The 72089-nt window shown below is 36.8% G+C and overlaps 2 protein-coding genes and 2 pseudogenes across 2 annotated transcripts in view; 2 read left to right on the top strand and 2 right to left on the bottom strand.

Annotated features, from left to right (window-relative positions):
• LOC120888568 (C-type lectin domain family 4 member A-like) overlaps window positions 1-12840 on the bottom strand; it is a 13278-nt pseudogene extending 438 nt beyond the window's left edge.
• Window positions 12841-23868: 11028 nt separating this feature from the next.
• On the top strand, window positions 23869-25238 carry LOC101967933 (non-histone chromosomal protein HMG-17 pseudogene; annotated as a pseudogene).
• A 14668-nt stretch (window positions 25239-39906) lies between these two features.
• Window positions 39907-51620, bottom strand: Necap1 (NECAP endocytosis associated 1). The gene is made up of 8 exons (XM_005341715.4): window positions 51465-51620; window positions 45568-45668; window positions 45309-45413; window positions 44393-44474; window positions 43445-43553; window positions 43148-43331; window positions 41271-41373; window positions 39907-40937 (listed from the first exon to the last, which is right to left on the bottom strand). The coding sequence occupies exons 1-8, from the start codon at window positions 51557-51559 to the stop codon at window positions 40889-40891; spliced, it is 828 nt and encodes a 275-aa protein (XP_005341772.1). The 5' UTR covers window positions 51560-51620; the 3' UTR covers window positions 39907-40888.
• Window positions 51621-69147: 17527 nt separating this feature from the next.
• The window catches only part of C3ar1 (complement C3a receptor 1), an 8798-nt gene continuing 5856 nt past the window's right edge, over window positions 69148-72089 (top strand). Inside the window, 1 exon segment of the mRNA XM_005341722.4 lies at window positions 69148-69342. The gene's annotated coding sequence lies outside the window, so the exon portion shown is untranslated.

Below are 72089 nucleotides of genomic sequence, written 5' to 3'. Positions count from 1 at the left end.
GCGGCCTTGAGAAGAAGTGACTGAACCTGCTTGTGGTGTGATCTTGGCCAGGACAACCAACCAGCTTCTGCAGCCCAGTTAAGATCCAAAGAGTCCAAGAAGGATATAGCCCAGCCTCACCCGGTGGCCGCCACCCACCTCCATCCTTGTCCAGGGATTCGCTGGGACACCTTCCTCTGCTGGGGGCTCAGAGAAGTTACTTTTTTACATAGGCTGAGGTCAAGTGTTAACACCAAGAACATTAGGATTTATGGCTGAAGTTTCAGAACGTCAACTGGAATAATAACTGAAGTTTTAAGCAAAAGGTATTCGAGTGCATTAAAAGATTTGCTTCATGTGTTTAAAAAATACATATAAGAAATTTATGGGGTACAGGGTGATAAGTTGATCCATGTGTATAGTGTGTAATAATCAAATCAGGGTTGTTAACATTTCCATCTCCTTTAACATTTTTTAAGTTTTTTTAACATGTAGAAATTTTACCTACTTATAGGTACAGTGTAATATTTCAACTGAGTTCTTCAAGATCAAATAGAAATGAGAAGAAAAAGAAAAAGCATCCAGGAATAGCCACATGGGAGTTCCCCAGAAAGGTAAGTCTTCTCTAGCTGAGCAAAGCAAGATCAAAGACATCACTTATGACCCTGATTTTCATTACATATGAAAGCAATTCCTACCCATGATCATAATGAATTCTCATCTCAGACTCAATACCCCTCTTTTTTTCACTAAGAGAGGGCATTGTTCAAAGTTGTCCACAAGAATTTTTTCAAATCTAATCATTTTCCTTTCATAATTTCAAAGATTCTTTTTTTAAATATTTTTAAAATTGCCAGTGGATCTTTACTTTATTTATTTTTATGTGGTGCTGAGAATCAAACCCAGTGCCTCACACATGCTAGGCAAGCACTCTACCACTGAGCCACAACCCCAGCGCTCAAAGAGTCTTTTTTTTTTAAATATATTTTTTAGTTGTAAATGGATCTCTTTTATTTTATTTATTTATTTACATGAGGTGCTGAGGATCGAATCCAGGGCCACACACATGCCAGGCAAGTACTTTATCACTGAGACACAATTCAAGCCCCCCTCAAAGATTCTTTGTATTCATTTTTGATTGTTTATTGTGACTCTTCATAAATTAACTTTATTTTCCCATTCAAATTAATATTCCTCTCTCTAAGAAGTTAACAATTCATAAAACACTTACATATTAAAATAATAAGCTGATATTTCAGGTAGAAATATATTCATTCTTCCACTAAACCCCTCGTTGCATATTTTTAATGCCACAATTTCTCTGGGGTAATTTAGTTACACTGAAATAGGAACAAGGTGTGGAATGAATGGAAAGGCTGAGCAAGCCTTTCCTACCTATTTTCTTGAAAGCACCAACACCCAGAACAATAAAAACTACCGCCTTTTAGGAAAAGAGTATAAATAATCAGACAGGCTCATGACTCCATTATCTCCTAGAAAGTACCTGCTCTTCCTTGCTGTTGATCACCAGCAAATGAGCCTCCATTCTAGAGCAGTTCTCCTGACTCTTATTCCAAGATTTTGCATCGGTAGAAATAAAGTAGCAACTGGAACTAAATGACTTCCAATTCTTTGGGCAACAGCTCCAGACTTTTCCTTTATTGGGAAGAGAGGGATATAGGTGCAATATAAGGAAATATCTTTTAAAATAGTGTGTAGTGTTAAAATTAAGGGCCAATGGAGACCACAAGAACACTGTAATCCTATCTCCATCCAGATGTAGCAAGGAGTCTTCTCCTATCAGGTGTCAATGAGCCCAGTTTACATCAACCTGGATGTCAGTGTCCCTTTCTTCTGCTGAAATGCTATCAGGAAAAGTCAGCTAAAATATAATGTTTAAATAAGACCCAGACTCCAAAACCTCAATACAAAAATGTCCAAATCTCAACAGAAAATAATTAATTATACCAAGGACCAGGAGTTCTCAAAAAAAAAAAAAAAACAGATATCAACAGATGCCAAAAATCAAGATAACAAAAAGTTAGAATTATCTGACAAAGATTTCAAAGCTGTCATATATTTCAAGAAAAATGAATAAAATAAATGTCCATCAATAACTAAAAAAAAGAAAGAAAGAAAGATTGACAATGAGAGTTTTTTTTAAAAGAATGTAGAAACATTCTTGAAATGAAAGGAAAAATAGACTCAGCAAAGAAACTGAAGATGTAAAGAACAAAATGGAAATATTATCATTGAAAAATCCAAAAACCTCTTTAAAAGCTTATGGATGAACTGGGCATGGTGGTGCATGCCTGTAATTCCAGCGGCTTGGGAGGCTGAGGCAGCAGGATCGCAAGTTCAAAGCCAGCCTCAGCAAAAGCGGTGCACTAAGCAACTCAGTGAGACCCTGTTTCTAAATAAAATACAAAAAATAGGGCTAGGAATGTGGCTAGTGGTCAAGTGCCCCTGAGTTCAATCCTTGGTACCCCCCCCCAAAAAAAATTAAAAAGCTTATAGGTGAGATCAACATCAGAATGGAGAAGGGGACAGAGAAATCAGTGAATTGGCAGAAAAAAAAATAATAGAAATTTCCAACAGAAAAACAGATGAAATAAATATAAAAAATATAATAAAACCCCATATCATGATCCTAAATGTGTAATACCAAACAATAGAGGTCCAAAATATATAAAGTAAAAACTTACACAAATGCAGAGTGAAAACAAAAGAGAGATTTACATTATCATAGGTGGACACAACTATACATGCCAAATATCAACAAGAATATTGAAAAACTCAAAAACCTCATCAACCAAGAGATTCTAATGAACATGTTTAGAACAGTTCACTCAACAACTAAATACCCATTCTTTACAAATGTCCATGGAACATATACCAAGACAGACCACACACTGATATGTGAAACAAACCTCAACAAATTTACCATCATTAAAATCACATAGTGCCCTCTAACCATTATGGAAACATACTAAAAATCAAAAACAAAACAGGAAAATCACCAAACACTAGGCACCAAGTAAATGAAGTGTCTCCCAATGCCTAAGCTAGAAAAACAAAATAAATTTTTTTAAAAGTATTGAATTATGGCCCAAAATATAAAATAAATATCCATGGGTACATGTAGATATAAATTACTGAATAAATTAGTAAATAAGATAGAAGAGGCAAATCTCATACACATAAGCCTTTCAATTAAATTATGTAGATATTTGGGGTGGTTCATTTTACATACTATTTTGATCAAGCACTCTGGGTATTGCTTCAAGGATGTTTCTGGATGAGATTTACATTTTAATCGGTGGACTTTGAGTAAAGAAGATTGCTTCCTTAATATGGATGGGCCTTGTTTTATCAGTTGAAGATTTAAACAAAACAAAAGAATGCCCTCCCCAGAGCAAGAGAGAATTCTCCAGCACACTGCCTTTAGACTTCATTTGCAACACTCACTTTTCCTGATCCTGCAGCAGACTGTCATTGGCCTCAAAACTGCCACTCTTTCCTGATCTCCAGCAAACCGGTCTTCCCAACCACATTTTGGGCTTTTCAAGCCTCCATGATTGCATGAGCTAATTTCTTGAAAGGAAATATCCATATTTTCTATGTATTCTACTGGTTATGTTTCTCTGGAGAACCCGGACTAATGGACACCCTAATGGACAGGGAACATAACTCCTCAATCCTGAAATGTGGACAGCACTTAGCAACTTTCCTTGGAAGAAAACAGTGTGGAATAGGGAGAGAAAAAGAGCAACTTTACAGTGGAGAAACCTGAGAAACACTACTTTACCTAGGTGATCAAGGTCAACATCAACAGTTAAAAAGTACTTTGATAATATATATCCTTAATATTATGTAATGAAAATAGCAGTTTACATCTATGGCCTTCCTCCCAAAAACTAATAACCCCAGTCTAATCATTAGAAAAACATTAAAATTTTTGTTTTTTGGACCAGGGATTGAATCCAGGGGTGCTTTGTCTCTGGGCCACATCCCCAGCACTTTTTTATACTTTCTTTAGAGACAGAGTCTAACTAAGTTGCCTAGGCCTTTGCTAAGATGCTAAAGCTGGCTTTGAATTATCATTCCTCTTGCCTCAGCCTCTCAAGCTACTGAGATTACAGACATGCACCATCACACCCAGCAAAACATCAAATTTTAATGGAGGGACAGCCTAGACTAGTATTCCTAAAAATCCTAAAATTCCTAAAAATAAAAGTCATCAAAAAAAGTTTGAAAATTATCACAGCCAAGAGGAAAATAGATATGAAAACTAAATATAACATGATGTTCTGAGTGAGATTCTAGTACAGAAAAAGAACATTAGGTGAAAACTAAGAAAATCTTAATATATAATGAACTTCAGTGATAATATATCAATATTGGCTCATTAATTATAACGAATGCCCTCACTCATATAAGGTGGTAATAAATAGGGAATATTGTATATACAAGGTAGGGTTCAAATAAGACCTATTCATATTGTCTGCTCAATTTTTCTGTAAATGTAAAAATGTTCATTGAAAAATGAACATAAAATGTGAGTAAAATACTCAAAAAATAAAATGTCATTAAAAATACATTTTTATTTGCATATTTTAATGTTTCAAATAAATGAGTTCATTAATAAAAATACTCATAAAAAATGTGAGAGGAAAAAGTAAGTGTGCACAGAAACTTCAGAAAGAAACTAAAGCTAAAGAGATGTAAAGGCAATATGTCCTTTTTCATAGTCAAACCTCCAATGAGCAACTTAAAATATACATATAAGATTTTTAGGTCCTATAACATTCTATACATGTAGTTGAGAATGATCATGAAACTCCCTTTTTTAATATTATAAACCTGGAAATCTTATTGTAAATATTAATTTAGGATCCTTACTAAATTCTACTCATTAAATTTTACCTTTCATGGTTGAATAGTGTCTTGAACAATTCTGGGTGGATTGGTTCTTTTGTAGAATTTGGATACTTCTTTTCTTCAAGAATCTGAGAATATTTTTGAAATAAAACTGGAAAAGAGAATTTAAAGACATGCATTTTTCCAGGTAGTATTATGACTTTGTTCTTTACTATTATTTTCTTGCATTCTTTATAGAAACAAAATCTACTAATGTCTGATTACCTGAGTAAATGTAGCCCTACTGGAAAACATTTCCCCATCATCCCACAGACACTAACCCTGTTGATTTTGAAACTATAAACTCACACACACACACACACACACACACACACACACACATATACACACATACAATACACATATATAACGTACAAAGTATATTTATATAGAGATTAAAAGAGGACGTGAAAGTTCCATCATAATGGGTCTAAAAGAACTTATCCATGTTATCCATAAACACATAAAAAATTCATATAAAGATTAAATCTCAGTGAAAAGGAATAAAAGTCAGAAAATACTTGCATTTAATTGGTACACAGTCTGGGACTTTGTGGGAAGGAGAAATTAGCTAATTCTGAGGGGTTCTGAGATATCTTAGATAATAGAAATTTTGAAAATAACCCAACATTGATCAAGAGGGCATGCTTTTTCTCCTATTCTTTCTTTTCCTTTCTCTTCATCCCAACTGCCTCTTATTCCTCAGGGTACCAACACTCTCTTTTTTTTTTATTGGGTGTTCACAACATTACAAAGCTCTTGACATATCATATTTCATACATTAGATAGAAGTGGGTTATGAAATCCCAATTTTACCCCAAATGCAGATTGCAGAATCACATCGGTTACACATCCACAATTTTACATAATGCCCTATTAGTAATTGTTGTATTCTGCTACCCTTCCTATCCCCTACTATCCCCCCTCCCCTCCCCTCCCATCTTCTCTCTCTACCCCATCTACTGTAATTCATTTCTCTCCTTGTTTATTTTCCCATTCCCCTCACAACCTCTTATATGTAATTTTGTAGAGCAATGAGGGTCTCCCTTCATTTCCATGCAATTTCCCTTTTCTCTCCCTTTCCCTCCCATCTCATGTCTCTGTTTAATGTTAATCTTTTCTTCCTGCTCTTCCTCCCGGCTCTGTTCATAGTTGCTCTCATTATATCAAAGAAGACATTTGGTATTTGTTTTTTAGGGATTGGCTAGCTTCACTAAGCATAATCTGCTCTAGTGCCATCCATTTCCCTGCAAATTCCATGATTTTGTCATTTTTAGTGCTGCGTAATATTCCATGGTGTATAAATGCCACATTTTTTTTTATCCATTCATCTATTGAAGGGCATCTGGGTTGGTTCCACAGTCTAGCTATTGTGAATTGTGTTGCTATGAACATCGATGTGGCAGTATCCCTGTAGCATGCTCTTTTAAGGTCTTCAGGGAATAGTCCGAGAACGGCAATAGCAGGGTCAAATGGTGGTTCCATTCCCAGCTTCCCCAGGAATCTCCATACTGCTTTCCAAATTGGCTGCACCAATTTGCAGTCACACCAGCAATGTACAAGTGTACCTTTTCTCCACATCCTCGCCAGCACTTGTTGTTCTTTGACTTCATAGTGGCTGCCAATCTTACTGGAGTGAGATGGTATCTTAGGGTGGTTTTGATTTGCATTTCTCTGACTGCTAGAGATGGTGAGCATTTTTTCATGTACTTGTTGATTGATTGTATATCCTCCTCTGTGAAGTGTCTGTTCAGGTCCTTGGCCCATTTGTTGATTGGGTTATTTGTTATCTTATTGTCTAATTTTTTGAGTTCTTTGTATACTCTGGATATTAGGGCTCTATCTGAAGTGTGAGGAGTAAATATTTGTTCCCAGGATGTAGACTCCCTATTTGCCTCTCTTATTGTTTCTCTTGCTGAGAAAAAAACTTTTTAGTTTAAGTAAGTCCCATTTGTTGATTCTTGTTATTAACTCTTGTGCTATGGGTGTCCTATTAAGGAATTTGGAGCCCAACCCCACAATATGTAGATCGGAGCCAACTTTTTCTTCTGTCAGACACAGAGTCTCTGATTTGATATCAAGCTCCTTGATCCATTTTGAGTTAACTTTTGTGCATGGTGAGAGAAAGGGATTCAGTTTCATTTGTTGCATATGGATTTCCAGTTTTCCCAAAACCATTTGTTGAAGATGCTATCCTTCCTCCATTGCATGCTTTTAGCCCCTTTATCAAATATAAGACAGTTGTAACTTTGTGGATTAGTCTCTGTGTCCTCTATTCTATACCATTGGTCCACCCGCCTGTTTTGGTATCAGTACCATGCTGTTTTTGTCACTATTGCTCTGTAATATAGTTTGAAATCTGGAATCGTGATACCGCCTGATTCACACTTCCTGCTTAGAATTGCTTTTGCTATTCTGGGTCTTTTATTTTTCCATATGAATCTCATGATTGCTTTATCTATTTCTACAAGAAATGCCGTTGGGATTTTGATTGGCATTGCATTAAACCTATAGAGAACTTTTGGTAATATTGCCATTTTGATAATGTTAGTTCTGCCAATCCATGAACAGGGTATATTTTTCCATCTTCTGAGATCTTCTTCTACTTCTCTCTTTAGGGTTCTGTAGTTTTCATTGTATAAATCTTTCACCTTTTTTGTTAGGTTGATTCCCAAGTATTTTTTTTTTTTTGAGGATATTGTGAATGCAGTGTTTTTCCTCATTTCCGTTTCAGAAGTTTTGTCGCTGATATACAGAAATGCCTTTGATTTATGCGTGTTGATTTTATATCCTGCCACTTTGCTGAATTCATTTATTAGTTCTAGTAGTTTCTTTGTAGACCCTTTTGGGTCTTCTAGGTATAGAATCATGTCATCTGAAAATAGTGATAATTTAAGTTCTTCTTTTCCTATTTTTATGCCTTTAATTTCTTTTGTCTGTCTAATTGCTCTGGCTAGTATTTCAAGGACTGAATTAAATAGAAGTGGTGAGAGAGGGCATCCCTGTCTTGTTCCAAATTTTAGAGGGAATGCCTTCAACTTTTCTCCATTCAGAATGATGCTAGCCTGAGGCTTAGCATAGATAGCTTTTACAATGTCAAGGTAAGCTCCTGTTATCCCTAGTTTTTCTAATGTTTTGAACATAAAGGGATGCTGTACTTTGTCAAATGCTTTCTCTGGGTCTATCAAGATGATCATATGATTCTTATCTTTAAGTCTATTGATGTGGTGAATAACATTTATTGATTTCCGTATATTGAACCAGCCTTGCATCCCAGGGATGAATCCCACTTGATCATGGTGCACAATTTTTTTGATGTGCTTTTGTATCCGATTCGCCAGAATTTTATTGAGGATTTTTGCATCTAGGTTCATCAGAGATATTGGTCTGTAGTTTTCTTTCTTTAAGGTGTCTTTGGTTTCGGAATCAGGGTGATGTTGGCCTCATAGAATGAATTTGGAAGAGCTCCCTCTTTTTCTATTTCCTAAAATAACTTGAAAAGTATTGGTATTAATTCTTCTTTAAAGGTTTTGTAAAACTCTGCTGTATACCCATCTGGTCCTGGGCTTTTCTTGGTTGGTAGTCTTTTGATTGCTTCTTCAATTTCATCCATTGATATTGGTCTGTTCAAATTGTGTGTATCCTCCTGACTCAGTCTGGGCAAATCATATGACTTAAGAAATTTATCAATGTCTTCACTATCTTCTATTTTATTGGAATATAGGTTTTCAAAATAATTTTTAATTGTCTTCTGTATTTCTGTAGCATCTGTTGTGATATTGCCTTTTTCATCCCATATGTTAGTAATTTGAGTTCTCTCTCCTCTTCGTTAGCATGGCTAAAGGTCTGTCAATCTTATATATTTTTTCGAAGAACCAACTTTTAGTTTTGTTAATTTTTTCAATAGTTTCTTTTGTTTCAATTTCATTGATTTCTGATCTGATTTTAATTATTTCTTGCCTTCTGCTACATTTGCTGTTGTTTTGCTCTTCCTTTTCTAGGGCTTTGAGATGAAGTGTGAGCTCATTTATTTATTGTTTTTTTTTTTTCTTTTTTTGAGTAATGACCTCCAGGCAATGAATTTCCCTCTTAAAACTGCTTTCATTGTGTCCCATAGATTCCAATATGTTGTGTCTGTATTTTCATTTATCTCTAAGAATTTATTTCCTCCTTTATGTCTTCTGTAACCCATTTATCATTCAGTAACATATTGTTCATTTTCCATGTGATGTAGGATTTTTCCTTCCTTCTTTTATCATTGATTTCCAGTTTAATTCCATTATGATCAGATAAAATGCATGGTATTATCTCCACCCCTTTATATTTACTGAGGGTTGCCCTATGGCATAATATATGGTCTATTTTTGAGAAGGATCCATGTGCTGCTGAGAAAAAAGTATATCCATTTGATGATGGTTGATATATTCTATATATGTCAGTTAAGTCTAGGTTATTGATTGTGGTATTGAGTTCTATAGTTTCTTTATTCAACTTTTGTTTGGAGGATCTGTCCAATGGTGAGAGAGATATGTTGATGTCACCCATAATTATTGTATTGTGGTCTATTTGATTCTTGAACTTGAGGAGAATTTGTTTTATGAATGTCGCAGAACCATTATTTGGTGCATAAATATTGAAAATTGTTACGTCTTGTTGATGAATGGTTCCTTTTAACAGTATATAATGTCCTTCCTTATCCCTTTTGGTTAACTTAGTCTTGAAGTCGATTTTATTCAATATGAGGATGGCCACCCCTGCTTTCCTCCGAGGACCGTGTGCGTGGTATATTTTTTCCCATCCTTTCACCTTCAGCCTGTGTATGTCTTTTCCAATCAGATGTGTCTCCTGGAGGCAGCATATTGTTGGATTTGTTTTTTTAATCCATGATACCAGCCTATGTCACTTTATTGGAGAGTTTAAGCCATTAACATTCAGAGTTACTATTGATATATGGTTTGTACTTCCAGCCATGTTTGATTATTTATCCTTTTTAAAAAAAATTTAGTTTGTTTATCCATGATTATCTTTCCCCTCGCCCTCTGTCTTTACCGAGGCACTTCCCACTGATGGTTTTGGTTATTGTTTTTTATTTCTTCCTCGTGTAGTGTTTTGCTCAAAATGCTTTGCAAAGCTGGTTTTCTGGCTGCAAATTCTTTTAACTTTTGTTTATCATGAAAGATTTTTATTTTGTTGTCATACCTGAAGCTTAATTTTGCTGGATACAGAATTCTTGGTTGGCATCCATTGTCTTTCAGTGTTTGAAATACATTGTTCCATGACCTTCTTGCTTTCAGTGTCTGTGATGAAAAATCCGCTGTTAACCTTATTGGTTTACCCCTAAATGTAATCTGCCTCCTTTCTCTTGTAGCTTTTAATATTTTCTCTTTGTTCTGTATATTGGAAATCTTCATAACAATGTGTCTTGGCATTGGTTTACTGTGATTTTGTGTGCTCGGTGTCCTGTATGCATCTACAATTTGTATATCTGTTTCCTTTTTTATTTCTGGAAAGTTTTCTGTAATTATTTCATTCAGCAGGTTACTCATTCCCTTGATTTGAATCTCTGTACCTTCTTCTATCCCGATGACTCATAAGTTTGGTTTTTTTATGTTATCCCATAACTCTTGGATGTTTTTCTCGTGATTTTTTACCAGCCTTTCTGAGTTGGCTAGACTCTTTTCAAGATGATATATTTTGTCTTCATTATCTGACATTCTGGCTTCTACTTGCTCCACTCTGTTAGTGATACTCTCAATTGAGTTTTTAATTTGGTTTATCGTTTCCTTCATTTCTAGAATTATTGTTTGATTATTTTTATAATCTCTATCTCCTGATAAAGATGCTTAACTTCTTCTTTTATCTGTTTATGTAATTCATTCTCAATGTGTTCTTTTGCTGCTTGAATTTGCTGTCTCGTATCCTCTTTAAGGTTCCATTCCATCTGTCTAAGGTGTTCCTTGAGTTCTTTATATGACCATTTTTCTGATGACTCTAGATCCTCCTGAATATTTAGGCTGTCCTGCATTGTTTGTACTCCTTTTCTTCCTTGCTTTTTCAAGCTGCTCATGTTACTTCTTGTTCTGTTTGACTGCTGAGTTACTGTTTACTCCTATAAATTTATTTGATGCTTGGGAGGAAAGGTATTAGAAGGGAAGGGAAGAAGTCACTAAAGAGAATGAGAGTAGGCGGGTAGAATTCAATGAAGGGGGAATAAGAAAATTGAAAAGAAATGAAAAGACAAAAGAAGAAAATAAAAATAGGAATTAAAAAAGAAAAAAAAATTTTTTAAATAATTAAAAAAATTAAAATTAAAATTAGAAGAAAAAAATTGAAAAAAAATTTAAAAAACAGCAAGAAAGAAAAATGAAAATGAAAGAAAAAACCCAAATCAACAAAAAAAGAGAAAAAAAAAAAACTAATGGATGCAGTCTTAGGGTTTGCTTAATTTCTCTTCCAGTAAGTGGTGCTGTGCCCACCAGGCCATGTTTCTCCTGTCAATACGCGGGAACCATTCACTGTGCAGCAGCTCCTCCTCCCAGACTGGGTGAGTCTCCAATCCTGAGTGCCTAGGGCCTCCTCTTGTGTCTAGTCACTTCCCCACTTTTCCTCTAGCCAGGCCCCTCTCACTGGTGCCACTCACCACAATACTGGCTACACACCAGGTCTACTGCTCCTGGGAGCCCTGTTTTCATGAATGTCTGTGCACACTCTCCCTGTTTGCCATTCCCTCAGACCCTAAGTTTGTAGAATTTGGGGCTGAGAATCCTCAGCGAATTTTACTTGCCCTCCGGTAGCCACGCCCCCCATAGCTGGTGCAAGAGACCTCAGCTGTCAGCCCTGGTGGGAGCGGTAGCTGGGAGTTCCGCGCCACTGATCCCCCACCACTTCTGATTCCCTCAGTCTGGCTATCGCACTCACAGGAGAGCTGGGAGGGGCCCTTACGGGAGAGCTGGGAGGGGCCCTTAAGATTTCCTCGCTGTGTGGGGAGGGAAGGCTAGGGAATTACACACCTGTAGCCACAGGTTTCAATGAAGTTATCTCCTCTGCCGCAGTCTGGTGACGTCAGTTCTCTGCCATGGTGGTATCTCTTGCAAATGGAGACAGTTCGTTTCCCTTTGCCGGGTGACCAATGCAACAGGTGGGTCATTACTGTCTCTCCCAAGCCCCGTTTCAAACCTCTGGCCACTACCTATGGAGGCTCGGTTGGCATTTACCTCCGTAGGATCAGAAGGGCTGACCAGTTGTTTCAGCCAGATGGATTAGTGCTGAGTCACAGATGTTTGTCTGCGGGAAGCAGGCGAACGGGAGCTTGAATTCAGCCGATCCAGGCTCAGTGTGTGTTCTGAGAGGCCAAGACTGTTGGCCCCAGATCCACGTCAGCTCAGCATTGCCTAGTGATCCTGAGCAAACAGCATTTAGACTGTTTACAACTCCCTATGTCCGCACAGCTGAAGAGGTCAGAGACTTGATCTCTCCGCACCCACCACCATGTTGGAATCCCTACCAACACTCTCATGTCACTCCCTATTTAAAACTAACTCTCCTCTCTCCCTCCGCCCCCCCCCCCATTAGATTTGCTCTCTTTCTTCCTAACCTTCTATTTGTTTCTTGACCCACCTCATTCTGGCTTTGATTTCTACCATTTCACTTAAGCCACCCTTCAAATAGATCACCTAAGACCACTTATTAGTCATCTTCCTAATGAATTTCTTGCAATATTTGACTCCAGTTCTCTGCCTCCTTAACTCTTCAGACATTACTTTCTATTTTCGCTTAACCTTTCTTGCTATTGCTTCTTGTTCTTTTTTATGAGCTCTTGCCCCTCCATCCATCTCTTCTAAACTGTTAAAATTCCCCAGAATTCCACCCTTATCACTTCTTCTCATACTAAGTCCTCTTCCTGAGTAATACCATATATTCCCTGGTCTTACCTGTTGCCATTATGTGAATAACTTCCAGAACTCAGACCTAACTCCTAAAACCCAGACAAATGTTCCTCCCACTAAACATGGGCACATCCAATGTACCCAAAAGTTAAATCATCACCTTCCAACTAAACCTGCTACTCATACTAACTTGTTTATCTTTTTGAATGGCTTCATCGTTGCTGAGTTTACTAGGTCAGAATATTAGAGTCACACTTAACTTTTCTGGGTCTGTTAATCACCAGATCTAAATATTCATCAAGCCTTCTTGATTATATCTTTTTTGCCATTCAGAGCTACCTCCTCTTCTCTTTCTTCAGTAATAGTATCCTTGATCAAGTTCTCAATGTGCCTCAACAGGATTATCCATTAGCCTTTTAACCTTTCTTTAACACCAACATTGTGCTCATAAACCCATTGTCACAGCTTTGTAAAAACAAACTTTCTATAAGTCAAATTTGATCATATCAATTCCTTGCTCAAAATTCCTCAGTGGCTCACCATGACTGTGACACATTGTTAAAATGGCCTCAATATTTAACCCTCCCTGTATGAATTCATTGCCTTTGCAATGTGACTTTGCAGCTTTTCCAATCAAGAAGTGAGGTCTATTTCTCCACCACTTGAGTCTGAGCTGCTTTTAAATCTTTCTTTGGCCAATAGAATGTGCAAAAGAAACTGTGATTGTTCCAAATTAAAACTTCAATATGACTTCATTCCACACGCAGCCCTGGAAGTCTGCAAGGGGCAATGTGAACAAACCCAGTCTAGATTGATGAATGATGCCAGAAATGTGGTGAAACTGTCCCTGTCATTCCTTGACATCATCTTTCTCAGAAGCCAAGTTACCTGTGACTAGTATCTGACATCATATGCATGAGTGAGTTCAGCTAGGAAGAGGGACCTTTCAGCTGAGACCAGTCTAAGTTGCCAAACCTCAGAAGTGAAAGGTAAATATATAGACTATAAATTTTAGATTGGTTTATTAAGCAGCAAAAGACACTTTGTAAAATAATCTTTAGGAAAAAATCCAAATTCTTTCTAATGGTACACTACACTCTTGGTAATCTGAGCCCTGCTCATGCCTGCCACCGACAACTTCCTTTCAAATTTCTTCATTTAGCTCTTTAGGTTTCAGTCATATACACTTACATTTCCCCAAAATTATTCCATGATGTCATATGCCTATGCCATTCTTGGTACACATAGCTCTAGATGTTGCCTCCTAGGGAAGTCTATCCAGCCTCCCATGCTCACTTCTTCCCTGCACAACACTTCCTGTTGTAATATTGTAAGCACTGGTCTACTTGACTATTCTCTTAATCTCTTAAAACCAGGGCTTTGTGGCTGGCTTTTTCTGTGTCTCTAACACAGTGCCTGACAAATTTCCATTGCTACTTATTGAATGGCCAAATGATGAGTAAAATATCTATACAAAAATATACTAAGCTTTATGGCTTCTAAATTTTTGATAAATTCTGAAAATATGGACATGCAGTAACCCAACTATTTCCTAAATTGGCTTTTAGGTCTCACACAGTCTTGTGCAGGACAAAAAAAAATAATTACAAAGAAATTCATTGAAGAATTCTTCTTGGAATATTTCTTCCCATCTCCTAGTCCACCTGATCACCCCAAAATACATTCGTACTCTCAAAGAGGGCCGGCCTTATAAATTTTACTAAGGAAGTATAGATTTTTCCTCATACAGAGTGTAATATAAAGATGATGCCCCATAGATTTCACTGGACGACATCGACACATACATACACATACACTTTTCAAATTTTCTAATAAGAATGGATTTCATTATTTTTGCAGAAGAGTTACTAAATCCAATTAAAGAGCAAAATTCCCAATGAATTCTTGTAATCATATCTCCTCAGAAAAAAAATTTTAGATGTGTGGTTAAACTCATTGTGAAATGTCAATTTCAAATGGGCATCTTCTCTTCACATAAAGCAGATATTGTTTATTGTTCATTGTTCATAACATACTTATCAATAAAAGTAACAGATAATAAGACTGTCTTTAGCAGGAAAACTATCAGTGATGAGAAAAGAAGCAACTTTGGAACATGTGGATTACTTTTGTTAGCTGAAGAAAAAATCAAATTAATTTCATCAGTAAAAAATTGTCATTATTTCCTCTTCTCCCTTCTCTTATTCTCCTTTTTCTTCCATGACACACAATGACTAATAGCATTATTAGTATAATGACAGTTGAAATAATATAGTAATAGGAACAGAAAAAAAATAATGATGCTCATTATAGAAAATTTGAAAAATACATAAAAACACAAATCCCAACCATTGGGAATAACATTGTTAATATTTTGCTATATATCCTTTCAGCAATTTTTTTCTCACCGGTTCTTGCCATCATGCCAAAAAGATAACAGATATGTCGCTCAGAATAACAGACATGAGTTTATTAGAAAAGATAGGGAGAAGGAAATGGGGACCACTCTCAAGGGAGAGTGATTTCTGTCAGAGAGAAAAAGGACCGTCCTTTCAGCAATTTTTGAAGAGTATATACATATATGCACATTGCCTTTTTTTTCTTTTATGTGGTGCTAAGGATCAAACCCAGGGCCTCACACATGCTAGGCAAGTGCCCTGCCACTGAGCCACAGCCTCAGCCCCCCTATTTTCTTTTGTAACATTCTTTATTATGGTTTCATATTATTTCATTATATATTTAAATATTTTTTCAATTGCAACTTAAAATATGCGACAGCTGGTAAATATTTATAATCCTAATTCACATTTTTAGGTTAAAGTAAGTCTTTTCAGTTGCCATCTCACAGTTGGAAACCATTTTCTGGGCTGGGGAGATAGTTTAGTGGTAGAGTGTGTTTGCCTAGGATGTGCAAAGCCCTGAGTTCAGTCACTGCCAAGGGAGGAAGTGATCCTTGGGGACACCTTCCATCGAGATAAAATCAATGAAACAATTTTCTTCATGTTGGGATATATTGTCAATTTCAAGGCAAAAAAGAAAAACTTCAGATTTCTGCTTTGGAAAAAATACATACTTTACATATTATATGAATTTTTATATATGTGTAAGAATATACAATAAAATGCCAAGTATGGTTTTCTGTAAATAGAAAGTATCATAAATAACAAAGTATCATGAATCTTTTCTTTCCCACTTTATAACTCCTTAATGCCTATCTACAGAACTCAATTTCAGAGACTACTGGGTTTCCCAAATACAATCACTCTAAAGAACCAGCAAATAGCATCACCTGCTTGTAAACATTCCCTTCCTCCTAAACTTGACCATTAACTTTGACCACTGGAAAATAATATTTTAAATATTTTTTTAGATGGACATAATATCTTTATTTTTATTTGTTTATTTTTATATGGTGCTGGGGACCGAACCCAGGGCCTCACGTAAGCAAGGCAAGCGCTCTACCACTGAGCTACAACCCCAGCCCCTGGAAATGATTTTTTTAATTCTAATTTGTTATATATGACAGGAGAAGGCATTACAATTCATATTACACATATAGAGGACAATTTTCATATCTCTGGTTGTATATTCACACAATTCGTGTCTTCATACATGTACTTAGGATAATAATATCCACCTCATTCCACCATCTTTTTTTACCCCCATTCCCTCTCCTTTTCCTTCCCACCTCTTTGTGGAAAATGAAAACTGCAGGAAAATTTGAGTTGGTGACTGAGGACTTTGGTTTATTTTTGAGTCTCATTTCCATATGAGTACTTTCTAAAGCCATATTCAGAAGAGACCTTCTGCTTTCTTCAGAAAATGAGAATCATCCCTTCCTCAAAGCATCTTATATATGATGGAGGCCAGCCTGGGCAATTTAGCAAGACCCTGTCTCAAGATAAAATAAAATAAAATAAAATAAAAATGACTGGGGATGTAGCTCAGTGGCAAAGCACCCCTGGGTTCAATCCCCTGTATCAAAAAGTAAAATAAAATCTTATACATGAGTTGCCAGAATGGTATTCAAATGTCCTATCACTCAACTAGATGAGAGCAGAAGCAATAAATAAGCACTTACCACTGAGGGGTATCATGCAAGAATTAAAAACCATATGAAGCCACTTGGTCCACAGAAGTGCAATCCCCAAGACCAGCACAGTGTGAATTATAGCCTTTAAAACATACTAAACATAACTAAAAATATATATATAAGAAAAGCAGGAACTCAAGTGGTAAGGGAAAGAAATAGGAAGGAAAGAAAAAGAGGAACCAAGCAAGTTGTTCTTTTCTAAAAACTGTGTTCTCTAGATATGCCAACTCAAGTAAAATTTGTGTGCTTCCACATGCAAGTATAACTTCTTTTTTTAAAATTGCATTTATTTTTTAAATACATAACAGCAGAATGCATCACAATTCTTATTACACATATAGAACACAATTTTTCATATATTTGTTTGTATATAAAGTATGTTCACACCAATTCATGGTCTTCATACATGTACTTTAGATAATGATGTCCATCACATTCCACCATCATTGCTAACCTCCTGCCCCTACCCTTACCCTCCCACCCCTCTGCCCTATCTTGAGTTCCAATGAACCTGAGCAAACACTTGTTCATGTAGCATTCATTCCTCATTTCTGGCTAATCAGGCAGCTTCTTGGTATCACATTCTAACAATACTTGCACCAAGCCCAGGTGACAGCCTCCCCACATTCAAGAATCAACTTCCTTTAGCATGGTGGGAAAGGCAAAGTTCAAAACTTACTGATTTTGAAGAGACTCCTCTGTGCTCTCTGTTATCCTCTGCTATTCATAATTAGCTCCATCACGAATCTCTGTTCATTTTGCTACTGGTCACCTCCTGAACTCCTGAAGGCAGCTCTCTTTATTCGGTGATAGAGGAAAAGCCATCTTTTATTCCACACTTCTCTCTCCCTTTACTCCCCACGTCACCTCAACAGCTCTAGAAGGTACACACAACTATTTTGAACAGTTGAGATGATTAAATAGAATTATATGTAAAGACAATAAACTTAAACTGAATGCCAAATATTATGTTTTCCAAAGGCCAAGAGGAAAACACTCCAAAAATTAAATCTTTCGTATAGGACCTTTCAACATAATTGATCTCAACTTGTGCCCACATTCTGTGCCCTCAGCTCTCTCCAAATTATTTGCCTTCTTTTTTAACATCCATCACCTGACCCTTCCTTGTCCTAAATAACTCACACATATACATAAGCATGAATGCACATACACATATACACACATTAACCTCTATATTTCCATTGCATTTCTATATTTATGTCTATCAAAATATACTGAAAATCATGAGGCTACAATAATACCTCTAAATCTAATCCAATGCCATAGGTTTTTATTTTGGTTTCTATATTTCTTATTTTGTGACAGTTAGAAAACTAAGTTCATTTTCTTTAACTTATTCACATATTTAGTTAACCTTCTGGATGTTACCAATCTCCCATCTTTGGTGCCAGCTCTCCCCCACTAAAACATCCTTCTCTTCCTCTCCAGCTTTTCTTCCACAGTCTAATCCACTGTCCCCAGAACTGATGCCATGTGTATAGTGCTTGTATATTCTCACATCTTACCAGTCAATGCCTCCCTCATTGAGAACATTCTCCTCACCTTGCTAAGGTTCTGAAATCCTGTGCTGAGCTAGCCCTTCATAGAAAAACCCTTTTTGCTCTGCTCCTTGAAGCTCTTAGCAATGCACACAAGGTTACCCCCGTATGTAGAAGCCCTCCTTGCCATGTAAGGCTCCGACTCCCCCACACTGGGCTATGCCGTCACATGGACAGCCTCCTCATCTTGTTCAGACTCTGAAATCCACACAAGGTCTACCTTTTGCCTAGACATTTGCCTCATCCTGCTTGGGATTTGACACCCAATATCAGGTCCTACACCCTCAACAAAAATGTCTTCCTTACCTTGCTTAGGCAGTGAGTTCCCACTCTGATCTCTCCACTACATAGATACCCTCCTTATCTGGCCTGGTCTTTGAAACCCCATCAGATCTACCCTCTGCAAGGATATACTCCTTACTCCTTTGGGCTCTGAATCTCAATGCACATTGGAGCCAATACTATGCATGCATACCCACTCAGCTCTCCCCGAGGCCAATATCCCACACCAAGTTGCCCCTCCACCTCATGCATGCATGCCCTCCTCACACTGCTTGAACTTGGATTCCCAGATTGAAAATTAAAATATGCAACAGCAGATAAATCTTTATATTCCTACTTCCCGTTTTTAGGATAAAGTTAAGTCTTTTCATTTGCCATCTCATGGATGGAAACCATTTGGGGGGCTGGGGATATAGTTTAGTGGTAGAATGTTTTTGCAGTGAGCTTGTTCTCTCTCAGACTCTTCTCATCCCACGCTGGATTTCCCCTATTTTGGACACTTCCTCAATCCTTTATCTGTGCTACTCTACACTTCGCCAATATCGTGTGTGAACACCCTCCTTGCCATGCTCAGACTCTGATTCTCCATGCCACATGACATTCCCACACCCACGGTGATATTTTCCTTACACTGCTTAGGCTCTGATATTATTGTTAAGTAAACCCTCTGCATAGCCACCCTTCTAACACTACATGAGCTCTAACACTCAGTGCCAAACCACCGCTGAACTCCTTTAACAGTGGTCCACTCTGTGCTTTGAATATAGCCCCTGCTGCTCTGCCACTGAAGCTTATTTTTTAAAGGAACATGTTTCTTTCTCTTTCTCTGACCCTGCTCCTCCCTAATCTCTCCCATCTCTATATCAGGGGAAACAGGATTAATTTTCTTCCCCATCCTAGGCAGAGTTATCTGTCCTTGAGCACCTACCTACCACAGGAACCAAGTAATTCAGATTTGTGGATGGCACTAGAAGCTTTCAGAAATGACTCACCTAATTTCACAAGTGAATTACAACTTCAGACAGAACACATGGAACATAGCCTTTGAATTATCTCCTTAAACCCCCCCCTTCTCCCCCAGATGAGCAGAATCACAGCCTCTGCGACAGGAGTCACCAGTGCTTCCCCTTTGCTAACAAAGCAATAAAATTTCTTTTTCCTTTTTCTCAAAACCATGTCCTCATTATTAGATTGACATCAGGGACAAGGACCGGGCTTTTGTGTGACACTCACCTCACCCTACCAAAAACACCTACCTTTCCTGTCCCTTATGAATTATGTAATAAGGAAATAGATAGAGTTGACTGTAGCTCTGTTTAGTTTCTCTATAATTGTTTTCTCATTCTGGAACCGAGGATCACAGAGTTATGACAATGAATAAAGAAGTTATTTTTTTATGAGAGAGAGAGAGAGAGAGAGAGAATTTTAATATTTATTTTTTAGTTATTGGCGGACACAACATCTTTGTTTGTATGTGGTGCTGAGAATCGAACCCGGGCCGCACGCATGCCAGGCGAGCGCGCTACCGCTTGAGCCACATCCCCAGCCCTGAATAAAGGAGTTATAAGTTCTCTGCAATTATTGAACTTAACAAGTAGTTGCCTATGAAGATGTGTGCATGCATGCACTCTCCTCCCAGTAATAATTGCTGATTTTCAGAGGCTTTACCATCTAAGCTCCTTAAGCAATATCTATTTCTAAAGTTACCTCTCTCTCCCTAGAATAAGTCATATTATAAATGGATTAAATTGAGTCATAAACAATCAAACTCTGAGTGGTTGTTTTAGTCAGCATTTTTGTGGCTGTGACCAAAAGTCCTAACAAGAACAATTTTAGAGGAGGAACAGTTATTTGGTATTCATAGTTTCAGAGATCTCAGTCCACAGACAGCCAGCTCCATTGCTAGATGAAGCAGAATATCATAGCAGAAAAGTATGGTGAAGGAAAGCAGTTCAGGACATGGCACCAGGAAACAGAGAGCGAAAGAGCAAGAGCTCCTCTTAACAAGGACAAAATATGCCCCCAGTGACCTGTCTCCTCCAGCCACACCCTATCTGCCTACAGTTACCACCCACCTAACCCATTCAACAGGACTAATGCACTGATTAAGTCATTTTTACCTCTACATTTTCTTGCATTGTCTAACACATGAGTTTTGGGGGACACCTCATACCTAAACCATAACAGTAGCTTACAACAACTAATAGCTGTTTCTCATTCACATTACATCTGGCTCAGAGTCTACATAGATAGAGTTGACTGTAGCTCTGTTTAGTTTCTCTACAATTGTTTTCTCATTCTGGAACCGAGGATCACAGAGTAAGATGAACCTTTCAGCAGAATCCTCAGTTTGGATTTAAATGTGCGTTATATTCACTCTGATACTATTGGTCAAAAGAGACCACCTGGACTAACCTGCAAATGGGGCAGAAAAATATACTCTACCTATAGGAAGATATGTCAAGGAGCTCAAAATTTAATCCTTTCACAGAAGACTATATAAGTTATTGGGTAACAATAATACAATCTATACCCAAACCCTTTAAATTACTTAGCCAATAGATCTCAGGCAGTAATCTCCAAAATGGGGCAAAAGTACCCCAGGTGGTATAAAAGAGGAATCACTGGAACACAAAGATAAGATACTAGAACTTCTATTTACATTTATTTATAATTTTAAGGATAATAGTCCTTAATGGTATCTTATGGATTTAATATGCTATGGGACCTATCCTGAGGGAGGAGTGGAAGTTCCTGAGAAACTGATAGAATGCCTTTACTTGTTGATTTATTCTCGGAATGTTGCATAACATTGCAGCTGATCTGTGAAAGAAGGAATTTGTCTGGGCTTTATTCCAGTAGCTGGGAGAAAACCTTCAACTCTTAGGAATTTCCTGAGGAATTGGAGTGTCTTTGCCGTCCATAGTGGACCCTGATACTGTATGCATTGAGGTCTCTTCATGGTGGGCCCTAGATAATTTAGGCTAATAAGATGATTCAGGTTGGGGGCGGGCCATGCTCAAAGACTAACCATGTGATTACAGTGTTGGACTCTGAGCCATGAGATACCAGGCCTGGCAAGGAGGAAATACTGGAGATTGGATTCAAACTCACTATTTGAGCAATCATGCCAACATAATAAATCCAAAAAAAAATCTCTGATCATCAAAACTCAGAGTATTCCTCTGGTTGCCAATACTCTCTGCATTTCCATATATTAAGTGCTAGAAAGGTGACAAATACATGGGGTCAATGGAATTTTCATATTTGGGACCCTCCTAGACTTTACCCCATGTGACCATCCCTTTAATTCTGATCTGTATTCATTTAATTCAATAAAACTGTAATCATAAGTATGATACAATCCAAGCTCCGTGATTCATTCTAGTAAAAGATTCCTGAAAAGAGTATTAAAAGATACTTAAAGCAGGACAGTGGCCATGGAAGTTGGAATCTGCTAAGGAGTATGTAACAACTCACCTATGGAATCAACTAGCCCTGCAAACGGACAGCTCTGGAGCATCGGGCCCAGACCTGTCATTGCCAGCAGTCAGATTGGGACAGGGGTGACCCACAAACTCTAAGCCACACTGAGTAGGAGGCTGCAGTGGACCAAGAAGCCTACATCACTGGCCCATGTGGAGTCACCACAGATGCAGATTTTGGTGGCAGTAGCAAATAAAGAAAAAAAAAATACATCAAAGAAAAATAATTAAATAAAAGATATTTAAAGACACTGTTGTTCCCAATATGACACAAAACTTCAATAAGGAAAATATTTTTAAAACCATAGTTATATTTGATATAATTTAAAAATAAATTTACTTTCTAATATTTTCTATTTATTCTGTCTGAATTTTTGTTACCTCTTATTAATAACTTTTTAACATAATGAGTTCTGTAATATCAAGGTGTAATATTATAAGAATAAAATGTAATTTCTTGAATTTTTAGGGTATATACCTAAAACTCAGAGATGCTCAAAAAAATTGTTTTCCACAGCTGTTTTCACAAAACATAATACTAAAATTAGACGTAAGTATATAATTACCTTCAAAAATGTTGAAATCTAGATTTATTTAGTAGTCATTAAGTGAAGCTTATCATAACTATCTCCCAATATAAACTTTAACTATTAAAACTTGGTTGTAATACCAGTCATTCTTACAACTCTTTTATCCTTTATTCCCTTTTATTTGTCTTTATTGTGTATCAAACATTATTGGGAGTCAGGGGGAAGAAAGCAATACAATTCCTATTGTAAAGGGATAAAGTCTAATAGACATGAATGTAAATAATTTCAATACAGTGGAAGAGGCATAATATCACACTGTGTGGCAAAAAAAGAGAAGGAAGAGACTGTTTCCACTTGAGCTTATCAGGAGAAGTTCTATAGTAGAGGAAGAAGGACCTATGAAAAAATTCTGGAGCCCAGAAATGAGATTTTCTGCAACACTGACGGAGCATATAAGGAGTATTTAAGTCATGTAATTATTTGAGGCAGAAAGACCAGAGTGTGCAAAGGCACTGAGGCATGAAATAATGGAGCATTATGATTACCTCTGAATGTCTGAAATATTAAGATGAATATGGAGAGTCCCTCTTTTTGTAATGAAGGTACAGAGGTAGGCCACAGTCAGTTCATTAGTCATTATCTTTTATACTAACAGAGTGACACTTTATATACAGTAGATAAAGTTGAATTTACCCTCCCTATGTCTGTGTTCCTCATCTGTAAGATATAGAAAAACATATTACCTACCTTGGAGGGTTGTGTGAAGATTTAATGAGACAATTCATACAAAGGATTGAGCTAGTGCCTAGCAAATGACCACTGCTCAAAACATGCAGGGTGAAGAGGCAGTTGGTTTGGGTTTCTTAATTCTACAAAAAGCTATATAATATAAAGTTATAAAGGGGGCTGTGCAGAATTACAAGAGAGAATGAAATCTCAGCACTTACTTATACATTCAGTCCAGTCCAGGGAGCTAGCTCTCCAAAGCATGTCTCCCATCATCCTTTACTCCATTCCTCCCTACCAGCTGGTTCCTCCTACTTCATTCCCCACTCTGGAACACCTACCTCAGTTCTACTACAACATCACTTTGCCCTAACACTTACCATCCCATTAAACACCCTGACAGCAGGAATGAGTGAGTCACACAAGCACCACTAGTAATAGCAAAGGAAGTAGTAGTAGCAGATATTTACATGGAACTTACCATGTACCAGGTCCTATTCCAAACACTTTTAGTTTTCAGTTAATGAGGAAACCCATCATGAAGCTGATTGCCTCAAGAAAAAATTATATTTTAATTGTTTAACTTATTTTATTGTCACAATAACTCTATGAAGTAGGTACTGTTCCCCTTGTTTTGCATATGAGGAAACTAAAGTCTAAAACCCAGTAAGTAACTGAGCAAAATTTTGACCAAAGATTGTCTCCTACCAGATCCGTGGCCCTGATCACTACTCTTTATTGCCCACATAATAATCTATTATGGGTGGAGATGGGACAGAGGGGATGTCATTAATAAATGTTTTTGCTATTCAAATATTTACTTAAGTATTAGTCTGAAGGAAGTATCATTTTGTACTTCACTTTCTGCCTGCCCAAACAGCTACTTTCCTACATTCTTAACAAACTCTGGAACATACTCGCTCAGACTCCCTAAGTAAAATTCACCCCCGACAGTCTTCATTTCTTTCTCTCTTTTTAAACGTTTCCTTTCCACAAGAAACTTATTTCCTACAATGGAGAGTTGCTAGAGAGACAATGCCCTCTAGTGGTTCCACGCTATCTTGCAGTCAAATGCAATAATAATATACGTACAATAATCACGGATCTTTCTTTCCTAATGCTTGGGCCAGGGCAGGACATACATGAGAACAAAGAAAATATTGAAAATCAAACAAAGAAATCGATAGACTCCGTAAATAAAATGGCTCCAACACAGTCTTTCTTTTTAAACGCTTCCTTTCCATCATGAAGTCTGAGCAATATTTCCTATAATTGTGCAAGAGTTGCTAGAGGAAGCATGCGCTCTAGTGGTCCAAAGCTATCAGGCAGCCAGATGCAACTAGGGTTTCTTTCTTACTGAAGAGGCAGTGGCAGAACCCACATGTGAATAGAGAAAATACTGAAGAGCAAATCAAAACGTCAGTAGTAGATCTCTGAGAGAATGAAGAGGCGAGAACCATCCCCAGACCGAGCAAAGCCTTGCGGTTGTATTCCAGAGTCTAAGTCCCTCCCCCATAGTTTACACCAAGCCCAGGAGAAAGGCTGAAGAGTCTGCTAAAGGTAAAGCCAAGGTGAAGGACCAACTAGAGAAAAGATCTGCAAGGTTGCCTGCTAAACCTACTCCTCCAAAGCCAGAGCCCAAGCCTAAAAAGACCCCTGCAAAAAAGGAAAAGAAGGTATCCAAAGGGAAAGAGAGAGAAACTGACCCTGGTAAGGATGGGAATAACCCTGCAGAAAATGAAGATTTTCATTTAGAACAGACGACACAGAAAGCTTAGCTGGAGATGCTAAGTGAAGTGTGTGCATTTTCGATAATCATGAACTTCTGGTGACTGTACAGTTTGGAATACCATTTTTTAGTTAAGCTTATAAAAAAAAAAAGAATTTTGTTTTAGTTTTTTTTTTTTAAGCTATGTTGTTAACATTTCGTTTTTGTTTGGGGGGGGGGAAGGAGAATATGTCACTAATAGAATGACTCCAAAGCTGGATTGCTGGGGCTGTGGGGGACACCTTCCCTGCTAGTTTTGAAAGACTTCCTCTCAACTCCAAGGAGCCACCTTGGCCAAAAAACCTTCATCTTTATGTCCTCCTTCCTCTCATGGACTTAACTCCCCTAAACCCAGAGATGGATTGGGTCCTGACACCCCCCAATCCAAAATTGGTTTTACTAATGCATACTTTCCAGTGTCCCTTAAAGGAGCAGTAGTTCCTTTCCTAAATTGTGGATTTTCTAACTGATAAATCTTAAAGTTAGGGTTGGCTCATGAAAAATTGTTAAACAACATGCTAAATGTGAAACTTACCCTGTTCAGAGCATCAAATGAAGATACCATTGAGTTTTATAGTAGTTTTTTTGCTCTAGTAGTTCAGGAAGGGAGTTTAGAAGCTGCTGTATACTGTTGATGATTGTCTTCCCATGTCCTGGGTGAAATGCATGATTATTTATGAACGGTATTGGAGGGGGTGGCTACCGAGGAATATTCAGGGGCACTCAACCACTAAGCCACAAACCCAGGCCTATTTTGAATTTTATTTAGAGACAGGGTCTCACCGAGTTGCTTAGCACCTCACTTTTGCAGAGGCTGATTTTGAGCTCAAGATCCTACTACCTCAGCCTTCAGAGCCACTGGGCTTACAGGCATGTGCCACTGTGCTCAGCCAAAAAGTATTTTTAATAAAGCTGGATTGGCAAAATAGATCTTAATACACTGTTTTGTTTAACTGAGGACATATTACTATCGCTAAATTCATGGAACAAATTATGAGAACATAAAACACAATTATTTTACTATTGACTTGGACGCTGGCAATGCAAGTGCACTAGACCTTTTTTAAAAATACATGATGTACACATATCATGTTTTTTTTTTAAGAGAGAGAGAGAAGAGAAAGAGAATTTTTAATACTTATTTTTTAGTTTTCGGCGGACACAACATCTCTGTTTGTATGTGGTGCTGAGGATGGAACCCGGGCCACACGCATGCCAGGCGAGCGCGCTACCGCTTGAGCCACATCCCCAGCCCCCACATATCATATCTTTTAAAAGGTAACTGAAAATGATAATCCTGGAAAAATTTTTAAATAAATGTCAGACCATAAAATTTCTGTGAAAACCATCACAAACATCCTCAGGCAAAGGAACTCACAAGTAAATAAAGTTCTCCTTTTTTCTTTCTTTCTTTCTTTTTTTTTTTTTTAAGAGAATATGTGATTGATAGAAAGCTTCTGAGTATGAGTTAAACAGAAGCCATGTGTATATATTTATGTACAATTAAAAGAATCAAACACAGTGGCAACTGCCTATAATCCCTGTAGCTGGGGAGGCTGAAGCAGGAGCATCATGAGTTGAAAGGCAGCCTCAGCAAAAGTGAAGCACTAAGCAACTCAGTGAGACCCTGTCTCTAAATAAAATACAAAAAGGGCTGTGGATGTGGCTCAGTGGTTGAGTGCCCCTGAGTTCAATCCCTAGTACAAAAACAAAAACAAAAACAAAATGCAATAAAAGAGATGATTTTTATAACTCTACAAAAAAAAAAAGTAAAACAATGAACCAAGTGTGGTGTAATCTTACTAATTATAATCCAAATGAGGCTTTAAGCTAACAATAACTTACCACAGCTGTATTACATAATACTTAGTGTTTCTACCTCAAGTCTAAGACTCTATGAACAGAAGGGAAATTTTTCTTTATTGCTGCTCACTTAGCCTTCTCATACTGACGCAGGAGCACAGAAAGGAAGTTTTCTATAGATATGACATGTAAATAGCATGTAAGTAATATTGAAGTCATATCACCAAGAGCAACTCACATGAAAATGAGTAAGAGAAGGAAAACAACTAAATGACTTATAGTAACTCTTAACTGAAATCACTACAATTAATGAACAGCTACCATCTACATGATGTATGGGAAGTAATGAAAGCAGATAAAAAGAAAACATGATCCTTTTATGTTAAGAGCTAACAAACTTGTAAGAGGACAATTTCAATAGCAATTCAAACAAAATGAGGGTTTCTCACTTCTCCAACTAAGAGGATGTGAATGTTTCATGAGATAGTTATCTGAGCTAGACTCTCACAATGGGAAGGACCTCATCAGGCCAGTGAGAAAGGAAGGTATTTTAGGCTGAGGGGACTTTAGCCAGCATTCAATGCTCCTGTGTGTGAAGAATGACTGGCAGTTTGCCAGAGCATGTTGTCACTGAAAGGGAAAATTGAGAGTTGCCGATAGAACAATATTTTGGACTTCATTCTGGACACAAAGAGGAATCATAAAAGCCATGAGTAGGGGAGAAAGGACACAGGTGGTACAGCTTTGCTTCAGAAAGATTATTCTAGTGGCAACATGTAAGCTGAATTGGAAGGGAGAGAGACAGGGGCAAGTAGGCCACAGAGCATAGAAGAAGTGAAGCAGGCCCAAAATCCAACAGGGAGGGGAGACATCAAATACAATCGAGGGAATTTTGCTGGAAAAGTGATTGTCCGCATTTTTCCCAAAAAAATCTGAGGTTTAAGACGTGACACAGCGCCTCAGAATCTCAGCAATGACAATAAAGGACACGGTATGGAGGTCATTACAGCCCTAGGGTCTTAGTTCATTTTCTGCTGCTACAATAGAATGCCATGGACTGGGTGTGTACGAAGAATAGAGGGGAGATCTGAATCAAAGGCCCGGGTGCTCACGTCCTCTGTCCAGAGCCCACCTTCAGCCCCTGGATCGGGAAGGAAGGCAGAGCAGGAGCAGTGCCGGCGGCCCAACGCTCGCACCTTCTGCCGCCCGCCAAGGGCCCCCGTGCCGCCGGAGCCACAAGTTGGAGGCACAGTCGGCGGAGACAGGACTGGATTAAGGAGATCAAAAAGCTGCAGAAGGGGAGCTCGGGTTGTAGCTCAGGTGTAGAGTGTTCACCTAGCATGTGCAAGGTGCTGGGTTCAATCCTCAGCACCAAGTAATGTGTGTTTTTTTTAAAAGCTGCAGAAGAGCACCGACCGCGGATGCATTTTTAGTTCACCTCTTTGAGGATGCCTCTCTCCCCTCCCTACGCGCTGGCAGAGTCAAGTACGTGACTGTCTTCTCCAAGTACGTGCAGCCGGTCAGGAGGATCCTCAGCGTTGAGGAAGGACTTAGCTGAGCTCCTGCAGCAGCATCCCCGGATGTTATCTGGGACTCTGGAGCCACAACTAGATACAGTGGTATCTGAGGTGCCACCTGGATTTTGCTGTCTCTGAGCAGTGTGTGCATGTTGCCCTTTAAATTTTCTTTATGAAAGAGAAGACTGTGGGCTGGGGATGTGGCTCAGGGTTAAAGCAGTTGCTTGGCATGTGTGAGGCCCTGGGTTCGATTCTCAGCCCTGCACATAAATAAACAAGTTAAATAAAGGTTCATTGACAACTAAAAAGATATTAAAAAAAAAAAAAAAAAAAAAGAAGACTGCGTGTTTCCTCTGTAGCAGAGGTATTATAGAAGACAATCAACACAGTTTCAAAGGCCTGAAAAGACAGATTCACTTTAGAGGCTGTGTTACTCATAAGACCGTTTAAGGTTTGGGAAGACATCAGATCTGTCATGTTATAAAGAAGCATATTTACTTATTATTTTAGATCTTTTGGTACTATATGCATTTTTACCATACTTGTTCTTTTATTGAAAATGTAAGGGAAAAATAAAAGAAGACCGCTTCCTTCGTCTGTTGCATGAAAGACCCAGCTCTCCTAGTGTACAAATCTCTGCCTTCCAGATTAATATCATTAGTACTTGTCAACAAATGTGTTGCTTTTCAAAACTAAACTGGGAGTTGAAAAAGAAATAATTTTTTGTTTCGTTTTGTTTTAGTGCTAGGGACCAACGCCAGAGCCTTGACATGTTAAATATATTCTCTACTACCAGCCTGAAATTTTTCTGATTGCTTCTAGTAAATTTCTATTAAAATCACTCAGAAATTCCATCTCATAGAATTTAGCATTTTATTCTTAGTTGTAAAGTCATAGATATCATATTGGCCCATAATTTTATTTTATTCTAACTTTTTTTTCTTTTGGTATTGGGAATTGAACCCCAGGTCACTTAACCCTTGAGCTACATCTCCAGTCCTATTTATTTATTTATTTTAATTTTGAGACAGAGTCTCACAAAGTTAGTGATCCTCCTGCCTCAGCCTCCCAATTCTCAGGAATTATAGGCATGTACCAATGAGGATTTTAAAGAATTTTTTCAATAGATATTACACCTTATTTTTATATGTTAAAATTAATGTTCCTCATTTGCCTCTGAAGAACCACTTATACGTGTGTTCCCTACTTCAACTTCATTTCTGGTATGTTTTCAAGGATTGTTTTGTTCTTTGTTTTTGATAGCATTTATTAAATAGCCTGTATGGCAAGACAATAACTACTTAAGGGGGAGATAAGATTTCTTTGTACTTTTAAGTGATACTGTAATTCTTTAGGCACTAAGTCAGAACTAGTAATGCTTTTTTTTTTTCTAGCTTCATATTGGCTTATTTTAACAGGTTGAGATGTTTGTTCTAAGACATATAATCCATCATTAACTTTGTGGTTTGAAGTGTTTGCTACCAAGTTGCATCCCTTAGTAGACCAGACCAAATCTTTTGTCCCTGAAGTGTTCCAAGATAGACCTTGATGTTTAAAATATATATATATATATTTGTTAAAATGGCTGGAGTTTCATCTTGTTAGGATCCACTTTTTAAACTTTTCATCCCTTATAGTTATCTATTGTGTATATACTAGTCCTCTAGAATCAAGTATGTTAAACTGAAACAACTTGCTGGGAGGAACTCTCCAGGGCATGTTTTCCAAAGAAAAGTATTTAGAGGAACAAAACTTAAACCTCCCTAGGTGTATTACAAAGCTGTTAAAAAAGTAATTCAGTAAGGGTTGTGAATGGAAATATGTAGTACTCAAGTCAATATTCTGCTTTAAAGAGTAATAAACACAAATTGGTCAAAAATAAAATAAAAAATTAATGTTCCTCATTTGCAAACAGCCACAATTTAAACAAGAGAATTGAGGGATGCAGTTTTGCCTCAAGAGCAGAGATGAGCAGATAAAGTCATGTCCTTCTATCGCTAAAAGCAATTTAAGAGCTTTCCAGAGAAATTTCCATTGGAAATGCCACCCAAAGATCTGAGAAATGTGAGCAATGAGTGCAGTCTACTAATAATAATGTGTTGGTCAACTAAATTCAGAGACAGACCAAAGGTAAGCACTGAGTTTTTTTTTTTTTAATATTTTTAGTTGTAGATACCTTTGTTTATTTAGTTGTTTTGTTGTTGTTGTTGTTGTTGTTTTATGTGGTGCTGGGGATCAAACCCAGTGCCTCATGCATGATAGGCAAGCGCTCTACCATTGAGCAACAACCCCAGCCTAAGCACTGAGTTTATTGCTTAATACATTTTAACCCTTTGGAAAACTTCCTGTTTGACATCAAGTCATATTTATACAGACATTTGAATAAAGCTTGTCTATGTGTTTAAAAAAAAAAAGGAATAGATTATTTGGCTCTTGGTTCTGGAGATTGGTAAGCCCAAAAAGCATGGTGTGGCCATATGGCAAGGGCCTTTGTGCTACATGACCTCATAGCAGAAAGAGAGGGCAAGAACCAGACAGCAATAAAGGGCCAAATTTGCTTTTATCATAGATCCACTCTCAGACAACTTAACGTTCTTCCATGACAACACTATCAATGCAGTCATGAAGGCTCTGTCCTCAAGACCTAATCATCACGCTGTGTGTGGTGGTGTATGCCTATAATCCCAACATTTCAGGAGGCTCGGGCAGGAGGATCAAAGCCAACCTCAGCAACTTAGGGAGACCCTATTTCAAAATAAAAACATAAAAAGGGCTTGGGATGTGGCTCAGTGGTTAAGCACCCTTGGGTCCAATTCCTGGTTAAAAAAAAAAAAAACATCTAATCATCACTTATTGGCTCCACCTCCCAACCCTGGGGCTTTCAGAATCAAGTTTTTAACACAGGAATCTGGAAGAAATAGTCAAACCATACAGCTACTCTAAGAGAGTAAAGGGAGAAGTTTTCCAGGATCTCTGCTTAAAATATATATTTTACTCCTTTTTCTCAGTTCTATTGAGGTATTATTGACACAACTGCATAAATTTAGGGTATACAATGTGATGTTTTGTTGTAGGTATAGGTTGTGCAACAGTTGCCACAATCAACTTAATTAACATATTCGTCACCTCACAGTTTTCATTTGTGCGTGCTGTTAGAACATTTGAGATCTACTCAGCAAATATCAAACACACAGCACATTATTATCAAGCTAATAATGCTGAGCTGTGCATTAGGTCCCCCAGTACTCTTTTATCTAATAGTGGAAAACTTGTGCCCTTTCACCGTTATCTCCTTTTTTCCTCACCTCCCAGCTCTTAGTGACCAGCATTCTTCTCTGTGTCAAGGAGTTTGACCAATTTTAGATTCCACATAGAATCATGCAGTATCTGTCTTATCCCATCCAATATAATGTTCTCAAGGTTCATCTCTTGTTGCAAATGACAGAATTTATTTTCAAGAAGCCCCTGTAACTGCTATCCCTGTACTACCTTATGATCCCAGAATAGCTCTACCAATTTATTCTCCCACCCACAATGTAGAAGTCTTCCTTTTCTCCACATCTTTTGTATTTTTCGACTTTTAATACTAAACATCTTAACAGAGGTGAGGTGATATCTTGTTGTTTTGATTTGCTTTTCCCTGATAAGTATTGATATTGACCATCTGCTCATATACTTGTTGGTCATTTGTATGTCTTATTTGGGAAAACCTCTATTCAGGTAGTTGTGTATGGTTAAAATGAAAAGATGACCAAAAGTGTGGTTTTATAAATTACATGGTTTATTCCATATGAGGAGATTTTGTTTTTCTTTTTTTCATAATGCTTCAATGGGGTAAAATAATGAGAAAAAAAATAATTGCATTGAGAATATATTTGAAAGATGAAATACATTAACCACATAGTGAATGGTTTCTAATTTTGCTTAGAATTATCCAAGTCTAGCTGATCAATTAGGATGGAAGCAGGGCTCTGTGACTGTAAAGTTTAATCAATGTTTAACACATAGTTTTCTAGGTGTACTTGGAAGAGACTCTTTGACCAACACAGTGGAGAACCATGATCACATACAAGTCCCCTCAAAGATAATAAGCCTTGTAGAGACTTCAGGAATACCTTGAAGGCTGGTGGAGAATGATTCTGCCACAGCCTAAACAACTCAGTCTATGCAAATCTTAGTTTTATTTGTTTTGGAGTCCAGTGATTGGGGTCAGTAACATTCTCACAGGAAGAATGTTACATTATACTCCATTTTGTTATTACAGCAAAACATGTCACTCATATCAAAGTAGGATTTGGAATCCTTTCAAAGCTACATAACACAGGTCCTTTGCCCGTTTTTTAATCAGGCTATGTTACTTTTTTGCTATTGAGTTGCACAAGCACCTTATCTAATTTAGAAATTAACCCCATCTTGGATATGTGGTTTGCATAATATTTTTCTCATTCTGACTGTTGCCTTTGCTTTTTTGTTTTGGTTGATTCCAAACACTGTGCAGAAACATTTCAGTTTGATCTACTTCATTTGTTTATTTTTTTAATTTAATATTTTTTTTAGTTATTCATGGACTCAATATCTTTATTGTTTATTTATTTTTATGGGGTGCTGAGGATCAAACCCAGTGCCTCACATGTGCAAGGCAAGCGCTCTGCCACTGTGCCACAACCCCAGCCCTCCATTTGTTTATTTTTATTTATGTGGCCTATGCTTCAGATATCAAATCCAAACCATCATTGCCAAGGCCAATATCAAGGAACTTTTCTCCAACATTTTCTTCTAGTTTTATGGTTCATGTCTAATGTTTAAAGCCTTGATCTCTTTTGAAATAATTTTTAAGTATGGTGAAAGAGAGGGACTCAATTTCAATTTTAATATACAGATACTGCGTTTTCCAATGTAATTGACTTAAGTGTCTATCATTTCCCCATTGTGTATTCTTGATTCCCTTGTTATTAGTTGTCTGTATGTGCATGATTTGTGTATAGGCTCTCTATTCTTTTCCCTTGGCCTATGTCAGTTTTTATGCCTTTTCCATACCACTTTGATAACTGTCATTTTATAATTTAGTTTGAAACCAGGAAGTTTGTGTCCTCCAGGTTTGCTTTTTGCTTGATTGCATTGGCTGTTTGGAATCTTTTTGGTCCCATATAAGTTTTTGGATTGTTTTCTCTGTGAAAAAAATGTCATTGAAATATTGATAAGGACTGAATTGAGTCTGTAGATTGCTTTGGCTAATCTGGACACATTAACTTCCAGTCCACAAACGTAGAATATCTTACCATTTGTTCACATCTTTTTTATTTCTTTCATCAATGTTTTACACTTTTCAAGGTATAGGTATAGGTCTCTTAAAAATGTGGTATATTCTTATGTAAATTGTTTTATTTATATATGACAGCAGAATGCATTACAATTCTTATTACATATATAGAGCACAATTTTTTATATCTCTGGTTGTATAGATAGTATATTCACATCAATTCATGTCTTCATACTTTGGTTATCTACTTGGTTAAGCTTATTATTCTTTTTGATGCTAAGGCAAATAGCATTTTAATTCTTTTTCAGATAGGTCATCATTAATACACAGAAATGCTAATGACTTTTATGTTGATTATATTATCCTATAATTTTATTAGTTCTAACAGTTTTTTGTGGAGTCTTTATATATAGGTTTTCTAAACAGTAGATCATGACCCTTTCAAAGACAATTTTAGTTCTTCGTTCTTTCCAACTTTGATGTCTTTTTTTTTTTTTTCTTGCCAAATTGTTCTGCCTAGAACTTCCAGTACCATGTTAAATAGAAATGGTAAGAATGGGCTTCCTTCTCTTATTCTTGATGTGGGAAAATTGTGTACTTTTCACTATCAAGGATGATGTTAGCTCAGGCATGTGATATATGGCCTTCACTATGTTTAAAGAAATTTCTTTGGGCTGGGGATGTGGCTCAAGAGGTAGCATGCTCGCCTGGCATGCGTGCAGCCCGGGTTCAATCCTCAGCACCACATACAGATAAAGATGTTGTGTCTGCTGAAATCTAAAAAATAAATATTAAAAAATTCTCTCTCTCTCTCTCTCTCTCTCTCTCTCTCTCTCTCTCTCTCTCTCTCTTAAAAACAAAAACAAAGAAATTTATTCTATACCAAATTGAGTATTTTTCATTAAAGATTTTTGAATTTTGTCAAAAGCTCTTTCTGGACCTATTGAGATGATATATATTTTTCCTCCCTTCTGTAAATGTGATGTACCATATTTATTTATTTATTTGTAGCTGATAAACCATCCTTGCAGCCCAGGAATAAATCCCATTTAATCGTTGCATATGATTATTTTTATGTCCTGTTGAATTTAGCTTATTGGTGTTTTGCTAAAGATTTTTGCATCTATATTTATCAGGGATATTGACCTATAATTTTCTTTCCTTATAGTGTTCTTATTTGGATTTGGTATCAGGGTAATGCTAGCCTTGTAAGCCTGGAAGTATTCCTTCCACTTCTGTTTTTTTGGAAAAGTTTGAGAAAAATTAGGTGTTACTTCTTTAAATGTTTTATAGAATTCAACTGTGAAGCCGTCATATCCTGGGTTTTACTTTGATAGTAGATTTTTGATTATTGAATTAATCCTCTTACTCATTATTGGTCTGTTCAGATTACTTTATGAGTCATTCTTAATAGGTTGTATGTTTGTGGGAATTCATCCATTTCTTCTAATTTGTTGGGATACATAATTGCTCATAGTATTCTCTTATAATCCTTCATATTTCTGTAGTATTGATTGTGATGTTTTCTCTCACTTGTCTTCTTTTTTTCTTAGTGTAGCTAAAAGTTTGTCCATCTTGGATGACCTTTCAAAATCCAACTATTAGTTTGTTAATTTTTTTTTTTTTAGTTGTAGATGGACACAATATATTTATTTTATTTTTTTAATGTAGTGCTGAGGATCAAACCTAGTGCCTCACGCATGGGAGGCAAGCGCTCAACCACTGAGCTACAACCCCAGCCCCTAGTCTGTTAATCTTTTATATTGTTTTTCTAGTCTCTGTTTCCCTGATTTTTACTGTTATTTTCCTCCTTCTGACAACTTTTGGCTACTTGTTCTTTTTCTGGTTCCTTGATGTGTAACATTAGTTATTTGAGACCTTTATTTTTTCTTAAAACAAGCATTTATCATCATAAATTTTCCTCTTGAAATTCCTTTTTTCCCATAAGTTTTGGTATATTGTTATTTTTGTCTCAAAATATTTTTTAACTTATTTTTTTGTCTTGCAGTGCTGGGAATCAAACATAGGCCTTACAACGTACTTGGCAAACACTCTACTACTGAGCTATACTCCTAGCCCCTTAATTTCCTTTTTGATTCCTTCTTGACACACTGGCTATTAAGGAACATGTTTGATTACTGCATATTCATGAATTTTGTTTTAGTTTTTTTCACGCTGTGACCAAAAGATCTGACAAGAACAATTATTTATTTATTTATTTATTTATATTTGTTCAAGAACAATTTTTTAATGGGGGGGGTCATGTCAGGAGGGATTGAACTCAGGGCACTCGACCACTGAGCCACAACCCCAGCCCTATTCTATATTTTATTTAGAGACCAGGTCTCACCGAGTTGCTTAATGTCTCAATACTTTTGCTGAGGCTGGCTTTGAACTCGTGATCCTCCTACCTCAGCCTCCCGAGCTGCTGGGTAATATTACATGAGTGCACAACTGCACCTGGGTAGGAACAATTTTAGAGGAGGAAAAGTTTATTTAGTGCTCAGTTTCAGAGGTCTCAGTACATAGATATTGCCTTGAACCCGAGGTGAGGCAAAACATCATGGTGGAAGGGTATAGAGGAGGAAAGTAGCTCAGGGCATGGCAATCATGAAACAGAGAGCTCCACTCACCAGAAACAAAATATAAACCCTAATGCCTGGCCCCAGTGACCTACCTCCTCCAGCCATATCCTACGCCACACAGTTAATCTCAGTGAATTAATGCACTGATTAGATCCATGCTGTCATAACCCAATCATTTCACCTCTGAACTTTTTTTCCTCTCTCCACATTTCCTATTGGTGCATTATAGTTGCACATAATGATGGAATTTGTTGTTACATATTCATACTGCATACACAATATAACAATATAATTTCCCCCTCCCTCTTTACCTCCCACTTCTGATCTCTTTCCTCTATTGATCTCCCTTTGATTTTCTTGAGATCCCCTCCACATCTTTCTTTTTCTTTTTCCTCTCTAGCTTCCACATATGAGAGAAAACAAATAAGCCTTGATCTTTAGAATTTGATTTATTTCATTTAACATAAGGGTCTCTAAGTCCATCCATTTTCCTGCAAATGACAATTTCATTTTGCTTCATTGCTCAATAAAACCCCAATGTGTTTATATACCACATTCTCTTTATCCATTCATCCAAGGTGGACACTCAAGTTGGTTCCATAGTTTGGCTATTGTGAATTGTGATGCTATAAACATGGGTATGCATGCATCACTGCACTGTGATGACTTTAATTCTTTAGGATAAATACCAAGAAGTGGTATAGCTGGGTCAAATGGTACTTCCATGCTTACTCGTTTGAAGAACCTCTATACTGATATCCATAGTGGTTGTACTAATTTACAGTTCCAAAAGTGGAAGGGTTCCTTTTTCTGCACATTCCCTCCAACAATGCTTTGTATTCTTTTTTTTTTTTGTAGGGAGTTGGGGGCAAGTACTGGGGATTGAACCCAGGGATACTCAACTACTGAATCATATCCCCAGCCCCATTTGTTATTTTTGAGACAGGTTCTCACTAACTTGCTGGAACTTGCAATCCTCCTGCCTCAGCCTCCCAAGCCAGTGAATTACAGGCATGTACCAGCATGCCCAGCTATTATTGTTTGTATTCTTGATGACTGCCAATCTGACTGGAATGAGATGAAATTTCAGTGTAGTTTTGATTTGCCTTTCCCCAAATGCTAATGGTGTTGAGCATTTTTTCATATATTTTTTGGCCAATTTTATTTCTTCTTTTGAGGCATGTCCATTTAATTCATTTGTCTATTTACTAATTAGGATGTTTACATGGTATTTTGGTGTTAAGTTTTGAGTTCTTTGTATATTCTAGATATTAATCCTGTCAGAATAATAGCTAGCAAAAAATTTCTTCCATTCTATAGGTTCTGTTCACATTCCTAATTGTTTCCTTTGCTATGCAGCTTTTTCATTTAATGCCATCCCATTTATTATTTCTTGGCATTATTTCCTGAGCTTTAAGAAAGTTGTTGCCTATTCCTTCAAGCTGGAGTATTGATCCTACATTTTCTTCTAGGAGTTTCTGGTCTAATTACTAGGTCTTTGATCCATTTTGAGTTGATTTTTGTGCAGGCTGAACCTTTGAACATTCTTGCATTGTCTCACACATGAGCTTTTGGGCAACACCATATATTCAAACCATAACACCAATTTCCCTTGTTATTGATTTTTAGCTTCATACCATTATAGTAAGATACTTGATACAGTTTCAACCATCTTAAATTTGTTAACTTGTTTTGCAGCCTAACATATGCCAGATTCTGAAGAATGTTTCATTGGCACTTAAGAACATGTATTCTGTGTTCTTAGATGGTTGTTATATACATGTCCCTTAGGTCCATTTGGTCTAAAGTACAATTCCAGTTCAATGATTCCTTTTGATTTTGTCTGCATGCTCTACCCATTATTGAAAGTAGGGTACTGAAATACCTTACTATTATTATACAGCTGCCTACTTCTCCCTTTGAATATACTAAAAGGTTTTATAATTTGGTGCTCTTATATTGTATGTTTTTTTACAATTGTCATAACCTCTTGAAAAATTGACCTCTATTATAATGTCTCTTATCTCTTGTTTATAATATCTATTTCATCTGATAACTAGTTTTAAATTTAAATATTCTTGTCCTTCACTAGATGTGCATGATTTAAACAGTACCACACAGTATTATTGTTTGCTTGTTTGTTTGGTACCAGGGATTGAATTCACAGGCACCTGACCACTAAGCCACATCCCCAGCCCTATTTTGTATTTTATTTAGAGACAGAGTCTCACCAAGTTACTTAGTGCCTGACTTTTGCTGAGGCTGGCTTTGAACTCATGATCCTCCTGACTCAGACTCTAGAGCCACTGGATTACAGGTGTGCACCACCACTCCGGCCTTTCATGTTTTCATGCTACTAATTGGCAGCCTTTTGTTTCAGCTCAAAGAATGTCCTTTAACATTTCTTGTAAGGCAAGTCTACTGCACCCACATATTCTATGACAATCACTGTACAAGAACTCCAAGATCTTTTCTAGTTTCCAAAGTTTATGACTGACTTTAGTTCTATCTATTTCTTATGCTGATTCTTTTCATTTCTGCTGATTATATTATAGGATGTGAGAGGTGGCCTTAGTCATGAATATAATTTGAGGCAAATGAAATTATGGTACCAGCAAATAAATAATAAATATTCATGTATTATAAGGCGTACTCTATCTATTTAGAACCTTGAGCATCAAGGTCTACTCTCAAATTCTTAAGGTCCCATTTCTTAAAAAAAAAAAAAAAAGTAATAGATATATATGCCCTTTTATTACTTACTGGCCCATTTATATTGGGTCAATTAAATTAAAAAGGTAATTAAATAGACAAAAGATAAACATCATTTTCCATATTTTAATTACCATTATTGCACCAATACAGCATACGCTTTATATACATATATCTTAAACTTCATTTTCAATTTTTCAGCAATTCAAATACATAATATATTATCATCTTGAGAATACAAAGAACACAACATGGAAGAAGATTGAGAAAATAGGTTCCCAATAGTTAATCACTAGTGATTCTACAGACTTTCTTTTTAGTGTTTTCTATTGGAATTTTAAAATGTCCTGCCATGGCTCTGCAAGAATAGAGCTGCCTGGAAGGGGAAGCAATGAAAATTATGGACCCAAAGTTAGAAAGAGTTAAGAATGGAATCCAGGAGAAACAATATATTTTCAAACTAAATACAAGGATCCCCCTTCAGCCAGAATGTAAATCTCCAAATAGGTGCTAAGGGAAGTAATTACATCCTCCCATCTAATTCTCAAAATTGCCCTTTAACAAACAAAATAGGTAGTGTCCATTCATCTGAGGAGGTGAACTGTCTTCACAGCATTGTAAAAGGAATGGCAGGGCAGAGGGAAAGGAAAGTGAAGGGAGAGCAATTTGCTTTTAAGATACCCTAGCTAGTGGGTATCAAAGTCCAAGACAAAACCTGTCATAATAAAGCTGTGACTCTCTAACATCCTTCATAAGTGACAATATATGTAATAGCAGCTTTCTATTGAAGAGCCAGATGGATTGAAAAAAAAAAAAATGCTTATGGAAAGGGGTCAGATACCCAGGCAGCAAGGCAATGTGGGTACTGAATAAGACTTAAGTGTTTTCAATCTCTCTGTTCTACAGATCAGGTTAAAAACACAACTCTTCAAATTAGGTCAAATAAAGGGGTGAACATAAATTAATGCTGTGCTTCAAATGCAGCAACGAGGTGGAGCTGCAAGAAATCAAACACTTCTATGGAATATAACTTGGAAAGCACAGCCTCTTGAACTTCCTCCATCCCAGAAACATCCAAAGATGTCAAAGATATTGCACTATTCAATAAACACAACAGTAGCAATGCCACCAATACAACCCTCTTATCATAGGAAAAGTCATGTAAACACACAAGAGGGCGATGGAGCTGCACCTAGCGCTGGACGTTCATTGAATAGGACAAGCCTGGAGGCTATACAGAAGAGACCCAAGATATCCATCTTTCTCCAAACATACCCTTATCAAAATTCTGAATCTGTAAATACCGAGGTCAGCCTGTCCATTTTTAGAGTCTTGGGTTAGTGGAAAAGAAAGTTTCAAGGCTTTGTCTCCCCTGAAATTGTAAAATAGGGTTTCACAAAGAGGCACACAAGGATCATGAGATGATTCTAAAATAAGTTCAAGAATTTAAAAGATGGAGAAAAATTTTACAGATTAAAGGTCATTTCCCCTCAAAAAGACACTGGTCTTTTGAACCCTGCATAGCCAGCCACAAGTATAGTTAAGATCTACTGTTCTCCTGCATTGGTAAACACCAGGAAATAACAGATACTCTCTTGGCTGTATAGCAAGTAATGACATAGAAGAGTGACATAAATCAACTTGAATATAATGGAAAAGCTATGAAGAAGATTGTCCATTAATTTTGGTTTGGGGGAGGGAAGGGGTTCCTAACCTCCCTCACAGATTGGTGCCCTCAACGTCATTTTTATTCAAGTCTGTCCTTACTGTCTTGCAATGCTATTCAAAACTGGACCCAGTTGGATGGCTGTGGTGCCTGGTTTGGAACTGAGCTGCAAGACAGAAAGATAGAGAAAGCCAAAGGCATAACATTAGCATAACTATACTTTATTTATTTATTTCCAAGAAATCACTGTCCAGAATTTCTAAAATCATACTTTGCACAAATTCTACTTACCAAGGCTTGAAATATCCCACTTAAACCTCATCCTGGAGTTTTCTTCTCCCACCATTCCCAACACAACTACATTTCTTTTCCTAGAACTCCTACAAAAGACTCTATTGTGACTTGCAAATCCCCTGCTTTCCCACATCACAGATTAATTTGACCATACAAATCTTCTAAACACTGAGTCAAAGTATGCTAGTTTCACTATGTTCACTACCTGGATGCAGTACTAAAGTCTCCCCACAAGTCATTGCTTGCAGAAACTGGAGCTGGTGCTGTTGTTGTGACAGGTACAGGAGAATCCAAATCTAAAAGGATATCTGAACACAGGTAAGAGGAGAAAAAAGAAAAAGGGACACAATAAAAATCCTGGAAATGTTCACACAAAAACCTATAAACAAATGTCACAGCAGCTTTACCTATAATTGCCAAAAACTGGAAACAACCCAAATGTCCTTCCATGGATAACATCATAGAATACTACTCAGCAATAAAAGGGAACTACTGATATACACAACTTGGATTAATCTGAAGAAATTTACTCTCAGTGTAAAAAGCCAGTCCCAAATGGTTACAAACTATATGATTCAATTTATATAACATTCCAGAAGTGACAGAGTTACACAGAAAGAGACCAGAATAGGGTTGAGGAAAGAAAGACTAAAAAGGAGATCGGTGTGGTTTTAAAAGGGTGACACAAAGGATTCCTTAGAGTTATGGAACTATTCTGTAGCCTAGTTATAATGACCAATCTGTGACTAATCAATGCATGACAAAATTGCATAAAACTAAAGAAACATATACCCAAACAAATACATGTAAAACTGGTAAAATCTAGGAGATATAGCTCAGTTGATAGAGTGTTTGCCTCGCATGCACAAGGCCCTAGGTTCGATCCCTAGCACCACACACACACCAAAAAAAAAAAAAAAAACGATAAAATCTGAATAAGATTGGCAGAGATTTCAATGTCAATTTCCTGATTATGATATTTAATAATTTTATAAGATGTCACCATTGAGGGAAATTGGATAAAAGTTACACAGGATTTCCTTGTATTAGTCTTACAATTGCATGTGAACCTATAATTATCTAAAAATAAAAAGTTCAATTTAAAAAAAACGAATTTTAGATACTATTCTCAGTGGTGATGACACCAAAAGAAGTGGTTACAACATTTTCACCTAAAAACTCCAGAAAGAGCGAGGGATGTAGCTCAGCTGCAGAACAATTACCTGGCATATATGAGGCTCTAGGTTCAATCATCGTAGAGGGCTGGGGATACAGCTTAGTGATAAAGCTCAGAGTGTGAGGCCCTGAGTTGAATCCCCAGCCTCCCTCCATTCCTGCTCCCCGCAAAAATCCCTAGTACTAAGAAAAAGAAAACAGACTTGGGCCGTCCCTACAGATGATTAGTTGCAGAAAGAGAAAACTTACCTTTAGAATTAATTCAAAAATTATTTGTATTGCCTAATACATTAAGTTAAAACTCCCGGTATCTAATATCTGGTTCTCTAATCTCAGGAAAATTCTTTTGAGTTCTAATGTTCTTATTTAACTATATCTTTTTCGCACCAGATAGTTAGGACGAACACAATTCCTTTTCTCTCAACTGACTTTGTAAAGGATTAAGAAATAATAATAATTTACTAAATGGCTACTATATCCCAAGAAATGTGCTGGGTGTTATCCTATCATTTAACCTTACCATGATGACATAGCTTTACATCTCCGTTTTGGAGAAAGAAAACTCAATGAACTTAAGAAATATTTATCAAGTGCACTCAGATATAAAGTATTAGAGCCACGATCATAATGTTGGTCTATCTGATTCACATGCCTACAAGCATCTAACCAATGAACAATGAAGGAAACAGTTTTTTTTTTAATAAATTTTCTGTCAAAGAACCCACTAAATACAGTAACTAAGTTCACCAATTTAAAAAAATAAAAAATAAAAAACTCTGATTCTGCCAAAAATCACCTTGTCAAAAAGTCACTTCTTAGCAAAAACATTAGTACTCTGTTAGAAAACTGGTTTATCCAATTACAACACTAGATATGATTTACCAAACTTAGAAGTTTTAGATTTACCTGAATTACTACCTCCATGGTTAGATTTTGGAATGGGTGGTGGAGTGACATGATTACTGATGGCAACTGAGGAGGATGGTGGGGGAATAGTGACTTTGCCTCCAGGGGGAGGAGGAAGTAAACTTAGGCCCCCAGCTCCTGTAGTCCTGGGCTTAGAAGCAGCTCCTTTCTTGGTTGTAATGTTCTAAACAGGAGGAAGAGGAGGGAGAGTGAGAGAGAAAGAGAGAGAGAGAGAGAGAAATGTCACAAACTTATAGAAGAACAGGAAAATACATTAAAAAAAAAAAAAATACTCACCCCAATACTCAACTTGATGGTCTGTCCTTCCTTGAAGCCTAGATCCAACTTGGGACGAGTATCCATTTCCTGAGATTCTTTGGAAATCTCAGATTCCTGCTTTACCCACCTTTGGGAAAACAGTAATTTACTTAGTTTGAGATTCCCTGAAAGCAAAGTCTGACACACAAGTTTGGGTATATTTAGTTTGTATAAAATGGGATTCCAAAATACAGAGTAAGGAATCAGGAAAAATCAGAAAGGAAAAGGAGATAAGAAGCTAAGAAAGAGGCCAACTGGGGTTCAGTCCCATTAAGAACCCTCTGAGAAACCATAAAGAATGTGTATTAAACTGGTCCCTCTTCAAAGGAAGGCATCTAGCCACCATTTCCTATCTCTGACAGTTGGACACTGTCCTAGAGTGGGTGTTCCTTAGTCCTCGCAGATTACACTCTTCTGCTAACCAAGTGGCCTTCAACAACTTCAGAATCCTGAAGCAGAAAAGCAGAAATATGTTTGTTCTTGAGGTAGAAAGCTGATGATATATATGGTAGTGTCTAGCAAAGCTGTACCAAAATCAAGTGGGCTGAAGACATGAATGCACAAAACATACAGCTATATAAGTTAACAAAATTGGTACACAACTCCTCACTTCATATATAGCCCTGCTGTTATCTATATTCTCCCTCCACTTCCTAAAAGCAAGGGCAAATTTTCCGAGAGGCATAAACAGAAGCATCATCACAAATCATTGTACAAGGGATCTAAAACATATTATAGACAATACAGAAAGAAACCAGAATAGATACAAAGATTAGGAAACAGGCATGAAGGGGGGAGATTTATATTCATAATGAACTAGTATACCAAATAAAGAAACCAGAAGGCCAAAGCAACAGTGCCCATTCAATTGAAAAGGGACACTCCCATAAGCATTTAACATGGTAACTAAGGACAAACTTTACTCACTTGAAGTGATCTTGCAAGGAAACATTAAAGTCAAAGGCATCTCCCCGATCTGTGAATCCAATGCCAATGAACGCACTTCGACCTGTGAAAAAGTCAGGAATACTAAGTATAAGAAGTTTCTGCCCAATGAAAATATGCAAGTTACTCTAATTATATAAAGTCTATGAATATAAAACATTTTCTCACAAGACCCACTCAGTAGGCTACATACAGTCATGGGCAAATTCTATCATTGTTTGTTTTTGTAAATAAAGTTTTATTGATACATAGCTATATCAATTATTGTCTACTGCTGCTTTCATAATACAACAGCAAAACTGAGAATTCTAGGTGCAACAGAGACTATTTGACCTGCAAAATCTACAATACTTCTTCCTGTTATAAACTATGAAGAAATGATTAAGCCAGGAGTTGTGGCACATGCCTCTAATCCGAGTGACTCAGAGGTTGAGGCAAGAAGATCACAGTTTAAGGACAGCCTTGACAACTCAGGGAAATTTGTTTCAAAATATAAAAGGCCTAGGGATGTAGCTCAGTGGTAGAGTGCCCCTGGGTTCAATCCCAGTAGTGGAAAAAGAAAGAAAGAATTGAGAATCACTGTCCTAGAAATACAGACTCAAGATAGTCCCACCAAAAACCACCACAAACCATAAAGGAGCAAAATGTGTCAATTCTTTCATTAGATATGCATAATTCACTTTAAGTCCTACCTATTAATTACCACATCTTGAACCTGTGTTCATATCTATTACAAATAACAGGTTAATACTTCTCCCTCAGCAGTTATAGCAACTTCAGAGAAAGAAAAGGAATAATTTAGTAAATAGAAGTAAGAAATACAATCAGAACAGAATTTCACTGAAGTGCCTTGTCCATTTTCCTAACTACATCCCATTCAAAATCTCAGATCCCTTACCAGTACCATCCTGGATCCGAATTACAAAGTAGCGGCTAGAATCTGTCACTGTCTCCACAGCAATACCAGGATATTGTTCTACTGGTGCCTGAGCAAAGAGCTCTCCTGACAAATAAGAAAAAGACCTCTGAGCAAAGGAAGCAAAAAATCAGAACTCCAATTAACAAGTATTTCCATTCTAGGTCCCCAACTTAAAGGTATTTATAAAAGCACGTTAAACCAAACCCCTTAATATATTAAAGGGTCACCTGCACTTTACCTGAAACTTTATCTTCGAGTTTGATATAGGCAATCTTTCCTTTTGAAGTAATTCGGAGACGACCGGTCCAATCAGGTTGGTCTAATTTCCAGTCAGATGCCCTAGAACAGGAAAATGGGAAGCCTCAGGCCTCAGGTACATTTCTTTAATATTACTAAAGCCTACCCATAATCATCTGCCACATTGCTACATGCCTGTCCTGAATTGCCTATTCTTTCTACTTACTAAATAATCAAAAAAATAATATCCATGATCTTCTTATACAGCTGCCTCTTGTTATGTTACTACTGGAGGATTTTAGAGTCTAAAAAGTGTCAACAAGAACAAGTATAAATAAAAGCCATAAAAAATATAAAATTTCTTGGAACTGGGGGTGTTGCTCAGTGACAAAGTGCTTGCCTAGCATGTGTGACACACTGCAAAAAAAAATTAAAAATAAAAATAAAAAACTTCTTTTGGGCTGGGATTGTGGCTCAGCGGTAGAGCACTCGCCTAGGATGGGCGGGACCCAGGTTCAATCCTCAGGACCACATAAAAATAAAGTCATTGTGCTGTGTCCATCTACATCTAAAAAATAAATATTTTTTAAAAAAGCTTCTTATAATGATGTTATATTCATACTACAGATTACATTGTATATAATAGTGTTTTATTAATCAGGTAGCAACAAAGTATATCTACTAATTGAAATATCCTGGGTAACAGAAGCCTTCCCAAATCACTGAGCATATTATTTTTCATTGAATACAGCCAATATTTACAGAGTGCTTTTTAAGTCACAAGCATTGTTCTAAATGCTTGTGACATAAAAGCAAACAAAACATCCTCCTTCTTATTAGACTTACATTCCAAAAAAAAAAGACACAATAAAAAGGCAACATGAGGGGCTGGGGTTGTGGCTCAAATGGTAGAGCACTCGCCTAGTACCTGTGAGGCACTGGGTTCAATCCTCAGTACCACATAAAAGTAAAATTTATTGTATCCACCTAAAACTGAAACATATTTTTTTTAAAAAGGCAGAATGATAAATAACATAACACACTATCTTAGAACGTTATAAGTGCTAAAGTAAAAAGAAAATAAAGAGGCAGACATGAATTTTGGGGAAAGCAATGGGAGAGTAAACAGGTTGCAATATTCAAGAGGGTGGTCAGGGTATGCCTCACTAGGTGGGGTGGAATGTGAGCAAAAGTTGTGAAGTAAGTGAAGGGAAATACCTAGAGGATCAAGATTTCTGAGTCCAGGGAATGGCTAGTGCAAAGATGCTAAGGTAAGAACATGCTTGGGGGGCTGGGGATGTGACTCAAGTGGTAGCGCGCTCGCCTGGCATGCGTGCGGCCCGGTTTCAATCCTCAGCACCACATACAAAGATGTATCTGACGAAAACTAAAAAATAAATATTAAAAAATTCTCTCTCTCTCTCTCTCTCTCTCTCTCTCTCTCTCTCTCTCTCTCTCTCTCTCTCTTTCTCTCTCTCTAAAAAAAAAGAAATAGAACATGCTTGGCATGTTTGAGGGACAGCAAGAAAGTCACTGTGCTTAGAATAGAGTAAGAGACCAAAAGGGAGAGGTACAGAGAGCCAGTTCATGCAGGAAGGGGTTTACAGGCTATCAAAACAACTTGGCCTTTTACTGAGTAAAAGAGGAGCCATTGCAGGCTTTCAGCAGATGTATGACATGACCTGCCTTATGTCTTAAAAGGATTAGTTTGTCTGCTGAGTGGAAAAGAGATGTATGGACATGATGGCCGAAGCACAGAGATTAGTTAAAAGAGTATTGCAGTAATCTAGGTGATTTATGATGATGGCTCAGAAAAGATAATAGCAGAACTGGCTAGATTCTAGATATATTTAAAGGAAAGAGAGTAGGATTTCCTAATGGATTGGATATGTCAGAAGAGAAAAAGAGAAGTATAGGGTTATTTTAAGAATTTTAGCCTGAGCAAAGGAGTTACCAATAACTGAGATGAGGAAGGCCAAAAGTGGAGCCTCACTGGGAATAAAGATTAGATGTTTTCTTTTGGAGATGCTGAGTTCTAGATGTCAAAAAGATTTAAGAGGAGATGTAGACTAGGAAATTGAATATATGTGAGCCCAAATTCAGAAGAAAAATCTGGAATGAAAACTCAAATGTCTGTAAAAACATTAGAAATACTAAAATGTATACTCAGATGATATGTGTTTAATGAACTTGAACAAAATCTAACTATTACTTATGGTGGATTTTTATGAACATTTATAAAATTGTGACTTGTTTTGCCAGGAGTATAGAAAAGGGAGAGGAAAATAAAAGTTATTAATAATGCACCCCTTAAGAACCTGAAGACTAATACTTAGAGGCTAAAAAAAGTAACAATAAGGTATATATGAACAAAAATGAGTTTAACATAATATGCAAAAGGCTGAAATGAAGAAAGTAAAAAATGTAGCACAGGTTTTTGACAGGATTTGTAAGATAAATTCTTATCATTCCCTTCCCTTTTGATGCTCTGCCCTCCAAGACCCTCAAGTATCTGAATCTGATCTAGATTAGAATACTCTACAGATCCCCTCTATTAATTATTTATATACTAAACGTTTACTTATTCTGGTCATACCAAAAGCTAGACTTAAGCATAAGTGAGCTATTGAAAATATTAAAAACAATCCTACTGCATGTATTTCTTCCAGTTCAGACTCTTTGTCTTTTTATCTAGTACCCAATTCTCTTATTGAAAATTAGCAAATTCTCAGTAAGTAAAATGGATATTCATTACAGCAGTTTCCCTAAGCCATGAGCCTTAGTTCCTCTCCTACTCCAAAACCTAGCCTAAAGAACTCTTGGTTTTGCTGGTCTTTTGACAATACTATGAACTGATTTCACAAATTTTCATTTTCATAAAACTGTATGTAGGGGCTGGGGATGTGGCTCAAGCGGTAGCTCGCTCGCCTGGCATACGTGAGGCCCGGGTTCGATCCTCAGCACCACATACAAACAAAGATGTTGTGTCCACCAAAAACTAAAAAATAAATATTAAAAAAATAAAATAAAATAAAAAATAAAATCAAGAGTCACAACTCATTCAAAGTTAATATTTATTAAAAAAAACTGTATGTATAAGTCATTACTATAAATCACAATAAGTTTCCACATGTACCTTTTATTAAACCCTTAGAGCAGTCATGAAAAGTATGTCTGCCCACTCCTTTTCTCTCTCAATAAAGGAAAATAATGCCTAATTTCAGTAATAATACCTAATTCAAAGTCCAGTATTCTTTACATTAAAATTAAAATACTACAGAATTTAATATTAATTTAGGTAGGGGAGGAAAGTAGTGATGAAGGAAAAAAAAATTTATAGAATGGAAAATCATTTTCTATTCATTTATAAATTTCTGATCAACCTATATTTTCCTTCTCTTTTGGTCCAAAAGTCTGATAAGCAGTGACTGTTTAGGAAGCAACAGTTTATATAAAGTCATTTTATTCCCTTTGATATTACTTGTCACTCAAAGGTAGGAATCCCCCTGATTGCTAAAAAGCCCAATTTGTCCTTTAAAGGCAGCCTAAAGAATAAATCATGCTCATAATGTAAAATGGGATCTGGGAAACAATAAGAAAGACTATTCAGACAAAGAAAAAAGTAAATTTATAAAGTATCTATTATACGCCTGGCATTAAGCCTATTCTTATAAAAATTGAGAAAATCTTACAAGGTAAGTACTGCTATATTCATTTTTACAGATAAGAAGCCTAAAGTTTGATACAGTTAAGTGATTTGCCAAAGGTAACTCAGCAAAGAAATGAAGAGATACAATTCAAACTTAATTCTGCTGTATTCATTCACCATACTAAAGAAGAAAAGACAAAATGCCTATTGAAGGTTAAAAATTCTAATAATCATGGAAAACACAGGAGAATAACAGGAAAGGGTGTAAAGGAAAATTAAGAAATTGCTTTAATGGCTCATTGTAATTAACTGATATATAAATAAAGGCTTACTGATAAACCAGAAAGTAAAGGTAAAGAATGCAAATAGGGGGCTGGGGATGTGGCTCAAGTGGTAGCGCGCTTGCCTGGCATGTGTGTGGCCCGGGTTCGATCCTCAGCACCACATACCAACAAAGATGTTATGTCCGCCGAGAACTAAAAAATAAATATTAAAAATTCTCTCTCTCTCTCCTCTCTCACTCTCTCTTTAAAAAAAAAAAAGAATGCAAATAGGTGAGAGTGAAGATGTTTTTAAATGCCTGAAGTAGAATATAAAAAATAGACTTCAACTTCAATGTGTATCAGATCATTTAGAAAGTCTTAACTCCTGAAAGTTCAAAGTCATGAGGTATTTGACCTTATTTAGCAGTTCAAGCTATGTCAATTTATATGATCAGGTTTATCTAAATTATCTAACTAATTTCTTCTTTCATTCAGCATTTACAGAGTGCCCATTAAGTGTCGAACACTGTGCTAGACCCTAAGAATACAAAATTTAAAAAGACCTCAGATTGTTGACATTTTACCTACTCTGGAGAAACAGGAACATGAACAATCCACTACAAAAGAGAATGTAGAGCACTGAAATGGAGACAACCAAAGGGTACCAATGAAACACAAAGAGAGCATACCTAAATCAGAAAGGAAGAGTCAGGCAGGGCTTCCCAAAGAAGGTTATGTCTAAGGTGAGTCAAAATTATATATTAACCGTAAATACCATCAAAAACCATGATTTCTATATATGGGGTCTAGCTGACAGCTTCTTGAAAATAGAACTAGTTCTTTAAAAGGTAAACTCACAAGGGCCCAGTGCATAAGTCTGCAAGTACAAAGATATTGCTTCATGATAAATGAACCTCAGGTAAAGAGGCAAAACGGACCTATGGAGAAGATAACTTTTCAGCCAAAGTAATGGTAAATACCAAGAGAAAAATCATTATGGTAATATGAATAAGAGAGAGACATAAGAACAGCATGTGTAATTATGATGCTTTGATGTTTCTTATACTCTTTCCTATCTACTATGATTTCATTTTTCTCTCCAAAACCTCACTCGATGTACATAAGAGCATTTTTTTCTATTTCACAGATGAAAAAACTAAGCCTTGGAGAGGCTTAAGATTTCCCCCCAAGTTATACAGGCATTTAATGCCAGGGCTCATACTCATATTTTTTAAATTTCTATGCCAGTGGATTATCTTTCAACTACATAACATTGCACTACTCAGACCTTCATAGTTACTGGATTATGAGGTTGTTAGTTAGGCCCTACCAAGAAAATGCTGCATTAATCCTGGACAGAAACACTACAGAAAATGAGAGGAAGGAAAGGAAGACAAAAAAATACAATATAACCAAGAAAATATATTGAAAAGAAGCATAATAGACAATCATTGGAAAATTTATGATCATTATATTTGCCACTAGCAAAACAATCTTAGGAAAAACCGAACGACGAATAATGATACTTGATGTGAGACTGACAACAATACAAAAGATAAATTTGATCATCCAACAGTGACCAATAACACAATGATTACCCACATGTGTGCAGTGGGTACTGGAAATGTATTTGTCAGGGATTGGGGAGAGAGGATTACAAGCTGAAGGACGCACTTAAGAACGAACAGAAGGTGAATGGCGATGGAACAGATATGAATGGATGTGGATGATGGGGAGCATATGGATGTCCCAAGAGAGATGGGGGAGGAGAAGTGGAATGATTCGGGATGGTAAAAAAGAAAAAAAAAAAAGGATAACTGGCGGAAACAAGACCAATGATAATGAACTATGTAGAAGTGGAACAAGAGAACAGGACGGTAAGAGGGTAAGCTAGCAAGGTGACAACCTAGAGCAAAGACAGCGTGCTACTTTAAAAACAGAAATGTCATTCCCGACACGTGTGCGGCGGTGCCTCAGAGTTGGTACCTGTAACCGCGGTTGGAGGCCCGGGGTGGAATCCGGTAGACGCTGACGTCCGGCTTTACACACAGCACAGATTCATACTCCAACTCGGCCGCCATCTTGACTCCGGTCTCCGCGTCGCCAGGGGCGGGGCGTAGAGCAGGGGGCGGGATGTTGAGGATGGGAGTTGCGTAAGCGACTACTTCCGCTGCGTCACTTCCTCCCGAGTTCGGTTTCAATCCTGAAATTAACCTCTTCGATGGCGCGGGTTAGGGGATCCATATTGGAACCTGGGAACACTGAGGATACCCTGTTCACCATCTTGAGTAATGGCAAAATGCCTTCTCGGCGAACGACTTACGTTATGAAAATCTCTGTCCCGTAGAAAGCGCCATCTTGCCGGCAGGTCCCCGCATCTCTCAGAAGGACGGGACCTCATCTGGAAATCTGGCTGAGTGCCTTCCAAGAGCCACGTTTTAATCATAGGTTCCTGGCAGGAAAATGATACCTCCTCTTGTGGAATCTCATACCCGGTACCTGCGGGAAATGTTTGGGACACTCATGGACACGTGCTTTTTACCTTCCAGAATCTGTTAAAAATGCCCAGCCTGATTTTTTTTTTTTTTTTTTTTTTTTTTTTTGTCTGAGAGCAACTCCTTACTTCGGGCTTTACAGAACGACACCTTTTGAAATATTTTGCTGTGCTTTCAGTGTGTACTGTGATTACCTTTTTGGAAAATTTGACCCTGATACGCTTTAAATGGAATCAACCGATTTGTGATAACTCAGGAAGCATAATGAACTATGTAATGGCTGCTATTTGCTCCTGCTTCTATAATGATAAATACTAAGGAACTCTGTACTGTGTGCACTCCAAATGTAAACTTACCACAACACTATAACTTAGAAATGCTTTAATTAGCACAGATAGCAAGTGCCAAAACCTAGATTGGAGCTCATTTGTGTGACTAAGCAAGTGGCAGTTTTCAACACTTAATTGTATTGACTGGTTGAATTATACCTCTAATTTTTCAACTCTACCTAGAAAAATGATATCTTAAAATATTAAAAGATTATAATTTTGTTACTGTTGAGGAGGAGGAGCTTGGACTATTCCCAAATACTGTTGGCAGAAATGTAAATTACCACAGCGTTTTGAAGAAAAATCTAGTGGAATTAACCAAAATATTAAGTTTATGTAACCTTCAATTTAGCAATTTCACTAATAGGTATTTTAGAGAAATCCTGATATGCATAAAAAGGTATATGCAATGATGGTTATTTCAGTAAAGAAATATTGGAAAACATGAACTATCAATAGAAAATGGTTAGTGGCATATCTGTTACTATGGGGTGATTTGCCCTAGAAGTAAAGAAAAATACACACACACACACCTATTAAGGCCATTAAAAAGAATCCAAGTAGCATGGTGTCACATGCCTATGATCCCAGCGACTTGGAGGCTAAGGCAGGAGAATTAAAAACAAAAGAGAGATCCAAGATTTAAAAAGGGGGGGGGGGGGACTGCAAAAACAAAACGAAAAACAACTATCAATTTATGTCAAAACACAAAAATTACATGTGTAGGGCTAGGGACATAGCTCAGTTGGTAGAGTGCTTGCCTGGCATGAACAAGGCGTTGGGTTCAATCCCCAGCACCACAAAAAAAATAAAAAGAAAAAAAATTAAAAAGATTGTGTGTCCATCTACAACTAAAAAAATAATAATTTAAAAAAATTTTGCCCTGGATGGATGCAAGATTAAAAAAAAATAAATTACATGTATATGCATGTAAGTGGATTTAAAAGGGTTTCAAAGAATAGAGGACTGGATGGGAGAAATATTTTATACCCCATATATTTCTCCGCTTTTCCATAATTATAAAAAGAATAAATAGGAAAGATAGTAGAATGAATCAGACATAACTTTCCTATGTTCACATATGAATATATAACCAGTGTAACTCCACATCACATACAACCACAAGAATGGGAAGTTATACTCTATGTATGTCAAAATACATTCTATGGTCATGTATAACTAAAAAGAAAAAAGTTTTTAAAGAATAAACATAGCTGGGCTGGGGATATGGCTCAAGTGGTAGCATGCTCGCCTGGCATGTGTGTGGCCCAGGTTCGATCCTCAGCACCACATACAAAGATGTTGTGTCCGCCGAAAACTAAAAAATATATATTAAAATTCTCTCTCTCTCTCTCTCCCTCCCTCCCTCCCTCCCTCCCTCCCTCCCTCTCTCTCTCTCTCTCTCTCTCTCTCTCTCTCTCTCTCTCTCTTCTCTTAAAAAAAAAAGAATAAATATAGCTACCACCTTCACTTAATACATTTTTAAAAAGAAGTAATGAGAGGGAAGTGGACTATTGTTTCTATTTCTGACCTTATGATCTCACCTGAAACCTAAGTCATGTGACTATACCACAAGATACATTCCCTCCCCCTTCTGTGTCAACAGTCACTATCACTTATTGTTCAATTTTTTTACTGTTTTATATTCTTCCTCCCAAATCTTTCCATCTTAGAGACTTCTAGTTTCATATTGTTAAATCTTCCTAGCCACACACTCCTCTGACCTAGAAATCATCTTTAACTCTTATTTCATCTCATGTCCTTGCTCTTCATCAGGTTTTTTCACACCCAAAATGGCTCCATTTCTGAAATCTTGGACTCTGTATCTAGCTTATCACAGACTCTTATCCTAACTTCTTTCACAATTGAAGTCTCATTACAGCTTGTAATTCATCATGTCATGCAATCATATTAGCTTTCTCCTTTTTATTCCTCTTTTCTGTTTCAACTCTCCTTTTGCCAGTATCCCTAAACCCCCTTTGCTCTTTTACCACAGCCAGCCAAAAAGACTCCAGTAATGTATACTCCAACCATGCACCTCCATTATGCCCCCAAGAACAAATTACATAACGTTAGGGATTGGTATACATAAAACTTTGTGGTACAAGTCTTAGATTTGCCCAGAGATTTGGCCTTGATAATTACCAATCTTATGCCTTTCAATGGTTGTTCCAAACATTAGTGCTCTTTTCAAGCTTACAGCTCCAAGCTTTCTCCTCTTCTTTCTATACAGATAAATCATTTTACTATTTCCCTCATAAAATAAAATTTCTGTGAACTCTCTGAACTTAATGCCACTGTATTCTTATTCTTTAGCATCTTCACTTATAGTTCCCCCTATCCACTTGTGCATGCCCTGAATTCTTTACTCCCCAACCTTTTCAGGAACCTGACTTCATTGTCTGTTTCCTTTCTTCTCTGTATCTTAGAACTCTAATTTTTCCATTCACCCTTTTCTCTCAACATATAAGTATATAAGTATATTCAGGTTGTTTCCATCTTTTAAAAAAAAAAAAAAACCTTCTATTTAACCATTTCTACTTGCCTGGCATGTGTGAGGCACTAGGTCCGATTCTTAGCATCACATATAAATAATAAATAAATAAAATAAACATCTATCAACAATTAAAAAAATTTTTAATTTCCCTTGTCTTACTCTCTCAGTACAAATTTGAAGTTTTCCACCATTCACAGCCAATTGAAAGTAGTTCATACTTGCTCTTTCAACTGGCTCATCTTTTCAATTCTTTTTTTTTTTTTTTCAATTCTTAATTCACTATTCTCAACTTCTGTTCCTACCTTCCCATAATAGTGACAACAGTTATCACTAAGGTTACCAGTGACCTTCAAGTTAGCAAATCTAGTAGGACCATTTAAACTATTCATAAAATTATAAAATATATCTTGTTTTTGTTCCCTCCTTTTTTCCTACTCTCACTCCCCTAATTCAGGCCCTTATCATGAATTAAGGTAATGAATATTAAGGTAATGAATATAATACCCCCCTAATGAATTAATGGTAATGAATATTAAGTCCAGTCTAGACTGGACTTAATATTCATTACCATTCAACCATAACTCTACTTTCCCTTTATCCATTTTATCATAAGCAAAACTCTAAATAAAATCGCTCCCCTGCTCAAAATATTTTAATAACTTCCAAATAGTAGTTAAGATAAAATGCAAACTAATGCAGGGTAAATAACTTCCTTCACTATTTAGCCCTGGTTTATCATAAAGTTCCAGCCTTGCCCAGCTTTATCTCTGACTTCCTACCTTTAATTTAAAATGTGAGGGCTGGGGATGTGGCTCAAGCGGTAGCGCGCTCGCCTGGCATGCGTGCGTCCCGGTTCAATCCTCAACACCACATACAAACAAAGATGTTGTGTCCGCCGATAACTAAAAAATAAATATTAAAAAAAATAAAATAAAATGTGAGAAATCTTGCCTGGTGTGGCGGTGCACATCTGTAATCCCAGCACCTCAAGGCTGAGGCAGAAGGATCTCAAGTTCAAAACCAGACTCAGAAGATTAGTGAGGCACTTAGCAAAACAGCAAGACCCTATCTCTGAATAAAATATAAAAAACGTCTGGGGATGTGGCTCAGTAGTTCAGCACCCCTGGGTTCAATCCCTGGTAAACCCCCCTAAAAAAATTAGTAATCTTCAATTTATGCTTTCTTAACATGTCCATGTTCTTTACATCCTTTATACCTTTGCATGCATTAAACTTTCTACCTGAAACATTCTCCTCTACCCTGTCAATTTGGCAAACATATACTTTTAAGTATCACCTCAAATAATACCTTCTTTTGAATCTTTGCCAGGTACTTTGGATAAATTTCTCTAATGCTTCTACTTGCTTGCTTCTGTTATGCTCAATCTTTTGTGCTTTATGTGTTACTATGCTTTAATATCTCCCGCTAAAGCATAAGCTCCATAAATGCAGGAAACTTACTTTTTTCATCTTTTATCTCCCAACACCCAGTTCAATACTCTTCACAATCAAGGCATCCAATAATAATTACTGAATAATACAAATTTTCAATTTGTCTAATTACTTGACATTAATTTGGCTATTTATTAAATAAATTGACTTTATTACTGAAAACTTTTCTCACAGAAAACTCCAGCATCAGCATAAATAAACTATTTTTGGAATAAATCCTATATAAATTATATATATATATATGTGTGTGTGTGTGTGTGTGTTATAGTGGACACAATACTTGTAAATATTTTTAATAAATCCTATATAAATTTTATATATATATATATATATATATATATATATATATATATATATATATACACACACACATTGTAGGTGGACACAATACCTTTATTTTATTTTTATGTGGTGCTGAGGATCAAACCCAGTGCCTCACACATGCTAGGCGAGCTCTCTACCACCATGCCACAACCCCAGCCCACAAATTCTTTATTTTTTTTTAGTTGTCAATGGACCCTTAACATTTATTTATTTGATTTGTTTGTTTATATGTGATGCTGAAAATTGAACTCAGTGCTTCACATTCTCTAGGCAAGCACTCTACCACTGGGCTATAACCCTAGCCCTCGTATACAAATTCTTATGAGAATATAGAGGAAAAAAAGCTTTCCAGTTAATCTTTATGAAACCATCATTAGCTTGATACCAAACCCATACAAAATGTTAGGAGAAAAGAAAACTACAGACAGCCCTGGTGGCATATGCCAATAATCCCAGCCATTCAGAAGGCTGAGGCAAGAAGATCACATAAGTTTAGGAGGATCACAAGTTAGAGGCTTGCCTCAGCAACTTAGTAAGACGCTGTCTCAAAATAAAAAGAGGTAGGGGTGGCTCAGTGGTTAAGTACCCTGAATTTAATCCCTGGTACCAAGGTAATAATAATGACAATAATAATAATATAATGAAATAAACAGAAACGGCTGGGAATATGGCTCAATATTTAAGCTCCCCTGAGTTCAATCCCTGCTACTAAAATAAAGTCTTAGCTGGAATTACCTCTTCTCACCACTGGATAGCAGTAGCTACACAATTCAAGGATTTCAGGTTGGAGAATAACTGCTGAAAATCAGGCTAATTTTCTTTTACGTGTGACTTTCCAAGTACTTGTGTCTTAACCAAGTTCAACAAAAGCACTTTTGTTGGACATGATAAAAGCTTCACGCATCTCTAATCTTGATTACTTTTAGACATACTATACACATGAGGTCTGGGGTTGTGATTCATTGGTAGAGTGCTGGTCTCAAAAGTTCGAGGCCCTGGGTTTGATCAATCCTCAGCATCACATAAAAATAAATAAAATAAAGGTATTGTGTCCAAATACAACTAAAAAAGGAAGTATTTAAAAAATACATATATACACATGAAAATAAGTCATAGTTTTTTTGACTTATCCCTATCTCACATAGTTTCTCACTCTTCTTTATCCACACACACAAAAATTATATTACAAGTTTTTAAATCTGACTTGCCTTTGCTCAGAGTACTGCTATCAATGGTATTCATTAAAGTATAATTTTTTTAATGCTGAAGTTGCTACATGGACAGTGATAATAAAAATTATATAGCCATGTGGGGGTTATGTCTGTAATCCCAGTGATTCCAAGGTCTGAGGCAGGAGGATCTCAAATTCAAGGCCAGCCTAGGCAATTTAGCAAGACCCTGTCTTCAAGATAAAAAATAATAAGGGCTGGGAATGTAGTTCAGTGGTAGAGCACCCTGGCTTCAAACCCTAGTAAAGAAAAAAAAAAATGTCTTTCCTAAGTATGCAAAGATATATATGAAATATTCATTGCAGTGTCACTATAATAAAAACTCAACTAATCTAGTCAGGCACCGTGGCACACTGGTAATCCCAATAGCTCAGGTGGCTGAGGCAATTTATCGAGGTCTTCAGTAAGTTAGCAAACCCGGTCTCAAAATAAAAAATAAAAGGAGCTGGAGATATGGCTCAGTGGTTAAGTGCCCCTGGGTTCATTCCCTGGTAAAAAAATTAATTAATTAATTTAAAATAAAGCTGTGTATGGTGAAGCACCCTGTAATCACAGCTACTTGGAAGGCTGAGACTGAGACTTTGAATTTAAGCCCAGCCTGAGCAATATATAGTGAGACCCCCATCTCAAAAAAAAAAAAAAAAAAAAAAAGCCTTTCTTGGGACTAGGGGGTATAGCCACTGGTAGAGCACTTGCATAGCATACCCAAGGCCCTGGATTCAATTCCCAGAACAACAACAACAAAAAAAAAAAAAATAAGTAAAATATTTAGGCTTCATAGGCATAAAAGAATTATAGAACAGTAGTCAAGATATTAAACAAGGACTGGGAAATATAAAGGGTAAGAGAAACTTTTTCATTTATTTAACCCTACTTTACACTATTCTTATAATAAGAGTAATAAATTATAAAACATGAAAATAAAACTAATATCTGATCAGGCACCATGGTACCTGCCTATAATCTCAGTGGCTTGGGATGGTAAGGCAGAAGGATAGCAAAAAAGCAAAAGAGGGCCAAACTCACTTTCATCACAAGCCCACTTTCAGACAACTTACGTTCTTCCATGACAACAACATCAGTTTAGTCACGGAGGCTCTGTCCTCAAGATCTAATCATCACACAGGGTGTGGTGGTATGTGCCTGTAATCCTAGTAGATTGGGATGCTGACGCAGAAGGCTTGCAAGTTCAAAGCCAGCCTCAGCAAATTAGAGAGACCTTGTTTCAAAATAAAAAGGGCTGTGGATGTGGCTCAGAGATTAAGCACTCCTGGGTTCAATCACTGATACAAAAAAAAAAATCTATACATATCAAATAAAAGCATTAAAGAATGTAGCAGACAAAAAGTAGTTACTTTTGGGTACAGAAGGAAATAAAATGTTTTGCAAAGAGTATGCCAAGAGTTTATATTCCATTTTAATGTCTTATAACTTTAAAAAATCACCCAAATATAGGAAAATATGAAGTCCCTGATAAAGCTAATTAATTCTGACTTGCTAAAGCTAATGTTAATTATATTTTTTGTACACTTGTTCATTTTAAATTTTTCATAATAATAAAATGGGTAATAGGAGACCAATGGATAAAAATAATAAGGTAAATAATAAAGAAATGACCTGAAAAATTATTAAGTGATATATGAGTTGCAAAATTTTTTATATTGTTAAAATATACAACACACTCAGACTTAAATGTACATAGAAAAATTGGAAAAAATATACCCCTAACATTTTTTAGCAGTCACCTCTTAGGAAATGGACCTAGGATAGGAAATAGCTAAATAATTCTAACTACTGTATAAGTGTTGACATTTTATTTTTACAATGTTCAAGTATTGGTGTTGTGATTCAAAACATGCAAATTTTAAATTTTGAAAACATGATGGTAGTCTTACCATGATTTCAAAATGTCTTAACTAAATAGTGGATAAAGTCAGTCATTGACCTAAATCTAGTCATCCCTATTCCTTGCTCCCTAGGGCTGTATTGTAACTGCTGTGTCAGGTTAAACTGGCCCAACCTGTAAATCTGATAATCTCTAAATCTGAGAGTTATAAATTCTAACTTTGATTTATTTACTACTGTATCCTCAGACCTGGAACAGTATCTAACACATAGTAGGTGTTTAATCAATATTTGTAGTTTGAATGATAATGACAGAAATATATTATATATAAAAAAAAGCCCTAGTGCTATAGAATTTAGGATCAAAGCCACTTTAGTATTTGTGGAGAAAACACTGTTAAGTCCTACAGCTCTGAAAAGCAAAGGATATGTCTTACTCAAAGACACTCTCTTTATGTCCCAATGAGAACTTTTGAGTTAGGAGTCTGTTTCCTGCTGATTTCAGGAAATATTCTTTCCTCCTCACTCTCCACACTATAATAGCTAGGAAACATGATAATGATTCAGCCCCAGAGAGGTTTAGCCATGAGTCATCTTTTGAGAATCTCCATAAAGAGGATGTGAGGCATGTGATAGGCAATACAGGAAATTAGGAGAAGGATCAGGCACTAAAACTAGAGTCTGCTTTTCTTTCTAACTCCTCCATTCCCTACTACACCATCAAATGCAAACCCGGTAGAAGTAATTTCTACTCCCGGTTATAGCTTAGAGTCTGCAGAATGGCTCATCAAAGAAATCTTTTATTTCAAGAGCAATGTTTTTATCCAGTGAAAAATCTCATAGGACATTTCTCATACCCTAGATTGTCAAAAAGAATTTTTTTATATATTGGTTGTACTTTACCACTGAGCCACATCCCCATCCCTTTTCATTTTTTATTTTGAAGCAGGGTCTTGCTAAGTTGCTATGGCCTCTCTAAATTGCTGAAGCTGGCTTTGAACTTACTAACCTCCTGCCTTAGCCTCCTGCCTCAGCCTCCCCGGTCACTGAGGTTACAGCATCCCGCTCAAAATTTTAAAATATCTATCAACACCCACTGCTGATAAAGAAATAAGACAATAGGAGCTGGTAAGACTTTGACAGCCTAGTGTTTTTTTTTTTTGGGGGGGGGTATTGTAGGGTTCCCACCGAGCCCAACACTGGAAAAGGGGCTGCTATCCTCGGCTGGAGCTGGGGAGTTTTTTTTTTTGGGGGGGGGGGTACTTTGACAGCCTAGTAAATGTATACATGCTCAGAGTTCCCCACTTAAGTAAAGCAACTCCTCCACTATAGGAAAAATGCAAAAGAATTTTGTTGCAGTATTTTTTATAATTTACAACAGGACATTAGAAATAACTCAAAAGTCTATAATTATAACAAATAAATTCGGGCATATTCATATAACTAAATATTGTAAATAGTGAACATGATGAACTACATTGTACAATGTATCAACGTGGATAGTTGACAAAAACACAATGTTGAGCTGGCACAGTTGCCGATGTCTGTAATCCCAGTGACTATCAAGCCTGAGGCCAGCGGATTGCAAATTCAAAATCAGCTTGGACAACTTAATGAGATCCTGTCTCAAAATTTTAAAAAAATCTTGGCTTGAGTTGTAGCTCAATGGTAACACGTGTGAGGCACTGGGTTCCATCCTCAGCACCACATAAAAATAAATAAGCCATGCATGGGGTGCCCATGCCTGTAATCCCAGCAGTTTGGGAGCCTGAGACAGGAGGATTGTGAGTTCAAAACAAGCCTTTGCAATGGCAAGGCACTAAGCAACTCAGTGAGACCCTGTCTCTAAATAAAATACAAAATAGGGCTAGGGATGTGAGTTAGTGGTTGAATGCCTCTGAGTTCAATCCCTGGTACCAAAAAATAAAAATTAAATAAATTAATTAATTAAATAAAGGTATTTTGTCCATCTACAACAATTTTTAAAAGATACAGAAGAGGGCTAGGAATGTGGCTCATTGACAGAATACTCCTACCATTCAATCACCAGTACCTAAAAGAAAAAGGGGATTCTGGAGTTGTGGCTCAGTGGTAGCGCTCTTGCCTAGCATGTGTGAGGCACTGACTTCGATTCTCAGCCCTGCATATAAATAAATAAGTAAATAAAATAAAGATCCATCAACAACTAATAAAAATATTTTTTAAAAAAGAGGGCTGGGTAGAGTGCTAGCCTAGCATGGGCGGGACCTGGGTTCAATGCTCAGCACCACATAAAAATAAAGGCATTGTGTTGTGTCCATCTACACCTAAAAAATAAATATTTTAAAAAGAAAAAAAGAAAAGAAAATCAGAAAAATTATGTGGGAAAGGGAGGACAAATTAAAAACTGCACAATGTTCAAAATAGACAATTCTAATTTGCATAGTTTAGGTGACAAGTGAGTTTTAAAATGTGAGAAAATGATACACATAAAATTCCTAATTGCAATTTTTCTGGTGGAGGAGCATAAGAGGGCATTTAGAGAGGGAGCTTAAAAGCTATTGGTAGCACTCTACTTTTGAGGCTTAGTGGTGAGTTCATAGGTGATCATTTCATTATTTTCACAACATATATATTCATAATATACACTCTTTGAAAATGTACCATACCATTTTTAAAGGGATATGATGAAGCAACTATGTTTTCACAGATTTTTGTTTGTTTTGTTTTGTTATTTCAGGGATTGAACCCAAGGGCACTTAACCACTGAGCCACATCCCCAGCCCTTTTTATTTTTTGAGACAGGTTCTCACTAAGTTGCTTAGGGCCTCACTAAATTGCTGAGGCTGGGCTTGAGCTTGCAATCCTCCTGCCCCACCTCCCTACTCACTGGGATTACAGGCATGTGCCACCATGCCAGGCTCAGGTACTAATTTTTTTTAATATTTATTTTTTAGGCGTAGATGGACACAACACAATGCCTTCATTTTTATGTGGTGCTGAGGATTGAACTCAGGTCCCGCCCATGCTAGGCAAGCGCTCTACCGCTGAGCCATAATTCCAGCCCTTCAGGTACCAATTCTAAACAATAACATTTCTGGCTGTGTGTGATGATCTACACCTATAATTCCAGAGATTTGGGACACTGAGGCAGGAGGATCATAAGGTCCAGACCATCCTCAGCAATTTAGCAAGACTCTCTCTCAGCAATTTAGTGATACTCTCAGCAATTTAGAAAGACCAGGTCTCAGAATAAAATATAAAAAGGACTGGGGATGTAGCTCAGTGGTAATGGGCTCCTGGGTTCAATTCCCAGTACCAAAAACCATTTTTTTTTCTGTATAATAATGATGATCCTTTAGAAAAATGCTTTCACATATACTTTCTCATTTATTTCTCACAACAATCTTGCCAGGTAAATAAGGTTATTTCCATTTTTATAAAAAATGTTGAGTAGGTCAGATTTATTCATTGCTCCTCCAATATGTAAGTGTCAGAAAAGGAAAATCCTAGAGTCTGATACCAAAGTAATAACTGCCCATAACCTATATTTTAAAATGTTTGTATATATTATTAGTATTCTTTTGCCTGTGATTGAATTATACTACTGCCTAACATTAATTAAGTACTGAATGCTATTCTACATGCTTATAGTAATTATATCATTAACCCTCATGTGAGACATGTAATATTATTATAATGCCCATCTGACAGGTGAGAAGCTGATAAAGTGTGATTAAGTGGTTTGTCAACAGTAAGAAATGGCAGACATTGATCTCATCATCTCCAAACTTAGGTCCTTAAGCACTGTGTAATTCTTCACTTATAAAATGGACAAAAAACCCAAGTGTTACAGCAGTCATGTTAAATCTTCATTATTTATGAATTCCATATTTGTGAATCACCTACTCACTAACATTTATCTGCAGATGTAACAGTGGTTTCACTTTATGCTTTGACTACATCCCTTGGTGCTCTAAAACAGACATGTTTTTTCTTTTTCCTGACCTTCTCCTCCCTGATCTTCTGCATGATCTTCTCCTCCCTGACCTTCTACTTCCTAATCTTCTCCTTAATCTCTCCTCCCTAATCCAGGGAAACAGGATTTCTCTGAATCACCTCTTTAAAAACCCCTTGTTTCCCATGATGGGGAAAATCACAGCATCTGGAACTGGAGTACCCCGTGTTTCTCCTTTGCTAGCAAACAATAAAACTTCTTTTTCCTTTTTATCAGAACCATGTCCTCACTGTTGGATTGACACTGGGGACAAGGACCAAACTTTCAGTAGTAACACAAGCTCAAAACCAACATTCAAAAGCTTTCATAGTCCTTCTCAAACATGCAAAGGTGGCAAAAAAATTAAGTCACAGGACATACAAGTAACCTAGCTGAGGTCAAACAAGGTGACTCTACTTACTTGTTTCAGTTCTTGTACTATCCATAAGTGTCCTTTTCATGGTCTATTTAGTGCCACCATTTTTTACATTTTTGTGGGGTTTGTTGGCCATTTCACCATTTTTAAAATGCCTCCAGGCATCGGACCAAAGTATTGCCTCAAGTTCCTAAGCGTAAGACTTTGATGTACCTTACAGAGAAAGTAGGTGTGTGAGATAAACCTTTTCCAGGCATAAGTTATAGTGCTGTTGTTAGAAAGTCAATATTAATGAATCAAAAAGATTTTAAAGTTGCGTTCAGTGGCACACACCTATAAACTCAGCAACTCAGGAGCCTGAGGCTGATTGTGAATTTGAGGCCAGCCTCAGCAATTTAGAAAGGTTCTAAGCAACTTAACCAGATCCTGTCTGTAATTGACTCAAAAATTTATCTTGACCTACATTTATGAGAGTCACCTACTATAATATACTACTACATTAAAAATTGCAGACGAGCATGGCAGCACAACCTATAATCTCACCAGCTTGGAAGGCTAAAACAGGAAGATCTCGAGTTCAAAACCAGCCTCAGCAATTTAGTGAGGCTCTAGGCAACTCAGTGAGACCCTGGCTCTAAATAAAATACAAAATAGGGCTGGGGATGTGGCTCAGTCGTTGAGTGCCCCTAAATTCAATCTCCAGTACAAAAACAAACAAACAAAAAAACTGCAGAAGTTTGCTTCCCTAGAATTGGAAAATAAAAATAGGAAGGAGGGGGAGGGAGGGGGCAAGAGGGTAGGAATGATGGTTAAATAATTTAGATATCATTACCCTAAGTACATATATGAAGACACAAATGGTGTGAAAATACTTTGTGTCCAATCAGTGACTTAAAAAATTGTGCTCTATATGTGTAATATGAAATGAATTGCATTCTGCCATCATATATAATAAATTAGAATAAATAAATATTTTTTTAAAAAAAGAATATAAACTAGAATGGGCAAATGTGGTTAGAGGCTCTTGCTGCAGCTTAACAAGAGTCTAGGAACCTGTAGTCCTATTGCCTCTTCTACTGCTGCTCTAAGAACCAGTAATCGTGCTGGAACCCACAGCTGCCAGCAGCCATGCCAAACCTGCATCTCAATTGCAGGAGCCCCCCGCCCCCCCAGAGTTGTCTGCTGATACTGGAATCAGAGGCAACTGATTTTCCTTTCTCTCTTCTTGCTTTTGTTTCAAATTTTTTAATTATAAATTTTCTCTTTTGGGGGGTTACTGAGGATTAAACCCGGAGTGCTTAATTACTGAGCTACATCCCCAGCCCTTTTTTGTATTTTATGTAAAGACAGGGTCTCACTGAGGTGCTTAGGGCCTCACTATATTGTTAAGGCTGGCTTTGAACTTTTGATCCTCCTGCCTCAGCCTCCTGAGCAGCTGGGATTATAGGCATGCTCCACTGCACCCTGCCTTCAGTTAATTTTAACCACCAACTTTATTTCCCTTTACTGACCAGTAATAGAATTTATCTGTGTCATCCACAGTTTTTGTGTTTGGTTACATTTATTTAGAACATAGATTTTTTTCACATGATCTAATAATGGATCTAATCATTTCCCCGAAGGTCCTTAAAGACAGTAACTTTCTCATATGTTTATTATTAAATCTCTCAGACAAAACAGGCTAGAAATTCTATGATTCTAAAATTTTTATTTTGTCCAAATGAACTTTAATGTAGATCTCCATCAATGACAATATAGAATTAATTAATGATTCATAGCTATCTTTTAATATATATTCAAGATTTCATTTTTAGCCAGTCACCACCGTAATCCCAGTAATCAGCAAGGTTAAGGCAGGAGGATAGAAAGTTCAAAGCCAGTCTCAGCAACTGAATGAGACCCTGTCTCTAAATAAATAAATAAATAGTCCTAAAGATGTGGCTCAGTGGCTAAGCACACTGGGTTCAATCCCTGATACCAAAAAGAAAAAAGAAAAAGATTTAATTTTTACCCAAGGCATCTAATCTCTGCTTAGAAATTTATATTTAGATGTTTAAAAAAAACAGAAGTGAAACATATAAATTCCCCTAGAGTTTTTCATGTCAATATACAAAATATTTATACTTACTTAATACATCCAAAAACAGAAACACTATTCACAAGATGCTTTCAATAATTTCCTTCCCATGATGGGATGATATAGCTCAATGGTAGAGTGCTTGCTTGCTGAGTGTATATACAGTCCTGGGTTGCAGCCCTGCACCTAAAAAATAAATAAATAAACAACAAATGAATAAAATCTCCCAGGCAGAGACAGTGACCTGGGCCTACAATCCCAGCTACTCAGAAGACTGAGGCAGGAGGATGGGGAGTTCAACACAAATCTGGGCTATAATATAGTGGGACCCTATCTCCAAAAACAAAAGAAAAGGAAAAAAATATTTTCCTTCCTGAACTGAAAATCCAGGAATCACAGCTGGGAGTTTCTCAAAGTGGTTTAAAGTGCTATATAATCTTTAAAGAAATGAAATCAATAAAACTGAATCCACATCAGAAAAAAAAAACTTTAAGGACTTTAATGAACTCTCTGAATAATATTCAGATGTCAACATCATTTTCAAACATTTATTCATGCATTGGTGCCTAATCATTTTATACTGGGCACTGGAGATCCAAACTCATGGTCTAGTAGAACAGAGAAACAGATAAATTATTATTTAAGCACTACTATTTTTCTATCAGATTGTATTCTTTCTTAAAGCCCAGCTCAAGTGCTGCTTCTTCAATGAATCACCTTCTTGTTTGCTTCAGTAAGAATTCCATGTTCCCTAAGTATATTGTACCCTCCTAGCAGTTCCCACTGTATATCATTACATAGATTTCTCAAAGCTTCTGCATCCCTACAGAGCAGAAAATTGTGTTTATAGTGGGACCAAAGTACATGTTTATGATCTTCGACATGGTGGTAAAAACTTTATCTTCTGAAAGTTTAAAAGATATGCTCATCACTGAGCATAGTGGTGCACACCTATAATCAATCCCAGCTACTGGGGAGGTTAAGGCAAGAAGATCAAAAGTTCAAGGACAGCCTGGGCAGCATAGTGAGACTGTCACAAAATAAAAAGGGCTCTTGGTATAGCTTAGTGGTTGAGTACCCCAGTACCATAAATAAATAAATAGAATACACACATGAGCACACACACTAATCATGTCACTCTTTTGTGTGTGCTCTGAATAAATTTGTCACTTAATATTTCCAAATGTTAGAGGGAAAGAAAACAAAAAATAATTAAATCATAGAAATTTGTCCTGATATATTATTAAATGAAAATCCAAGTCATATAATCACATATAAATTATAGTCCCATTTTTTTACAAACTATACTTTTTTAAAAAAATATGTGCTATATTTAGAAAAAATCAGAAAGAATGAACATTAGTCTATTTAAAATTGTTACTGTAACAGGGGTTCACTTGATACTTTGACTATATCCCTTGTGGTTTTAAAATTTACATTTTTTTCTTTTTCCCCAATCTTCTTTTCCTTAAGTTTCTCCTTCCTGATCTTCTTTTCCCTAAACTTCTCCTTCCCGATTGATCTCTCCTCCCTAATTTCGTTTTTTCTCTGAATCACCTCTATAAAACCCCCTGTTCCTGCTGATGGGCAGAATTAAAACCTTTGGGACAGGAGTCCCTTGTGTTTTTCCTTTGCTAGCAAAGCAACAAATCTTTTTTTCCTTTTTTTCTCAAGACCTTGCTTTGTTATTAGATTGACATTGAGAAGGAGAACTGAGCTTTGGGTTACATAACTTCTGGTCATACTGAAAAATGAAAGCTTCCATTTTTTAATCTTTTCTATTTCTGCATTATTTCAATTTATCATTTTATATGTATGTACTATTTTTAATTAGATTATAATAACAATAGAAATAACTTAAACACTATTCAGTTCTTAGCATTTTTGTTAGGTCTTTCTGCTTCAAAAATAAACCAATGTGGATGATTTGACTGAAAACAAGAGGAGGAGCTGATGTCATTGTCAGATACGTTTATCAATTTGGAATGAAGAATTCATCAGACAACAGTGTTCACAAATATGTGAAAGAATGATGTGAGGGAGGAAGAATTCCTTACTGTGTGTACTTTAAACAGGAGTCATCTTCAGTCTTTTGCACTCCTTCCTGATGAATCATAACCTCAACTTTCACCATATTCCACCATTGGCTGCACTCTCCCACCTACCTGCCTTTGGCTATGATTCACATATGCTTTCACTTTTTCACCTTATTCTGCCTCTAGAAGTTCTATAGTTATTTAAGGACTTGCTCACATCTTATATCTGCCTTAAGACTTTCCCATATTGTCCCCTGCCTATTATGTTCTATTACTTTAGTACTATTTTTATTTCTATTACTACACAAAGTATGAGTTATACTACAGTCTGTGTGTACATATGTGAATACATATTCCCTCTTGATTGTAAATTTCTATGAACTAGAATGTTTAATTTATCATGATTTTGGCATGGCATATTTATTTATTTATCAAAGGACCTTTATTTATTTATTTGTTTGTTTGTTTGTTTATGGTTCTGAGAATTGAACCCAGTGCCCCACACATGCTAGGCAAGCGTTCTCACACTGAGCCACCGCCCTATCCCTGGCATGTTTTTTTTTTTTTTTTTTAACACATACTAAACCTCAAAGAGATGTTATCTGAGATGAATTAAAAGCATTTATGCTGGTTATTTCTCTATAACCACCCTCATTCTAATCCTCCCATCTCAATAGGGTCAGTTTTTTGCATTTACAAAGCAAAACAAAAGCAAAAGTCAGAAAAATGGGAAGTTTATGTACAAAAATTCTCTTTTGGGCTGGGGATGTGGCTCAAGTGGTAAGCGCGCTCGCCTGGCTTGCATGCGGCCCGGATTCGATCCTCAGCACCACATACAAACAAAGATGTTATGTCCACCGAAACTAAAAAATAAATATTAAAATTCTCTCTCTTTTTAAAAAAAAAAGTTCTCTTTCCCTAATTGTACTCTGTGTCCTGCAAAAAAAAAAAAAAATTTCACTAGAACTCTCTCACTTTGTTCTTCTTTTCTTATCTGAGCCACTTTAAAATGACTCACTTAGAAACTCTTCCTGTTGAACTCAAGACAGTGGTCTAGATCATGAGGCTGACTTTACTATCGGAAACAGAAAGAAGGAAAAGAGAGAGAACTCAGCAAGTTGCTTAAAAATATTTCATGACTTCATTGTGGCTAAGTGTGGAGGTCAGTTAGGACTTCTGGGGACCTACAGATTGGTGCTGAAGATTTTAGCTACAGTCTTGGTTATTTGGTAAGAATACCTAAATTGATCTGATGCCTTGTGCTTACCCTGCTTTGCTCATTGCAGATAAGGGTTATCATCTCCTACTTTCCTCTATTCCTTCCCCACCTTTTATTTCTCTTGTCTTATCCTTTGTCTGATTTTATTTTTCTAAATATTTCACATTCTAATTGTCTCTGCTTTTAACATCTTCATTCTGGAAATAATAGTGAATTTTTGTGCCATCCCCTCCAACTATTTTTTTTTGGGGGGGGGCAGTAACCAGTGATTGAAACCAGGGGTTCTTAACTACAGAGTCATATTCCCAGTCCTTTTTATTTTTTATTATTTTTATTCTTTATTTTTGGATACTGGGGATTGAACTCAGGGACACTCAACCACTGAGCCACATCCCCAGCCCTATTTTGTATTTTATTTAGAGACAGGGTCTCACTGAGTTGCTTAGCACCTTGCTTTTACTGAAGCTGGCTTTGAACTTGCAGTCCTCCTGCCTCAGCCTCCAGAGCCACTGGAATTGCAGGTGTGCACCACCACACCCAGTTTATTTCTTATTTTGTGACAGGATCTCACTAGGGTCCCACTAAGTTGCTGGCGCTGGCTTTGAACTTGCAATCCTCCTGCCTCAGCCTCCCAAGTCGCTGGAACTACAGGCATGCACCACAGTGCCTGGCTCATTTTTCCCTCTTAAAGTGTCTATGTTTCCCCTCCTACTCTTTGATTCCAGTTTTCCCCATTAGTTTTGTTTTTTTTTTTTTTAATCATTGATTATACACACTTATACACACACAGAAATTCTCATTCTATTTCCCTATTTTTTTTCTTCTACTCTTCCCATTTCTTATTGCTACTGGCTCTGTCATTGTATCATTACTATTTGATTCTGGGATAAAATAGTTGTCCTTTCCTTATCATAGATGAATTTCAGTTTCAGAATTTTATCCTTTTAATTACTATTGACCCCTTCTATAATAAAATCTAAGAAAAAAATTTTCTACTAATCTTAAACATAGTGGTATTTTTTAGCTAAAGCTTAAAGAAATGTAAAAGCTTAAAGAAATGTAAATCTTGCTCTGAAGGACTTTTAAGGCTTGTCTCATATATACTTTCATTTCATGACAGATAATATGTGATAATATAACTCATACAGATAACTTCCCTCATACTGGAATTTTGCGCTTTTCAACTCTTATTATTTCAGTTTGTGCAGTGCCCTTTACTAGAAATACCGTATTTTTTTTGCTTATGTGATGCTTTGCAGTAAAAAGAAATTGGCCTGACACTCAGTGGACCTAGCATCTGAGAACCTCCTGAGTTGTGATTGTGTAAAAGTGACCTAATCTACTGAGTTTCAGTATCAAAAATTACAAAAGTAGAGAGAACTAGAGATGACTATTCAGTTTTCTTTCAGTCCTAGCAATCTATGACTTTATCCTTCTTTCATTGTTTTATGGATCTATGCATAAGTCTGTATGAATCTCTGCATAAATGGTGCAATAGATCAAGGTAGCTGCCATTCACAAGAGGGAGGGGAAGAGCTCATGATAGGACTTGAATATTTGAGTAGAAAAGGCCACAGAAAGGAGAATGGGAATAATTTCTTTTTTTGTATTTTGTTGACTTGTTATTTTCACTTCTGCTAATCCTATATATCCCTTTAAAATGTTTGTTTAACTCAGCAGAACTACTTTCAAGTCACGAAAAAATTTTGGGCCTCTATAAAAAGAAATGTAGAGTGTTATTGTATCCAGTAAGAATTAGGAACTTAAAAAGGAAGTTAGAAGCAACAGCATAGGAATTAAGAAAGCAGCCATGGTAAGGATTAAATGGATAAGAATTACAATGTTGAATTTAATTAAAGATAAAGAAAAAGCTAACCAGGCATATCTGTAATTCCAGAAGGCTGAGGCAGGAAGATCACGAATTCAAAGCCAGCCTCAACAACTTAACAAGGCCCTAAGCAACTTAGACCCTGTCTCAAAATAAAAAAGGGCTAGACATGTGGCTCAGTGGTTAAGCACCCCTGAGTTCAAGCCCCAGTGCCAAAAAACAAAGTCAACCCTAGGTGAGCACTCATCCGTTGAAGTTATGTTTAGCCTTTATGTCATATAAGGTACTGAGTTAAATTCTGTGGAACAATTATTTATGCAGAAGACTATTTTTACCATCATGAAATTTAAGGCCAGAATGATAAATAAGACAGCCATGATCTTAATTGATAATTATAACACAAGATAAAAATGTGCCCTTGCATAGAGAATATGAAAAAGGATTCAACGCACACAATCAATACGCTGAAGAATTAATTTCTAAATGGCATTATAAGAAATTATTTCAAGGAAGATATAATATTCGAGCTTGACCTTGAGGAATATGTAATATTTCAATAGGCAGAGATTAAGGATGGAGGAAAGAAGAGGCTAAATGAAAGACATAATTCCAGATAGAAGTAAACAGCATTAGCCAAGAAATAAGAAAACTGCATTAATTTGGAAGAATGAATCCTTTGGGAAAGTAGTGTACACTTACAGGAATGTTCAGAACCAGGAGAGAGTAATGTCACAGAGGCCAAGAGAACACTATTAAGGACTTAGCATACCGAATGACAAATTTTACCTTGTGGAAGATGAAGACAAACAGAGGTTTGGATTTGTTCTCTAAAAGTAATGGGGGCAGTATGTAAATTTAAAAGTTAAGAAGGAAGTGGTCAGAACAATGCACCCCCAAAAGAGCCAACATCCTGGAAAAGAGAAACTATG

The sequence above is a fragment of the Ictidomys tridecemlineatus genome, chromosome 6 (assembly GCF_052094955.1).
Source record: "Ictidomys tridecemlineatus isolate mIctTri1 chromosome 6, mIctTri1.hap1, whole genome shotgun sequence".
Taxonomy (NCBI): Eukaryota; Metazoa; Chordata; class Mammalia; order Rodentia; family Sciuridae; genus Ictidomys; species Ictidomys tridecemlineatus.
This window is presented reverse-complemented; position numbering and strand designations above follow the sequence as displayed.

Excerpts from the sequence above, each read along its gene's own strand:
- Necap1 (XM_005341715.4), bottom strand. The coding sequence starts at position 51,559 with ATGGCGGCCGAGTTGGAGTATGAATCTGTGCTGTGTGTAAAGCCGGAC. Across the intron at positions 45,414-45,567 it reads ACTCGAAGATAAAGTTTCAG|GAGAGCTCTTTGCTCAGGCA; the intron begins GTAAAGTGCAGG and ends CTTATTTGTCAG. Across the intron at positions 41,374-43,147 it reads CCATGGAGGTAGTAATTCAG|ATATCCTTTTAGATTTGGAT; the intron begins GTAAATCTAAAA and ends ACCTGTGTTCAG.